Genomic DNA, 72,089 nt, shown 5'->3' on the forward strand with positions numbered 1-72,089 from the left:
TGTTTCGAGAAGACTGTCATCTATTCCATTTTCGTTAGTATCAATATTTTATCTCGCTTCTGTTTATAGTTGTATATATCCAATGAACTATCTAATGTACCCTTAAATTCTTATATTCATAATTTGATTTTTAACTAAACCTGATCTAAAAAATTGCAGAAATTTGTGTAATTAAGGAAACAAGTATATCATCCATTCCTTTTAAGAGATTATATATATTTAGATCCAAAAATTAAACTTTATATTCCATAAATCCGATATTCTTTATATTTCGTATTTATAATCCTCCTAACAATCTTAGGTTGTTTTTATTTCTAACATTTGTATTAAGATAAAACAGGAGTAACTAAGGGTAGTCAGGTAAAATACTATGGTCTTCTTGATATTTTGACAATATAAAAAAGTGGGAATTAAGTGTTTGGCCCTCCCCACAATCTCTCTTACTCAAATGTCATTTGACTTAAAATTCATTTTTAAGAAAATTAGCCCATTTTGTTGAAATGACCCTTAAATAAGAAGGAGGGCCATTTGGATAAAGATGTTTGATGATGTTATCAAATAAACTATATCCTTTATTAAGGATATAATCGTCATGTCAACTTGAACATAACATGTCTCGCGAATCATAGTAAGAATTCGACAAATTTTATATACTTAGAAAGCTTTTTGAAAAACCTACACAACAAGCGTAGATACAACTATCAAATTTTCATTTCACATAATTTTTTATTTTTTAATTTATTTTTTCATATTTTATAATGTGCAGAAAATATGCACACTGCTTTTATGTGTAGGAAACATGCACACTGATTTTTGTACATAATTTTTAAAATTTTCTTCATATTTTATAGTATGCAGGCAATACGCACAATGATTTTATGTGCAGGCAATATGCCCGCCGGTTATTTTGTTATTTATATTTCAGGGTCACTAAAATAATTTGTAAATTTTATTAACTAACCGTGGGTTAAGAAAGTAAAACCCATAATTTCTAGGGTCTTAAGAATAAATTGCTCATATAAAAATTAAAATTTTAAAACAATATAAAGGAGAAGGATAATTATAAATCATGATAGGAAATATTTTTCTACTCATAAAACATATATTCCTACAATTCAACAAACCATTTCTAATTTTGGACTCCAAGAAATTTCATTCACAGGAGACCCATTTACATGGTCAAATCATCGTAAATCAACTCATTTTGTTGCTAGTAGACTAGATAGAGCCCTTTCTACCAATGAATGGAATTCTATTTTTCCAAATGCTATTCTCCATAACTTAATTCCTGTAGGATCTGATCATGCTCCTATTTTATTGAATACCGATCCTCAACTTATTAAACTTTATAAACCATTCAGATCATATGAAACTTGGACTAAAAATTCTACTTTCAAAGATATAATTAAGGAAAGTTGGGATTGTCAACATAGTGGCTCCCCTGCAACACAATTCACCAAGAAGTTGAATTCTGCTAGAATAGGAATTAGGGAATGGAAAAAAAATTCATTATGGTGATATAGATACGCATATTAATGAGATTCAAAGGAAGATTCAAGAATCTATGTCTAATTCAAATGTGGATCAGCAAATTGTCAAGCAACTTCAGCAACAATTGCAAGATTGGTATCAAGTAAAGGCTGATGTGATGTTTCAACAATCTCGGCAAAATATTCTTAAAGATCAAGATAGAAATTCCAAATGGTTTCATGCTCGGGAAAATTTTAGAAGAAGAATAAATCAAATAGATTCTCTTAAGGATGCAAATGGAAATTGGTATAATTCTATAAAATATATTGAAGATATGTTGTTGCATCATTTCAGTTCCTTAACTACTTCTACTAATCCTGAACAAGACCTGGATATTTTTGATTTGATTAGTCCTCGCATAACTCAGGCTGACAATGATGCTCTTATCAGTATTCCAAGTAAAGAGGAGATTAAAAAGGTGGTTTTTCAGATGAATTCTTGGGCATCACCGGGACCGGATGGATTTCAGGTGGGTTTTTATCAAATTTGCTGGGAAGAGGTGTCTAATGATTTGGTAGCTATGGTTCAACAGTTTTTTCGATCAGGGTATCTTCTCAAACAATTAAATTTTACTTATCAAGTCTTAATTCCTAAAAAGATTTGTGTTGAAACTCCTTCAGATTTTCGTCCTATCAGCTTATGTAATATTGCTTATAAAGTTATTTCTAAAACATTAGATAATAGACTGAAAAAGCATCTAAAGACTATTATTTCTCCGTGGCAAGCGACATATGTACTAGGTAGAAATATACTTGATAATACGATAATTTCTCATGAGATAATTGATTATATGAAGAAGACAAAGATATCTTCAGGTGCATTAGCTATCAAGCTGGATATGGCGAAAGCTTTTGTTCGAATGGAATGGAGCTTCATACTATCAATTATGAGAAGATTGGGACTCTGTGAGAAATGGTGCCAGTTGATCAATCAATGTATTAGTATTTCTGCCATTTATATTCTTCTGAATGGAACTCCTACAACTTCTTTCATTCCTTCAAGGGGTTTACGACAAGGTGATGATTTATCTCCTTATATTTTTATATTGTTCATGGAAGATCTAATTAGGATGTTACATTCGGCTGAAGTTTGCGGTTTAATCAAACCTCTGCAACCAGTTAATAAAGGCCCGACAATATCGCATCTTTTTTCCGCTGATGATTGTATTCTATTTTCAACGACTTCTGAATCTTCTATTAATCATCTTATGAAGATTGTTAAGGATTTCTGTGTTGTTTCGGGGAAGATGGTGAACCTTAATAAGTCGAGTATTCATTTCAGTAACAATTTAAGTGAAACGGAACAACTTCATATTCTTTCTTTGGTGCAGATGCAAAGAATGCCTCTTAATGAGAAATATTTAGGAATAAAGTTGTTTATTGGAAGGAACAGAAATGTTTGTTTTGATGATACAGTAATGAAGATGGATTATAGGTCACAATCATGGCAAGGAAAACTCATAAATCAGGCTGGTAGGAGTAAACAAATTCAAGCAGCGGTGGGTACCATGGCTAATTTTCAAATGGGATGTTTGAAAATACCAGATAAGTCAATAAGGAAAATAGATTCTTTACAAAGAAATTATTGGTGGAACAAGAGTAAATCTAAAGGTGGAAGAATTATTGGGTGGACTGAGTTATGTAAGTCAAAGAGGTATGGAGGATTGGGTTTTAAAAATCTTAAATATTTCAATGAAGCGCTGTTAACAAAGTTGGCTTGGAGGATGGTTCATGAAATGGATGCTAAATGGGTGAAATTATTAGAGGCTAAGTATTTTTGGAATATTAATCCTATTTTTGGTAAAGTCAAAAATAAAGGCACATGGATATGGCAGGGTATTCAATTGGGTCTTCAATGGGTGAGAAGATTTTATTTCTGGGAAGTGGGTGATGGTTCTAAAATTGAAGCTAGAAATGGTCACTGGTTTAGTCATAATGTTGATCAAAGTATTATATCTCAGGGTTCTGATTTACAATGTTCTTCTATAAAAGTTGTTGACTTTATACATCATCAAAGTGGATCCTGGAAACCAGAAATGTTGCAGCAATTTCTTGACAACAATCAGATTTCTCATATTTTGAACATCAGAATCCCTTCTCAGCCGGCAGAAGATAAGTTAAGATGGTCTCTCACCAAGTATGGAACTTTTTCAGTAGCTTCTATTTATAATGCCACTATTCAATTAAACTCTCATCAAGTCGTTACTCAGCAACAACAACAGATGTGGCTGCTTATTTGGCATTTAGAAATCCCTTATAAATTCCAAATGTTCATTTGGAAGATCACAAGAAATATCCTTCCAGTTGTTGAACGATATCTAAGGATTGCTAGGGTTAATAATCCTAATTGCCTGTTCTGTGACAATAACATTGAAACTATAGATCATCTGTTTCTTTATTGTCCATTTGATAGGGAAATCTGGTTTGTAATTTCTCAACCCATCCTCCAAGATGCATATAATTTTCATAGTATTCAGGAGTGGATTCTTTCATGGGTCATAAAAGATCATCTAGTGTGCTCTGAAAGAAAGCATATGATTAATTTAGTTGTTATTACTATGTGGTATATTTGGAAAAGTAGATGCTTGAAAGTGTTTGAAGGAAAACAAATGCATCCTAGATATGTTATTAGTCAGATTTTTGAATTTTGTCGTCAGAATAACATATGCATTAACTATAGCTCTTATAGATCTCACCAGGAAACTTATGGTTCTGTTAATAAACATTGGCATGCTCCCCCTTTGAATTGGTTTAAAATAAATGTTGATGCTTCTATGATTGTTGATTCTAATGTAGCTGGCATTTCTTTGATTCTTCGAAATCATACAGGATGCTTTTTGGCATCCGTGGCCTTCACAATAAGAGTTAGAGATATTCATCAAGCTGAAGCTATTGCTGTGTTATATGCTCTGCATTGGATTGATTGCAAGAAGTTCAACCAATTTATAGTAGAAGGGGATAACAAGACTATTACGGATGCTCTCAGCTTAGGTGATTTGGAAAGTGTTAAATGGGAGGATAAAGCTTTATTGGTGGAATGTGCTACTATTCTTGGAAAGCTGGTAGATGTGAAAGTTCAGTTTGTTCACAAGCGAGGAAATAGATAGCAGACTCTTTAGCTAAGTATGCTAGAACTCATTCTACTAATGTTTCATGGGCTTCTATTCCTCCTAGTAGTATCAAGGAACTGCTTATTCAGGACCAAAAGGATATGTACCTGGATGCTTAGCTTATTGGAGTATTTTGTGTTTTTTCAGTTTGTTGCAGTCTGTTAGTTGTTGAAAATAGTAAATTTTTTCTTTTAAGGAATCTGGTGTTTGAAGTTGAATAAGTTGGTATGTGGTTAGTGTGGAATAGTCTGTGTTCTTTAGTCTGGAGAAGGGTTTGTTTGTTCAGATTTGGTTTTTTAGTCTGTTTGGTGTTGTTTTAAGTTGTAATCTTTGTATTTGTTTTCTGAAGTTTTAATAAATTTATGTTTCTTCAAAAAAAAAGAGAAGGATAATTATTAGTAGCATACTTTCGCAGATTTTTGAGTATTTGAGTAAGTTAACTCTCGAGAACACCACTTATAAGCCTGGCATTTTTAGGGGAGACCCAAAAGGAATTAGGAGTGACACTAAAAGACAAAAAATGTCATCCAAACGTAATTCTAAGCTACCCCTTATCTCTGATTTTTCGAAATGATCAATATGCCCTTATATAATCGGGAGCCTACACCATAATCGGTAGGTTAAATTGAAACTGTACCTACCGATTATAGTGTAGATACTTCGGCTAATAATCCTTTTTATAATCGGTAGGTTATCCAACATATATGACTACCGATTATAAGTTGCCCCAAAATGAGTTTTTTTCTAAAATCCTTCATGTATTGAATTTTGAAACCTGGTATAATCGGAAGGGAATACAACTTAACAACCTACCGATTATAAGGAGTCCCAGATCGGACCCTTGCCATATTCCATAGGTTTTGAGTGTACACAGCCAGCCATAACCACTTGGTTCGTGTTTTGGATGCAGCGTTAATCGGGAGTTAAATATATTACAAAACCTACCGATTATAAGTTGCCCCAAAATGAGTTTTTTCTAAAATCCTTCATGTATTGAATTTTGAAACTGTTATAATCGGAAGGGAATACAACTTAACAACCTACCGATTATAAGGAACCACAGATCGAACCCTTGCCATATTCCATAAGTTTTGAGTGTACACAGCCATCCATAACCACTTGGTTCGTGTTTTGGATGCAGCGTTAATCGGGAGTTAAATATATTACAAAACCTACCGATTATAAGTTGCCCCAAAATGAGTTTTTTCTAAAATCCTTCATGTATTGAATTTTGAAACCTGCTATAATCGGAAGGGAATACAACTTAACAACCTACCGATTATAAGGAGCCACAGATCGAACCCTTGCCATATTCCATAGGTTTTGAGTGTACACAGCCAGCCATAACCACTTGGTTCGTGTTTTGGATGCAGCGTTAATCGGGAGTTAAATATATTACAAAACCTACCGATTATAAGTTTCCCCAAATTCAAATTTTGAAAGTTACCATAATCGGTAGATATGATAAATACAATACCTACCGATTATTGGTTTCTCAACTTTCGTCAAATTAGCCGTTAGAGTTTTTGGGAAAAACAAAAAGAGTCGTTGGACCCTAAACCTATGTAAAGAAACTCATATCTATCACCCCAATTGCACCAACTCTTTCCTCTCTTCAGTTTTAATTTTCAAAACAAAAAACATGGATATTGCTTTTGCCGAAAAAGAAGATTTTGTTATTTATAGAGCGTGGGTTGTGGTAACTGCTCATGATCGTGTTCACAAGCTCCACAAATCGGAATCCAAAGAGAAGATATGTAACCGTATCTTAATAGTGTTTGAGGCCTTAGATGGTAATCGAATTCATGCCTATATTGTAGATATGGAAGTGGTCGTAGATCCATGCCTATATTGTCATTTTTACAAGTATTAGGCAATTGAATCTTTAATGGTAGAAAAACCAAAAAAACAAAAACAACTATGTAGAGTTAATAAACAATACCTGTAGTAGACTCACGTTCCCGACCACTTGGATAATTCCAATCCTCGACGCCTTTCTCAACTCTTCCATCAACTACGCATGGCATGCCGTGCCCCAAGAGTACTCATGTGTTTTCTCAAGAGGATCTAGAAGTTGTAAAAGGTTAGCGTCTACCCGATTTCAACTGGTGACACATCCCAATACACATAGGAGATATGCGGTGGCCACGTGGTTGACTTGCTCATCGGTTAAAGTTCGTTTCTCTTCTTTTTCCTTGGTTCCCTTGAACATATCCATCAGAGTACTAATGTTGAAATGTATAGTTCTATACTTCATGCATCTCTTGAACTCAGTTGTAGATGTTTCTTCATCCCAACCCAAACACTTTTTAGTTAGGTCATAAAGTTTGGTCCATTCCAACTGCTTTGTGAACTCAGCCCTACCACCTTTGACATGGACAGGGAGTCTAACAATCTGCACAACATCATCTGGGGTAATCGTCATCTCCCCAAACAACATATGGAGTGTGTCGGTCTCAGATAAAGTCTCTCCACAAACGCCTATATATCCACCTGGTCATGTTCCAACATTGAGTTCTCCGTAGCATCATCCAACCCTGAATTTGCAATAATGGTCTTGAACCTTTCACATTCATCCTTCAAAGGCCAATCCAGCATTTTAGTTGGTGCGGCGGTCGGTTTGAGAAACCGAACCGCATCAGAATGATACTATTAAACAAATGACAAGTTACAAAAAAAATTAGAATAACCTAAAGTATTACGAAGAAAAACATAATAGGTAAATAAAATGGATACGATCATTACCTCGGTTTCATATATTTCTTTGGACCAGGAGTCTTTGTATCCAAATAACAATTGTCCTCCATCCTCCGGCAGCCCAAGGATTACACCTTCTGGAATATCCTTCACCTTCAGTTTATTTGGGACAAGGTGTTTCGCTTTCTTTCGAGGAGGATTTTTATTTTCGGCTTCTCCTTCTTCTTGCGCACCACTAGGTTGTCCTACTTCTGGTACTCTATCTTCGGGTGCTTCTAGTTGAATTTCTGCTTGTGATTGTGGATCACTTGGTTGAACACCTTCTTGAACTGGTTGTGATTGAGAGGCACATGGTTGAACACCTTCTTGAACTGGTTCTGATTGAGGGGTACTTGGTTGAACACCTTCTTGAATTGTTTGTTGAGTTCCATCTTGAGCACTTGAAGCGGCTTTAGCAGTCCTAGCTCTCCTTGCACTAGATGTCAAGTTCTGACGCCTTTGCTTCCTTGCACTATCTGAGACAATTGCATCTTCGACTTTTCTATCTCGTCTATCCCTAAACAACATGAAGAAGTACAACAGGTTAGTAAACTATATAATCGGAAGTTAATCTAAATACACCGTTCCCGAATATCCATATTCGATTGGTTGAGTAAACCACTAGCTTCCGATTACGAACAATCGGAATCCCCAGTTCACTAAACCCTACCGCATACAAATAATCGGAAACAAAAGAAATTTTTGGTGCTCGAATATATTTATCTACACCAAATAATCGAAAACTAAATTTCAAAACAACCTTCCGAATAGGAATAATCGAAAGTAATAAAAAGTATAACCTTCCGAATAAATCTCAATCGGAAGTCTCACAAAACTAATGTCTACCGAATATGCATCATTTTGTGTCCAGAAACTACTAATATGGTTCAGCCTAAACAATCAGAAGCAAATTACACAACATATCAACCGCTTAATACGTCTCTAATACTTGTTCTTCCCTAGTATATTCGGAAGTCAAAAACACAATTGCATTCCGATTATGATCGATTTAGGCCTCAGTAATGAAAAATGTTCAATAATTGGTAGGAAACCTAAATATTTAGCACCCGAATATAACGAATGTTCTTGTGAAATGAAGAAATCGACAACAATCGGGAGTTTAGAACAATTACTAACCTACCGAATATGGGTAATAACCGAAAACCCTAAAAAAAATTTCATGGATTCGACGAATTGAAGCAATATAAAGAAAATTAATGGTAGAATCTTACCTAATAGGCGCAATTTCAAGTTGCTGGAGAGTTTGGCTTTGAGTATCGCCTACATCAGGGGCCGCATCTTCTTCGCGTTCGTGAGTTAAAACCTCTTTATTACGGGCATGCAATCCAATGTTTGGATCCTTACCGCGACAAACGTTTTTGGTTTTAGTTTTTTGGGGTTCCTTTTCTTTCATCTTTATAGAGAATAATCGACGATGATTCGATTCGACGATTAACGACGTATAGCGAGGAGAGGGGGAGAGTTTTCCTCTCTGCAATCGGAAGGAAAGAGGAGAAGAGGAGTTGAAAAGAAATGAAATGAAATGAATTCAGGTTGACTTTGGTTTTATCTGTCAAACGGTTAATAATCGGTAGGCATTACCATATCATAAGCTACCGATTGTTGAGTAGCCCAAAATCGTTAGGGTTTGTTACTTATATACCTACCGATTATAGGAAGCCCCAAATCGAACCATTGCCAAATTCCATAGGTTTCGAGGGTACAGAGCCGACCATAACCATTTGGTTCGTGTTTTGGATGTAGTCATAATCGGAAGGTATATGGATTACATAAAATTCCGATTATAGGTTTCCCAAAATAAGTTTTCTTCTAAAATCCTTCATTTAATGAATTTGAAATCCACCATAATCGGGAGGTATTGTTACTCGTAGTTTTCCGATTATGGAAAGCCCCAAATCGTTAGCTTAGACAGGTTTTAATTCGTCCGATTATATAGGAGCCCCAAATTTCACCATTGCAAAAATCTAAAGATTTCTAATTTCTATACTTTAACAATCGGTAGTCTCTTGAGGATCTTGTTACTCCCGATTGTTATAGAATCCAGATACGAGTTTGGCACATAAATGAACTTAATCGGTAGTGTAATCTAGTTAATAACCTTCCGATTAGGTATTTACAATCGGGTACAGTATAACTTCCGATTATACAAGGACATTAACATATTCTCCGCATTTTTAAACATCCCTTAACGTTTTGTATAGGTTGGGAATAATAAAATCGTCTCTAATTCTTTTGGGTCGCCCCTAAAAATGCCACGCTTATAAGCACCCACAGGATTGGGATATCAAAATGTATACCCGAAATTTATGTGTGCGCCCCAAATTAGGATTCCTCCGAGTACCTTATCACTTTATCAGGCAGGAATTAGACCCTACACAATAAATTCTCCCTCATCCATAGTCATCGAAATAAGACAAAGATCATCACCAACGTGTTAGATATGTACCAGGTATGTCAGCAATGTGTATTACTTGTCATTCCTTTGCTGCGCAATCACAAACGTGTCCATTAAGCAGCTCCTCTCTACCCCATTTATCACCACGTTTTACCATTACGTGCCAAAATCATGCATATGTAGTTTATGTGCTTTCTGTGCCTATAAATACGTCCACTTAGCTTTACGACCAACCTACGACAAAACACAGTTGAGAAATACTGCCAATATTATAGATATACAGACATAATAATCCAGTGATCTACTTTAGAAAAAAAGAGAGGAAGAAAGGATGTCTTCGGAAGATAGGCAAGAACTTGACGCTAGGGCAAGGCAAGGAGAGACTGTTGTCCCTGGTGGTACCGGAGGAAAGAGTCTTGAAGCTCAGGAACATCTTGCTGAGGGTATCACTTTTCGTCTTAGATTTAGTATATTTTATTTTACTACCTTTTAATATGGACATGCTGATAAAGTCAAGTACTCACTACTGTTGATGGTTTGTGATTTAGGTTTATCAAGTACTCACTACTGTTGATGGTTTTTGTGATTTAGGGCGTAGCCGAGGAGGACAAACAAGGAAGGAACAGCTAGGTACTGAAGGGTACCAGGAGATGGGAAGGAAAGGTGGACTCAGCACCATGGATCAGTCTGGTGGAGAGCGTGCAGAAGAGGAAGGTGTTGATATTGACGAGTCTAAGTACCGTACTCGAAGCCAGACCAACTAGACTTCATCAAGATGAAGTATCGTCACGTGCATGTCGGTGTGAGAGATCGATTTGTCAGTTGTATGTCATTAGAGTGTACTTATGTTATTCTACGAAGTGTCTAGTTAGTTGTATGTCATTAGTTCTAATTAGCTGGTAGTTAGTCGCATGTCGTGCAACTTTGGCTGTTTTTAGTCTCTCCTTGGGGGTGGGTGTTGTCTGTGTCTTGTAGTGGTATAATAGTCTAATGAAGCTTATTTTAGCGTATGAACTTGTTGCTTCTCCTTTTAAGATCCAAATGATCTTTTGTCCTTGAAATCCCATCATGCTCTGCATATTTTATTTTGAAACTCTATAGATGACACATGGAGCCATGCACTGTTGAGCCATGATCCATCAGAGCTTATCGATCATGGCTCTGATGATCAATCCTTATCGATCTCTTTCTTGCGTACCCCTTGTTTGTTGGGTTAGATCAATCCTTCCATCAGTTTCAGACTCCACTTACGAGACGAGCAAGTATGATATTTGTTCCACCTGGTTTCGATTAAATAGTCGTTCACGGTAGGGCCCGTTTGTTGTCTTCGGAAGATGAAGAAAGTTATGCTGTTTGAGCACTACAGTGTTTGAAGCTGCTTTACCGGAGAAACAACATATACCGGAAGTCATCTGATGCGAGTCCAGCGTTACTCAAAGTTGTTCCCATTGACTTTCCTGCTGCGCCCCGTTCGCCGTGTACGTTCATACACTCCAATATCCGGCCCAATTGTATAGAACCATCCATAACCTTGCTCGTGCAAATAAAGGGCAGTGGTCAAAAGAACAGCGCAGAGCTTACTCAGGATGAAAAAGAGAAGGAAAAGAAAGAGGGCCATGCCACTTAATTAACGATGTATATGACTGTTTCTGTGTGGTTTTTTAAATGGGGCGAAAATAAAAGAAAAACATTTACTAGAATCAGCTTTGTCTTATATAATTTGTCTTCAAAGAATTCCAGGTACACCCCGGATAGCAGAACCGAGAAATCCATCATCCACTCCACTGGGTCAAGACTAGGATGACTGACGCGTAATGTGTATGTGTCTGATAACTACAGTATAAAACAAGATTAAACTAGTTGCGCCCGTACGAGTAGTCTATGTCATTTCAAACGTGTCCATTGAACAGCTGCTTTGTACTTCGTTTATCACCACGTTCTACCATTACGTGTCAAAAACCATGCATTCGAATTTGTTTGCCTTCCCTTCTTTTCTAGATATAAATACATATATTGTGAACACGTAAATCACGAAGGCGTTTATATGTTCACAAATAATAAATCACGAAGGCGTTTATATGTTCACAAATAATGTTCGCATTCTATACACATGCTCGCATTGATGAGACGATTGTATTGATTTCTTGGCTCAAAATCTTCGGGTTTATCATTGCCTCGTCTAATATCATCACCAGAGGCGTTCATAAAGAGGAAGATAAAGAAAACAAAGTGTAAAAACAATACATGTGGAGTATCAAATGGATGTAAAGTGCTGAAATGTAAATAAGACTGGGATTTACGTGGTTCAGCACTAAGGCCTACATCCACGGGGTTGTCGTTTTTACTATGCATTTGATGATTACAGAGGTAGTCGAATGACTTTGGAGTTTACATAGGTCTGCGAATTTTAAAAGGTAAACTTACACTCACAATTCTTCTCTCTCGACTTCTCCCTAAACCTCTCTCTCTTTTTCCGATCCTTCTCTCTCTTGGTGGAGAGGGCGTATTTATAGGGTTAGAATGTGGGACCCGTTTCTGAGAGCCGTTGGAACCTTGTCTTCTTGTGCTTTGTGTCCATCACGCAGAGGTCATCCTCGTTCGTTCCACGGGTTGATCGACACGTACACTGCTCAGAGTGTTTAATGCGGGTAGTTGGGACGCATGCTCGTGTCAGACAAGTGTCTTCTGCCCCTGTCACGTCCATGTCAGTCAACCTTCTCTTCACTGTTGATCTTGGCTTCTTTTGGGGATGAGATAAAACAACTCTTCGGGGGTTATTTGGTGCTCCGCATTACACCGTGCTTTTGGTACATCCTTTAACTTCTGCCCTTGGATTTGTTCGGGCGAAGATCCGACGTCGACGGGATGGGCTTCTTGGTTGTGGGCGTGTGTCATCATGTTTTGATGACTTGGTCCGCATGCTTTCCACGTGTCTTCTCACATACACATGTTTGATGATGAAATATGTACACACAATTTGCCCCTTTTCTTCGGGCTTGAGTGTTTAGTGAGAGCATTGAAGAAAACAGTCGTTACATATTCCTCCTCTCTCCTAATAACTTCTCCTAGATACTTGGGTACGTTTCTCACTCGTGCATTAACTGCTCATTTAATGGGCACGTTTCCCATTCCTTCATTAACTTCCTTCTCTTTCTTTCGAGTATATAAAGGAGAGGAGAAGAAATTAATTTCATTCTCCTTGAAAATTAATTTCATTCTCCCTGTCAGACTTCATCCTTTGTTCTTCAATCATTAAATTCTCTTTGCCCTAGCATTAATCACGCTCGTTTCTTCTTTGTTTCTGGTTTGTTCTCGCATTTGTCTTCTTTTGGGATTTTGTTTGTGGTGGTAAGGTTTCTTTTCTTCGTTTCTGTTTTTTTTAAATTTTGTGTTGATTGTGTTGATTGTAAATTTCCTATTGCTGTTGTACCTTGTTTGTGATGAAGAACATCTTTGATGCATGTATGCTAGTTTGCCCCTGTTCTTCTTCTCAAGTCGAGGAGGCCAGTGTTTCAATTGTAATCATTGATTAGGGTTTCCGGGCTATGCTGAGATGAACTGTTAATTTTGTGGTTTTTTGATCTTTGATGATGCCCTCGTGTTTGCTTCTAACTTGTTTTTCGTACCTTCTCGCAGCCATGTCTGACCGTCCGCGGCTTCCTTATCAAACTCCGCCTTCCCGTCTGCCGAGATCCCCTCCGCGTAGAGAGTGATACATCTCCACATGGGGGAGATCTTTCTAAATTGTCGCAGATGGATCCCCGTGGTAACAGAGTTTCGTCTTCTTCTGGGACGAAGGCTTCGCCTCCTAGGAAGGGGGATCCATCGAAGGGCCCTTCCGGGTCTCGATACGCTGCCAGCCGTGCTCCTTCTCGTCCTCGTGATGACTCCGGGTGTACGCAGACACCTCCTCGGGGTGACACCTTCGATATTCCCCCTCTTCGTTCTATAGTGCCCTTGCAGAACCCTCTGCCATCGCCTCCAATACTTTATTTCAAAGGGAAGAACTCCAAAGGTGCTGTGCCGAGAGCTGAATCATCTAAAAATCCTCTTTTCAAAAGAAAAGCTTCCGAAGCTTTTGTTGGTTCGTCCGATCCCGCGGAATAAGAAGAGGCTGTCCCGGTGATACGCAGCGTTTCGGTTAGCAAGAAGAAAGTCACGTTTAAGCATATTGACCTTGAAGTTTTCAAGGAAAAGCATGAGCTCCAAGCCTTCGAGGTTCGTTTTTATGCCCCTGAGGATGATATTACTTACGAGCTCATCTCGAAGTATCAGTTTGATGAGTTTCATTTGTTGACTACGGTTGGATCCCTCGAGGCGGGTCTTATGCTGCCGTTGTATAAGTCTGGTGATTCCTTTTATTATGATGTGTTGGCTGGTCGCGAAGGCTCTTCCACCAATACTCATAGTAGTTCCGTGTCGCAATTATCGGGGAACTATCTCCTTGCACTGAGGGAATGTTATCTGCGGAGTAAGGGGGAGACGACGATGACATGTTACGTTCCAAATCCCGCTGAGAGGGAGTGGTATACTCCTGAAAACTTCAACATCTCCTTTGGGATTATGTCAATAGTAGGAATCGTAAACCGTGGAGTGTTAGTCTTCGTAACCTCGCTGCTCCTCGGGGTGAAATTCGTCTCTCAAGTGAGGTGAGTGATGCCAAACTGAAATACGTTCCAGGCACCGAGGGGTCGGCTCAGCGGAAACTTTTTCCTGCTCGCGAAAGGATCAACCGTGACCATGATTATGAGTGGCATGCCACTGCTATTGAAATTGTTGGTCCTTGGGCGTATGGTTGGATTCCCGGTCCGCGCGGTTGGCGTCCTTCTGAGAGTAGCATACCTCGTGAATCTCCTCCTGCTCGTTATGGAGATTTATGTCCCTAGCGTTTAAATTTCGAGGGCATGAACTTTCCTTATGCTCTCGACGTTTTTGATGGAGAAGAGGAAGAGGGTTCTGGTGCTGTGCTTCCACCGAAGAGTGCTGCTACTACCAAGGTATGGTTATAGCAGATTCTGGCCGCGCCCCTCCTTTTTTGAAAATCAAACAGTCCAGTGAAGGAAGAGTTTGCCGAGGATGAGGAAATGTCTGACGGGGAAGAACGCACTGATACTTCCCCTCCTGATGTCGAGGAAGAGGTTGGTGCGGGTTGTGATGGTGTTGATGGGGGAAATAATACCGCGGTGGCCGAGGGAAGTGTTACCGCGGAAATGTCTGCTCCTGCTGGTGATAATCCTGGTGGTACGGAATTTATCGGAGGGGGTGAAGCTGTGGAAACTCTCCCTACCACTTCTCAAGAGTTATCCTTTGACAGGATATATTCCGCAAGGGAACTCTTTGATGATGCCCTCGGTTTTCCCGAAGACTTTTCTTTGGTTTCCCCCAATGATGATTGGGATGTGCTCGGTGATTTTGGTAAGGAAAATGCTGTTGTTCAGAATGAGGGCGCGGATGATCACATTGCGCGTGGTGATGCCGAGACTTATGCTGATGGGGAAATGACAGCAAAGGGGAAGTCTGTGGTTGACTCACCTTCCGAGGATTTCCCTCACTCGCTGATGTTTGAGGGTGAGGATGCCATAATGGATTTGCTCAAGAAAAAGAGTCTGCTGTTTGTTCCCCATCCTGCCCCGGTGGTTGCTGGCGAGAAAGATTCTGATGCTTATACTCGTCGGATGATGGAACTATCTTCCGAGGCGCGTGTTGCCGAGATGTGGGGGAAAAGCTTGAGTGTTCCCGAGGCTACCCTTGTAGCGGACCCTCCATCTTCTGTTGCTGAAATGATGGCCATAGCCGATGGGTACCAATATGGTTTTCCCCAGCAGCGTGTCTTGGAGGTAAGTCCTCGTACATATCTCTTCGCGACACTCGAATCCTTCGGTGTAATAATGTTTGCCGTTTGATGTGTAGATGATGAGGAGTGAGGATTGTAACCATGTGATGTATCAATTCTTTAAAGAGAAATCTTTGAAGCTGGAGGCTAAGCTTCGTCACAGGGACAAGGCATTATCTGCGGCTGAGGTGGAGATAGAAGAACTGAAGAATAGCCTTAAAGAGAAAGAAAGGCTGGGTGAAGCGGAGGCTGGTCTTCGTTCAGAGCTTGCCACCGTTCGTGCTGAGTTATAGCAAACTCGCGGCAAAGTTTCAGCTTTCACAGGTTTAGTTCTCCATCTTTTATCCCTCGTGATTCCTTTCTACTACTTCGTTGTTCTGTCTGAGTCTCCCCACCCTATATTCAGTGGGTGTAGTCCCCGAGCTGATATGGCTTCGGAATGAAAGAGCACGAAAAAAATCTCGTATCAAAGAGTTGGTCGAAAAAAATTAAGAGCCAAGCCAAAAAGTGGGACGCTCGGGCTGAGAGATGGCGCGCAAGGCATGTTCAGATGGTTGATATGCAGAATCTGTATAACCATGACCGTATTTTGTTCAATGGTACGCTGCTGTGGAAACGTGAGAATCTGCGGGAATCCCGTGAGCGTACTTCGTTATTAGAGGCTAGAATACATCTTCTGGAAGAGGAATTACGAAAGGCTCACTCCCTTTCATTTCCGGGAATTAGGGAGGGTATGTTGTGTCTTACCAGAGAAAGGGACGATGCCAGAGCCGAGGTTGGGGCTCTCAGCAAAGCCCTTGCTGCGTCTCGCGCTGAAATAGCCCGCCAGGCTGAGTCTGAGAGAAATCTCGAAGTATGCATGTACAGACTTAGCAAAGGGGTAACAGAGATAAACAACGAAGTCAACCATCTTCGTCACATGGATTCGATGAAGCAGGTAGAATTAGATGCAAGTCAATTTACTCTCACCAACCTTCAACTAGATTATAAGAAATATCCGAGGAATATGACTATCTTGACGAAGCGCGAGACGCGGTTGTTAATGAGTATGAAGAGGCTTCGGCTTGTGTCGAAGGTATAACCTCATTTCATCGAGTGTGATTGTGTCTTTTCTGTGCTAACTCCCTTGTGTTGTCTTTTTCAGAGCTCGAGGGACAACTCCGCTGCAAATGAAAAATTTGAAAAGGCTCAATCTTCCTTAGTGCAGCAGGAAGGACAGACTAATTATTTTAAGAGTCTGGCGGCATCCCGCGAGGAGGCCGTTGGTGCTGCTTCTAAAGAAGTGAATCGTCTATCCTCGTTGTTATCTCAAGCCCACCAGCGACGACAGTTATTATGCATAAGGCTCGGTGTCAATTGGCGGAGGAGACAAACAAGATGCTGGAGAAGATTGAGCTTGGCCTTAAGACCGATCATGGCCTCGTCAAGAGCTATCCGCGTCGTCCTGTACCTGCCTCCTTGCCTGGCTCCTCGGGACCCTCTTCTGGTGGGAGCGTCCCTTCAACTCTTCGGAACAACCCTGCTGATGGGGCGCATCTTCCAAGTAGAAACCACGGCATTAGCCTTCAGTTAGATTTTGCTAGTATTTTGTAAAAGAATGTTTTTGATGTGTTTTTTCCTTGAATTGGCCTTGCCGCTTTTTGTAACCAACCTTTATGAAATGGATCATTCTTTTGGTATACCTGCAGTATCATTTTGTTTTTTATTTTAAGCATTGTGGAAGGACATTAAAAACAAAAGAAGAATGTTTTAAGTGTTTGGGTGCGATACCGAAGGGAGGTACCTTCGTGATCGTCTTGAGACCTGTCACCCCGCTGGCGAACCCTGGCCAGAGGATTCCCAGACGGTGGGGGCCGAGGCAACGTTCTAGGATATGGGGTTAAAATATTTACATACACCCATTCCGTCGACCCGTTGCCTTAAGATTGGTTGGGTATCTCTTTCTGCTGGGTGCCTTCCCCCTGGTCTTACACTCATAACACTGATGGGGGAGCCCTGAGAGATTGTAGATTAACTACTTTCCCCAATATTGTTGATAATTTTGTTTACTTGAAGGTTTCAAAAGCTTGTTTGATTGATAGGTTGAGGCCTGCTACTCCTCGTCCAGAGATAGAAACATGTAAGCGGTTACGCTGCCTTCTTCTTCTGGTATTCTTCACGCAGATGCAAATGCGTTGCTCTATGGTATGGGTAGTACGGTTTGAGCCACTTAGCATTCCAAGGATGCCGGAGGACCTCGCCTTTCAGATTGCGAAGATAGTAGGAACCGTTTCCCGCAATGTCGTGTATTATAAAAGGTCCTCCCCATGTAGGTGCTAACTTTCCCCATTTCTTTCTCGTTGATACTGTGGGATTGTTCTTAGCACATACTGCCCCTCTACAAAATTTCGAAGCTTTACCTTTTTTTGTACTCCCTTGCTAGTCTTCGTTGATAATTTTCCATCTTCTGCAATGCTGCTTCCCTTCTTCCTTCCAGGTCGTCCAATCTCTCTAACATCATGTCTGTTGTGAGATTTTTCTCCCATGCTTCGGTCTTTGTGGTTGGCATGAGGATCTCTGTTGGGATGACTGCTTCAGCTCCATAAGTGAGGAGAAACGGGGATTCCCCAGTGGCAGATCTTCGTGTTGTCCTGTATGCCCATAACACATTGTGCAACTGTTCACACCATCGCCCCTTATGTTCGTCTAATTGCTTTTTGAGGATAAGGGCGAGGGTCTTGTTAGTGGCTTCCGCTTGTCCGTTGCTTTGAGGGTATATGGGGGTGGATTTGTTCTTCCTTATTTTGAAAGTATCGAAGAGCATGTCTATATTTTTCCCCTGTAATTGCTTACCATTATCGGACACGATTTCTGGTATGCCGAACCTGCAAATGATGTTTTGGAATATGAAAGTAAACACATCCACGTCTCTGATCCTGGCTAAGGCTTTAGCTTCCACCCATTTACTGAAGTAGTCCGTGGCTACTATCAAAAATCGTCTTTTCCCTGATCCTTCGATGAAAGGCCCGACGATATCTATGCCCCATTTTGCAAATGGCCACGGGCTATCTACAGAATTTAACGTTGTTGCTGGCGCGTGTATCTTTTTGGCGAAACGCTGACATTCTTCACATCGTCGGGACATTCTTGCGCGGCATCCTGTATCATTGTGGGCCAGTAATATCCTTGCATTTTTGCTTTGTCGGCTAGTGATCTCATGCCGCTATGATTCCCTGCGTCACCATAATGGATGTCGTTTAGAATTCGATGCCCCTCTTTTCTGGACAAGCAACGTAGTAACGGTCCGAGGAAGGATTTCTTGTACAGGACCCCATCCCGAAGATCATATCTTCCTACTTTGGAGAGTATTTTCCTGGCTTGTTTATGATCCGCGGGTAAGGTTCCTCTTCGAGAAACGCATGGATCACCATTCTCCAATCATCTTCGTTGCTGAAATCTTCGTCTTGATTTGCTCTTGACAGGATATCTTCTTCGTCAAAATCGTTATGGATGTCTTCTCCCTACCTGGTCTTCGATATTTTCTTCCACTTATCTTGATTGGTAGCGAAGGAGAATTGCGATGCAATTGAAGGCTCGTATACCCTTGTTATTTTAATAGCTTCGACGCTTTTTCCTTCAGCATGGATGATATATATGCTAGGGCATCCGCGTGCCTGAGATCCCTTCTGCATAAGTGCCGGAACTTGATGTTCGGAATTTGTGATGCCAATGTTTGGACCAAGGCCATGTAAGCTGAGAGGGTGTCGTCGTACACATTGTACTCGAGCCCTATTTGCCGTATGACAAGCTGCGAATCACTTGTCAGTCTTACATCGGTTACCCCCATCTCTATTATTAAGCGGAGGGCATGTACGACTGCCTCGTATTCGACGATGTTGTTAGTATGCTCTTTGAATTCTAACCTGAGTGCCTGTACGATCCTTTCTCCGTTGGGGTGGTGATGACAATGCCTATTCCTGCCCTTCCTTATTTTTGGAACCATCGACGAAGACTTCCCATTGTCTTTGACTCGCGGGTTCGAGGATATCCATTGGATCCTTGCTTTCTTCCTCGGCTTCTGGTATTCCCTTAATCTCTTCGTCGTTGTCCAGGGGGAGGTCTGCTAAGAAATCCGCCAAAACTTGGGATTTTCGGGAATGTTGAATTTCATGAATGATGTTGAATTGGTCCAGGTGGGTGTTCCACTTGGCTATTCTGCCTACTTTTCCCGCGCTTTTGAGGACTGCTTCCAGTGGTGCTTTGCATGGGACCGGATGAAGTGAGTTAGGAAATAGGTTCTCAGCTTTTGAGTAGCCCATACCAATGCCAGGATAAGTTGTTCGATCTTCGTGTAGTTCCTTTCCGCAGAATTGAGGGTCTTACTGACATAATAGATAGGTTGTTCTATCTTCGTATTGGTTTTGACCAACACTGCGCTAACTGCGTCTTCTGTCGCTGCTATGTACAATGCCAAAACCTCATCAGGATCAGGCTTCTGCAGGATTGGAATTGAAGCCAGGTGTTCTTTGATTTTTTGGAAGGCTTCTTCGCATTCTGCGGTCCATTCAAACTTACTCCCTTTTTTGAGAATATTGAAAAAATGTTTGCATTTGTCCGAGGATCGGGCAATAAATCTGCCCAAGGCTGCTATGGACCCATTGAGCTTCTGCACTTCTTTTAAATTCTTCGGGGATGGCATTTCTACTATGGCCTGAATCTTCGCTGGGTCTACCTCAATGCCCCTTTTTGTTACCAGATATCCGAGGAATTTCCCTGAGGTGACACCGAAAGTGCATTTTCTGGATTTACTTTCATGTGATGTTTCCTCATTGCTTCGAAGATATCTCTCAGATCCTGGTGGTGATCTTTGCGCAGCTTACTTTTGACGAGCATGTCATCAACGTAGACTTCTAAGGTACTACCAATCCATGGCCTGAAGATAGCATCGACCATTCTTTGGTATGTTGCCCCTGCGTTTCGAAGTCCAAAGGGCATTCTAGTGTAGCAATAAAGGCCATGTGGGGTGTAGAATGCTGTGTGTAGTTGATCTTCTTCTGCCAGGGCTACTTGGTTGTAGCCAGAATATCCATCCATGAATGACATCTTCGTATCCTTCTACTACTCAACCACTTATCTATGCTTCAACCAGCTGATCTATGCTTGGCAGGGATAGCTGTCCTTTGGACATGCCTTGTTGAGGTTAGTAAAATCGATGCATATCCTAACCCCTCCATTTTTATTAGGAACGACGACCATGTTGGAGATCCATGTAGGTTACTTGACTTCCTTGATGAACCCTGCTTCTAGTAGTTTCCGAAGTTCTTTTTCCACTGCCTTATGATACTCCGGTGCAACTTTTCTTATTTTCTGCCTGAAAGGTGGCGTGCCTGGTTGATGCTCAGCTCGTGTTGGATTATTTTCGGGTCAATCCCCGGCATATCTCCTAGCTTCCAGGCGAATACATCCGCGTATTCTTTAAGTAATTTGGTTAAGGAATCTTCTTTTCTTTCGTCCATTATGGTCCCTACTTTGATCATCTTCGGGTTTTCTTCCGTTCCTATGTTGATTTCTTTTACGGGCTCTACTGGTGTGAACACCGGCTTCGGATCCCCGAGGACTGGGACGTTCTTTGATTGCTATTTGGTATGTTTCTGTCCTTCGTTGGCTGCTGAAGTACATGTTTCTGTGTTTAGGACATTATCATATTTTGTCAGGTCCCTCCCTGTGGTTTCCTTGAGGAACAGGTCTATGGCCTTTTCTTTCGCGGCTTCTTTATTTTTAATTCTTCGGGTTTTTCGCTGCTTTTCTTGTTCGCTGTTGATACGATCCTGAGTGGTTTGGCACTCTTTTGCAGAGACCCGATCTCCCTTGATTTCCATCACTCCCTCAGGTGTAGGGAATCTGAGGTATTGGTAGTAAGTTGCCGCCACTCCTTTGAGTTTATGTAACCACTTTCGTCCAATAATGGCGTTATAGGGGGATGGGGCGTCAACCACGCTAAATCGCGTTTCTACTTTCATGGGTCCGGCGTTAGCCTGCAACACGATGTCTCCCAATGGCTTCGTGGATGCTCCATTGAATCCGTAGATGGTGTAATAAGAGGTCATTAGTTGTTCATCATGGAGCTTCATTCGTTTGAATGCGTCGTAGAATAGAACGTTTACTGAGCTTCCCCCTTCTATGAGGATCTTTTTGAGGTTACATCCAGCCACTGGTAGTGTTAGGACCAAGGGATCGTTATGATCTTCCAAATCTTCTTCGATATCTTCAGCATCGAATATAATAGGTGCGTCCATTCACTCTTCGTGATCGTCCACCTCTACACCATCAATCTTATATAATTCGCAATGGTCCTCGAACTGCTTCCGTAGCCTCTTTCCTGTCTGCGCTGTAAGGGAGGGCCCCGCGGCTTCGGAACACGAGATGGTGTTGATTGTGCGGTTTCCCTCTAGAAGTTGGACTGGATTGGTCCGTTTGAATCTATCCTTGGAGACCTCCTTTCGTATGTAATGTTGGAGTTCGCCAGCATCAATCAGTTTTTGGATCATTATTTTAAGGTTTTTGCATTTCTTGGTTTGGTGTCCATTGAAGCAATGATATTCACAGTAATCTTTAGACTTCTTGGTTCTTGGGGGATGTTTTCCCTTAGACCACGGCCACTCCAAATTTTCCATTCCTTTGATCTCTCGCAAGATCCGATCATAGCTAGCATTGAGCTTCGTGTAAACTTGATCTTCGAATTTTCGATCGTCTTTTCGTCATTCATCTCTTCGTTCCTTCCTATCTTCGTGAGGTTGTTCTACTGATCTATTTCTTTTGTCCACATTGGTTTGTTTTGCGGAATTGGTACGGTGAGACCTCTGCGGGTGAGCCCTTGGGTTCTCACGCTGGATTTCTTCGAGACGAGCGTACTTTTCAATAATTATTCGAAGATCTCCTTCTGTCTTAGGCACGCTTCCATGAATCTCAACAAATAATGGACTCATTCGGTCTAGTCCCCACTTGTAGCAGTTGATACTTACTACTGGGTCCATACTCCCTATGGATTGGCAGATCTTGTGCCATCTGTTAGTGTATTCCCTCGTGTTTTCCTTGTAGCCAATTTCCAGCGAAAAGAGCTTATCCATTCCGGTGTTAACATCCTTGTTATACATGTAAGTTCTTAAGAAATTTTCTGCAATTTGATTGTAGGAGTGGATGGAGTCAGGAGTAGAGCTGGCAAACAAGCCAAAACCCGCGGGTTTATCCGGCCCGGCCCGTAAAAACCCCGCACCCGGCTCGGCCGGTGTCTAAACAAACCGGGTTAGGGTTGGAGAAATGCTAGCTTGTGGGAAAACGGGGTAACCCGTCCCGGCCCGCAAAACCACCGATTAAACCCGTCAACCCGTCTGGTCCTAATAATTTCCACCGTATGATTACTAAATCTAATCATGGTCGTTCGTTTATGATATAAAACTCAAAAAAATCCCTAGAATATTTCATTTTCTTTCTTTCTTCTCCACTCTGCTCTTTGCGCCTTCTCAAAATAAAAAACCCTAGAAAACACTTTCTTCTATGAGTCTGTTGATCTTTGCATGTGTGAATTGAAGCTTAACAATAATGGATTTAAGCTCTAATTGATGTGGGGATTTGCTTCTTAACTTTTCTTTTCTTTCTGTTTTTGGGCAGAGTTTTAGTCGGCTAACTGATGTGGGTTCTGAGTTGGAGATTGTAAGTGAAAAGTGAGTGATTAAGGGTGTGTTTCAAAAGTAGAATATGTAGAAGAAGATTATCATACTAATAGTTAGGGTTACTTTCAGTGAAGAACTAGAATTGATAAACCCAGAAGAAATTAGGGCTTCAATTGAATTTGGGGTTTTATGAAATTGAGAAGAGAATTGAGTTAATGAAAGAAAAAGAAGACTAGGGTTGTGAACTTGTGATTCAATTTAAGTTATTGGGTTAAGAAACTCGGATTTCTGTGTTAAATTGGAGTTTTTATTCGATTTTTTCTGTAATTTTTGTATTTGTATGATTAATTCTTAGATCTGATTATTTTTAATACTCTGATAATCAATATTCTTCTTCTTTTCTCCTTTCTTCTTATTTTCTTTCCCTGACGGACAAAACAATAGCTGCTCAATGTTAAAAAAAAAATTGGTTCAAGAAGAAATTGGCGGTGCTGCTTAAGAAATCAGGGATGAAGGTCGTGATACGAAGAACAAAAGAAGAAATTGGTAATAATATAAGAGATGCTGCTATCAAGGGTTTGAGATTCACAACAAGGAGAAGAATGAAATTACGTTTCGATCTTTGAATACGTTGTTGTTTGTGATGGGTATCTAGTGTTGAAGAAATTGGAGATGGGTTTCAGCAGTTATCGAAGAATCTTGAAGAAATGGATCTGTGGTGTTATGAAATTACTGTTAATGGATTAAAGTGAGCTGAGATGGTGAAATTCGAGTTTTCAGAGAAATCATGGAAGGAGGAGAAGGAGTTGGTATATGTTGAGACATGGGTTGTGTACTTGTGTTCAATTTAGTGAAGAAGAACTGAGAAGAAACAGCAAGTGCAGGTGCAATAGATTGAAGAGTGTTTTGGAAGATGAGAAGGGAGTGATTGAGTATGTTATTGTTAATGGAATGAACTGTGAATTAGATGTATGTTTAGGATGTTGAATGATTGCAGGGAAGAACTGTTAAAAAAACAGCCGGAAACTAACCAGAAACAGACTGAATTCTTCCGAATTCAGTTCAGGTGCGACTCGGAACACTAACTCGGGGATTCAGCCGACTAACACCAATTGACTCTCTCCCACTTGACCCCTTGACTGACGTTGACCTGATTTGACTCTCCAGAAACCAGCTAACCCGTGAGCCCGCAAGCTTTACCCGTTACGGGAGCGGGTTAAAGAAATGACGACCCGTGAAGAATAGCGACCCGCAAGCTTGCGCCCGTGTTAACCCGTACCCGTGTAACCCGTAACAAGCCCGCCCGTTTGCCAGCTCTAGTCAGGAGGAAAATTATCAAACCAAGACAAAGCCGATCCCTTCAGGCTTGATGGGAAGTATCTACAGAGTACGGCGTCGTTCTGACTCCATCTGGCTAAGACACGGTTATAATACCGAATGTTGCAGCGGGATCACTGGATCCGTCATAGCATTTGAAGGTCGGGACAGGGCACTTTAGCGGAATAGGGGTGTTGGCCAGGCGATGGGTTAGGGGCGTGGAGTTAGCCTCTCTCATGACCTCTTCTAACCTTCCCCCGCCTTGTCTAGTCTTTAACTGCCTGATCTCAGCCATCATTTCATCACGCAGCTCTTCCATCGCGCGGTGGTTCCCTACGCTCTCCTGCCCGTGATAGTCTGACTCTTCGTCATTATAATCCGGGTCGGATGCGCTACTTCTTCTAGCCGCGTCTGCTACGATGACTCTTCGGTCTCGATTAGGTTCTGTTGACTTTGAACTTGCTTCATCAAGTTGTTGGCTGGTCTTCGTGCTTAGGGCAATTCGGTCTTTTAAATCTTGATTTTCTCTGGCCAGTAAAGCTACGGCATCTGCGTAAACCTGCTGGCTCTTCTTCAATTCTTCAAGATTATCCATCTGTCGATGTGATTGGTTTGACCCCTGATTAGGAGTCCCAGCTCGTGCTACTACGGCCATGGTGCCGCCTTCTTCTATGGTTTGCACTAGGTGGTAGAGGATCAGCTTCGATTGTTGGCATTTCCAAATTTGGTCTTTCAGACTGAGTGCCCATCTGCGGTGTTAGAACCTCCGGCACAGTTTGATTCTGATCGTTTGTTGATGGCATTCTGAAGGTTGGCGGATGCGCGGGTTGATGTGTTCTGGATTCAGCCACTCTTTCTTTTGGTTGATGGAATTGATTCGTAGAAAATGTTTTGCTGGTTTCTGCAGCCTTCGGGGCTGCCGCAGCCGTACTGTACTTTGTCGCAACTGCTCTGAGAGTCTCGTCTGCAACGGAGTTAGCGTTCATAGGCGAAGTGATTTCCGCAGTATTCTGCCTCTGACTAGTCATTTTGGCTTTGTCTCCCTTCTGCTTGCTTCGGGTGATGACCGGGGTTTTCCTTGGTGCTTCCTTTGACGAGGCTTTGGATTTTCCTGCCTCCTGCGTCTTTTCCATCTTGGGTCCTTTTGTTGCTTTCTTTCTGCACAAGGGAATTTCAAACAGCGAGAAACAGAAATGTCCGTGCGGATCGGGTTAGTTTGCGAAATACTCTATTCCAAGATGGGGAGAAACTGCCCGAAGGTCACAGAGAACTTTAGGGAGGCTCATTTGACTAAAACATATGAGTTAAAATACATGGGTTAAGGTCTATGAAAAGTGCGGACTCATTGAAAATACATGAAAACGCGTGAAGATCCCTTGGAAGATGCACGTAGATCCTTTGAAAATGTACGAAAAACCTACCGAAGAAACAGGTCCGTACGAGATCTAAAAAATGTAAATCTGTGGGTCTAAGCAAAAAGTCTTTTAACCAGTTTAAACTGCATCGATAGATACTGCTAGAGCTAATGAAGATAATGGGTGTGTTTTTGAAGATAATAAAGTTAACAAAAGATAAATACTGCTAGAGCTAATGAAGCAGGGCAATCATATGCTAGTTTAAGGTGAAATCACAAGATAAGATAAATCTTTTACCGGGACGAAGTCCCTGTTTCTAGCGCCAGATTGTGAACACGTAAATCACGAAGGCATCTATATGTTCACAAACAATGTTCGCATTCTATACACATGCTCGCACTGATGAGACGATTGTATTGATTCCTTGGCTCAAAACCTCCGGGTTTATCATTGCCTCGTCTAATATCATCACCAGAGGCGTTCATAAAGAGGAAGATAAAGAAACCAAAGTGTAAAAGCAATACATGTGGAGTATCATATGGATGTAAAGTGCTGAAATGTAAATAAGACTGGGATTTACGTGGTTCAACACTAAGACCTACATCCACGGGGTTGTCGTTTTTACTATGCATTTGACGATTACAGAGGTAGTCGAATGACTTTGGAGTTTACATAGGTATGCGAATTTTAAAAGGTAAACTTACACTCACAATTCTTCTCTCTCGACTTCTCCCTAAACCTCTCTCTCTTTTTCCGATCCCCCTCTCTCTTGGTGGAGAGGGGGTATTTATAGGGTTAGAATGTGGGACCCGTTTCTGAGAGCCGTTGGAACCTTATCTTCTTGTGTTTTGTGTCCATCACGCATGAGGTCTTCGTTCATTGCTCGATCACGCAGAGTCATCCTCGTTCGTTCCACGGGTTGATCGACACGTACACTGCTCAGAGTGTTTAATGCGGGTAGTTGGGACGCATGCTCGTGTCAGACAAGTGTCTTCTGCCCCTGTCACGTCCATGTCAGTCAACCTTCTCTTCACCGTTGATCTTGGCTTCTTTTGGGGATGAGATAAAGCAACTCTTCGGGGGTTATTTGGTGCTCCGCAGTACACCGTGCTTTTGGTACATCTTTTAACTTCTGCCCTTGGATTTTTTAGGGCGAAGATCCGACGTCGACGGGATGGGCTTCTTGGCTGTGGGCGTGTGTCATCATGTTTTGATGACTTGGTCCGCATGCTTTCCACGTGTCTTCTCACATACACGTGTTTGATGATGAAATATGTACACACATATATCAAGGAAGCTCTATAACCAACTTACTTACAGAAGAAGACATCGTAAAAAAGAAATCATCCTCTCAGTGAAGTGTACGAACTCTGTTTTTTTATTAGACAAAAGAAAGAAAAAAAGATGTCTTCGCAGGATAGGCAAGAGCTTGATGCTAGGGCAAGGGAAGGAGAGACTGTTGTGCCTGGTGGTACAGGAGGAAAGAGTCTTGAAGCTCAGGAACATCTTGCTGAAGGTAATGTGTGTGTGTATATATATATATGATGAATATCCGTCTTACACTTCTTAATATGTTTTTGCTAATGCTTTTGAACATGTAAATGGTGGCTCAGTGTTTGTTGATGGTTTTTGTGATTTAGGGCGTAGCCGAGGAGGACAAACAAGGAAGGAGAAGCTAGGTACTGAAGGGTACCAGGAGATGGGAAGGAAAGGTGGATTCAGCACCATGGATCAGTCTGGTGGCGAACGTGCAGAACAGGAAGGCATTGATATTGATGAATCCAAGTATCGCTCTTGAACTCAGACCAACTACATTCGAAGATGGAGTTCTGTCAGCGTACACGTCGGTGTGAGATCGATTTGTCTAGTTGTAGTTAGCAGCAGGTGGTTAGTCGTATGCCGTGTATCTTCGCTGTTTTTAAGTTTCCTTCGGTGACTGTGTCTTGTAGTGGAGTAATAGTCTAATGAAGCTTATTTTAGCGTACGACCTCTTGCTGTTTCTCTTTTTAAGATCCAAATCAAGTGACCTCTTGTTGTTTTGCTCCCGGTAATAAGATTCCGCCCATCATACTGAGGTCGCCCTGCCCGTCTCTCAAAAATGAATGAAAAATGAGAGGCTCATTTCTAACCCTCAGATTTTGGCATCTCCAATCAGTTCAACTTCGAGATTGACAGGGATTGGCTAGATTTATGGACTTACTGGAGTTCTCCTCTCATTTTAACCATGAATACCGTAGAGAACGCTCAACGCTCCATTATAGTTATAAAGTTCAACTGCGTAGTTATGAAGTTCAGCTTACTGAAGTTCTCCTCTCATTTTAGCTAAATGATAAATAATGTGAAACAAGCATAATTAAGAATTTTCCAAGAGAGAGCTTAGTTGCATTATACATGAAGTACTAAAATTCAACAAATTAAAGAAAGTTTCTTTGGAGTTCTTTCAAGAAAACTAATCTTATCAAATTCAAAAGCCCAAGTACAGGACGATGGGGTATATCCCTGCCTACCTTGGATTACAGTTTGCGAAAGACAAACGTTGTTCCATGAAACAGCAGTTGTTGATTCTCCTTGGTCTTGTACCAAAGCCCCTACTTTGTTGGCAAGTGCATTTGCGTCTGGTTTTGTGACCTTCTCTGGAGACATGAGCTATAGTAGATTTGTTACCTTCTCTGTAGATAATAAAGACCATGCTGTGAACTCTCAAGTTGTAGAGTCAGATGAATTATGGTATACGTTCAGTATCTCAGGAGCTTCTACCTCATACTTGAACACAAGCTTCTTCAAGAAGCACTCCTCGGACCATATCAAAAGTGTCGAGGAGATTTCATTTTTTATGATCAAACCTTTGGAAACTAGAAATTGGTAAACAGAACACCTGGGTATGATCCTATTCTTCAAGCTAGAGTACAAACTAGATGGAGACTTGGCAATATCGGACGAACTATAACCCATTTTATTTACAAGGTAATCCATTTTACGCGTTATTGTCTCGGCTGAGTGCAACATACACATAGGATGCTTCAAAAATGCATCTTGAATTTGGTCATCTGACCAACCCCATTTCCTAGAAGCATTCACTTTGGTTTCCCAAGTGGATTTTGACATCAACGTCAACGCACGAATACCAGTTAGAAAGGAGGCTTTGCGAAGTTAAAAAACCCATACCTTTAAGTTGTTCCACTATACCTTTGAATCTATCAGTGCTCGTTGTTAAACACGATGCGCTGTTGATTAGAAACTTGGAAAGTTCTGATGGAGGGACATTCTCATCTTTCAATAGTTGTATGTTTGGCATCAGCTCTCCACTCATATCTGCACGACGAGTCCTCAGACGTTGGAAAAATTTAAGCACATCTCTATCAGTACCGAGAATGTTCTTAATGGAATCAAATATAGGAATAACGTATTTTTCCAAACTTCTTGACAGGATAAATGGATTTGAAGATATAAACTTGGCAACCTCGAGTTTTGAGATGTCTTTAGAAATGAAATAATCGAGTTTGGGGATAAGTTTTGTTTTAGTTTTACCGACAAGGGTCATTGGATTCTTGAGGATGAGTTTGGTGATATAGGGTCGAGTAAACCCGTAATTCCGAAGACAAGTCAGGACATATTCTGGATTTTTTATACTTTTTAAATTTATTTTCTTAGAAACAGCGACAGCTTGACCTTCCGATGATCCATAAGAATTCGTAAGGTAATTCATCACGGTTGATGATGATGGTGAAGGAGATAAAAAAGAATTGTCATTGCTTCTTCAAAATAAAAATAAAAAAACAAAAAAACAACCTGATGCATCATGCCTTCTGTTAATAAGAACGCGTGATTGGGATATGAAAACTAATTGGGGATATGAATTACTTTTCCCAACCAAAGGTATTTGCTAAGGGGTGTTTTTTGGGCCGAAATTACCAAAACACCCTTAGATTAATTTAAAAACATTATGAAAAGACTGTTATACCCTTTCAACTAAAACATAAAATCAAAAACCAAATCAAATACCCCCATTACCAAATCAAATATCCCCATTTCTACAACCAGTTCCAGCATACTCGCTAGGGTTTTCAAATTTTTTTTCTTTATCACATCTTCATCCGTTCTTCATCGACGATTAATCGTTCAATCAAAAATTTCTTCGTCGATTAAAATCAACCCATAAGAATGCCTCCACGAAATAAATCAGATGCCCAATCGAAATCAAAATCGATTGCTCAACAAAAATAAGAAAAGAGGACTACTTTGATTGCTCAAGAGATAGAACACGAAGAACAAGAGTTATCGGACAATCAACCACTCAGAAATATGGCTTCTGTGAGAAGGTAAGTCATTTAAAACCATTTAATTAGTGTTTCAATCGATTTGTAGCTTGGGTTTAGGTCAAAATCGCGAAATCCTAACTGGAAGTGTTGAGTTTCAGTGGTTCCGGCATTCAATTTAGCATTCAATTTAGTATGAATGCCACACCGGAACTATGTAACGTCCTTCAATTTAGGATGAAGACCACACTGGGATTATATAACGACATTCGATTTAGGATGAAGACCACATCGGAACCCAGTCATGGCGTTAGAATTAGGTTGAATACCATGCCGGAAATGTGTGCCAGCATTCGATGTTGGATAAAGACCACATCGGAACCCAGTCACGGCGTTAGAATTAGGTTGAATTCCATGCCGGTATTGAGCTTCTAATAAACAGAGAACCTTAGGATTTTGTGTACCGGTACCGGCATACATTTTAGGTTAGATTCCGTGTCGGTATCCAGTTACGGCATGTGTTTCAATTTTACGTTTGTACCGGCAAAGGTGTTTTTGTATCCAAAAACTTCCTAAAGATTACCGGCGTTCTCGTCAATAATTTGTCAATGCCGGTACCAGGTCCCGCGTGTGATGGTTTGAAATTACTATGTCGGGTTTTGGTCACGGCGTGGTCGAAACTTTGTTTTTGTATGCCGGTAGTTGTGATTCTATGCCGTTATGTAGTGTATCTATGCCGGTATTAGGAATGAAAGTTAGTTTTCTTATATTTATTTCGTGCTTCTTCTTGAATAGGGCTAAAGCAAAGGAAGCTACCAAACGAAAAACTAAAGATTATGCCATTAAGAAAAGAAGGAAGGACGGTCTTGGTACTCCTCAATCTCTTCCTCCTAGAGGGAAAGAACAAGGTCGCAAGAAGCGTTTGGGGGATGATACAAGAGGTGAAGTTTGAGAGAGTGGTCGTGACCGTAGTAAACTCGCAATCCATGAACCTACTGGAGAAGTTGAGGAGGAACATGATGAAGATGAAGAGGAAAGTGAGGAGGAAGATAATGAGATTGATCCAAGTCAAGTAGCAACCCAAAGCCAAGTAGTAGTGGAACAAGTTGGGCCAAGTCAACAACCAACACAAGGCAAGGGCACAGGCAGAGTAAAAGTTAAAGGTTCACACCTTCCTCATATTGATGACATGATACCTGACCTTGATGGTGGTAAAATTCGGGGTGCGTCTTCTTATGATTCGGGGCATCTATTTGGCTACAAGGACTCTTGGGCTCGTACTATCTATCAAACCTATGTAAGAATTTCTATCTCGTGCATATGTATTGTTTTGTTTTATATAAAACCTCTTAATCATATTATCTCCTAATTGTAGGATCATAACAAGGTTGTGCGTTGTTGACGAAACCAAGCCGCGTCTCATTGGGATTTATCTAAGGAATGTGAAGAGGTCCAAACATTAGTAAAGGATTCTGGTCTATATCCTTTGGTTGAGAATTATGTGAATCCAAATATTGTGACAGTCAATTGCTTCTTCGAAAGGTATCATGGTGAAACAGATACCATGCACTTCCCGTTTGGCGAGATGACCTTGATCCCTGATGATGCTCAAAACATTCTAGGCTTGAGTGTTACAGGAAAATCAATTGCAGAAGGAGATCATTGTCCGAAGCTAGAATGGTCGAAGTTGCACGCTCTTACTAACAAGCTTTTAGGTTGGGACTACAAAACTTCTGTGGAAAGCTTCTATGTATCTAAGAATAGTAGGACAAAGACCATAAAGATGACGCATCTTAAGAATACCATTGAAGGCACCGCGCAGAGAAAAGACAAGGATGGATGAGACCCCGCACAGATTCGTTATACAGTCGTTGCGTACCTGTTATTCATCTCGGGAACTAGGGTGTTCCCTGACACTAGTGGCAACAGGGTTAGTGCAAACTAGCTTCAATACTTGGATCCGTTGGAAGAGGTCTTTAGCTATTATTGGGGCACCGTGGTAATGGCACATTTGATGACGGAGATGAGAAGGGCCTCTAAGGCGGTTACAAACCAATTTGTCGGGAATTTCACTCTACTCCAGGTAATTTTGTTTTTAAACTTATGTTCTTATGTACCCTTATGATGAACTTAGAAACAAAATTTACTGATTTTTAAATGTATCATTTCACATTTTTATAAGTGTGGGCTTATGAAAATTTCCCAACATTGTTCAAGGGCAACCCAATCTTGAAGATTATACACATTGATGACCCCGAGGAGCCTATATCCAAGAGATTCCAGCTCAACAGCCATCCGAAGCCCGGTAACAATCGTCAACTGATAGCTATGATATTGGCTCTGGACGCGATGACTACCAAAGACGTTGTGATCGACCCTTACATGGAGGCTAAAGAAAACCGCCAATATTTGAGGTACTATAACGCTGCATTTTACAATGTGCCTTTGTTCCACCCAAAGGGATACGTTATGGATGACCCTCGACGTGTGATGCGGCAACTTGGATATAACAATTACCCCGCTTCATAACAGCCTCTCATGAAAGGTATCCGCTTGACCTTACTGTGTCTATGTCAAGTTCCACAAGGTTGAGGGTAGAGTATGATCCAATTCCAGAACCAACACATTGGAGGGATAGGGAACCACGTCGTTTGGTAGATGCTACTAATTGGGAGATTGTGAACAACTGTGATGAAGCACGTCCCGCCTACATTGATAATTACTTGGAATGGTCACATCCATTTGTCGTGCGCCCGGACGACATCGAAGTTCCACCCCAAAAAAACCCTCCCGTTCCAACTTCTACTGAGGCACCGCCTACGATGGCCAAACTTCATAAGACCGTTGGATTGCTAGTAAGTATTATAGTTCCTTAGTCGGTTAAGTTACATATAACTTTATATCAGCAAATATATACTAATTATGTGTTGTATGTATGAAACTAGCGGCGTCGGCTTCGCAAGTTGAGGAAGCAGTTAGGTTGCAAGTACGACGAAGGAGAGGGGTTATCCATTGAAGAAGTGAAGGAAGTCGTGGAGAAGCTTGATAAAATTGAAGACACATATGCAAGAGCTTTGTTTGGGGAAACGAGGAAGACTCTCGTTGCCAAGAAGGAAAAGACCTAGTGATGAACTCTATAGTTGTGTTTCATTATTTGGATGTTGGTTGTTATGTTTTGAACAATTTCTAACTTGTTTTCTGTTGAACTCTTTAGTTTTTTGGTTTACTTTTGGTTTATGATACCGTGATGAAGAACATTTAAGCACGATTCAGTTGTTTGGTTTATGTTGAACATGTTTAGATTTCTAGTGAAACGTTTTCTTTGCAAGTTTTCTTTACACCAGAGTTACCGGCATAAAAACATCTAGGTTATACAGTGCTGGGACAGCTTCCGGCGTGTAAAAGTAATTATAACTCTATGCCGCCACTGATACCGGCATTAAAATACTTTCGTAAACCTATACCGGAACAAGGACATGAAAGGGTTCAAGTTCCTGTATAGAATTTGGATAGTACCGGCGTGGAAGTATTTACATATCTATGCCGGAACTCTGTGTCTTTCTAACACTTTGCTAGTTTTTCCATAAAACCGGCATTAAAATATTTATTGAATCTATGTCGGAATTCTGGTTTTCATACACTTTGATAGTTATTCCATAAAACCGGCATTGGTTCGGATAAAACTACAATGCCAGTATTGATTATAAATCCGTTCTGAATGCTATTTTATTTCATTCCTAAGTAATCTATTACATTGGATTTGAAACTTTAAATTAAAACATACTAAAAAACATGGAATGGAGCAACTTTGGTTAAAGATGATCTCAATAATCTATTTCCATCCATTTTCAACTATTGCGGATCCTTTGAGCCTTTCGAAAATATCTTCGAAGACATCGTCTGGAATGGGGGTGTCAAGGAAAATCTTCATTGGTTCATCTTCTCTTTCAACATATTCTTTTCCCTTCATATAACACCCATCACACCCATCAATAGGCTTGCATAGGCCCTTGTGGTTTTCTCTTGATTGTGCTAGTGCAACAACGTTGTCAAACCATTGAAACTCATCGCACTTTGGGTAATTCAAACACCTTATAAACATTCTTCCATTTTCAGCATCATCAGTTTTTGCAATCCAAAACCGGCGTGTCCCATCACAGCTTCTACACTTTGAATAAATAAAAGGACAGTCAATTGCTAGATGAGAAGGCGACTTGCAAATTTGACAGCTGCAATGATGACTCTGTAAGAGAAGATTATATTAGTGATACTTCATAGTAGAGAAGATTTTAACTGTCCATATATAGTTGATAATGTTGAATATACTTACTTTGCAGTTAGAGCTTGATGATGAATCTCCCATCGGTTGAGAAGCTCTAACCGTGCTAGATTGATCTATTTTTTGGTGCTTGCTTTATTGAGAAAAGGATTTTTGTTATTTGGTGGGTGCTTTGTATAGATTTTTCCAAAGGAATGGGGGGGTATTATATAGAAATGAATCTCCAATGGTCTTATTTTTCAAAAAATTAGCCTTTTTTTTTTTGAAATTCAATACCACCGACATGGTCGCAATAATATATGCAATGCCGGTGCTTGGTACCGGCTCTGAACCATGTTGTTCAACTATGCCGGTAATGGTTCCATATTTCTCTGTGAAGAAATGCCCTAGTACCGGCATAAACATCTAACGCTAAACCATACCAGGAGCTGGTGCCGGCTTTGTATGTCACATTTAATTCAATGCCGAGGTTTGTGTGATTTCAAAAAAACTAGTTGTTGAGGTTTATCTCTATATAAAGAGAGCTAATACTTGGACCCAAAGGCCTAAAACTCGTGTTTTCTTATATATCTCTTTGAGCCTCTGAACTTATAAACCCTAAAACCTAGAATAATCATCTATAAATAGCTTAGTATAGTACCTAATCCCACATATAACAAATGGCATCGTTCGACTCCGAGGAAGATTTAGCAATCACTCAAGCATGGTACGCTGAAACTCATCCTTCAACTATAGATAACAGCACGCGGGATTCCATGTGGTTGAAGATTTTTAACAAGTTTATTCACGATTACGGTAACCCGAAAGGAAGAACTGCTCAACAAATCGAGCAACGACACGACATCATCCTAAATGCCGTGGTTGAGTATCTAAAAATGAAAACGCTACCAGAAATAGACTGTCCCCTCAACAACTTGTAAGTATCTTTATGATTAATTCGACACAATCCACTCTTTTTCAATTTTTAAGTAACAAACTAAGCTTTTGTGTTGTTTTTGTAGCATGAAGCCGTGAAAACGCGTTACTTATAGGAAAAGGGAGAAGCATTCATGTTTGATGCCAACGTGAACCACATTGTAAGCAAAATCACGGAGTACCACCAGCTGGGTGAATCGGAGAGTGATTCTTCCTAAGAAGATTGATAGATTTAGCGGTATTTGGTTAGGTTTTTAGGGTAGTTTTTGGTAAGTTTTTGTGGGTACATCTCTATAACCCGCACGAGATTATAACTCGTCCACTGATACAGGAGTATCGTAGCAGAAGAAGAATGTTGTGAAGATTAGCTTCACAGTTAGAATTAGATGTGCAGATCATATGCACAGGACTTAAGTAGCGTGAAGATTATATTCACACAAGCAAAGTAACAGAAGTATAGGATCATTATCCTATATTTAATTGAGCCATATTACGGCTAGAGAGTATCTAGAAGATACTAGAAGAGGTGTAAAGTTTGTTAACTTAGCCTAGAAGTTTGAGGTTTGCTAACTTGAATAGGATTCCTAGTTTAGATGAGTTCCAAAAACTCATAGTTTTATTTCTTTTACAGCAAGTTATCGCTCATATAAAAGGAGGAGACTTGTAAGCTAGAAAGGTAGAGAAAAACGAGAGAGAGCAGCCAGGTTATTGGTTTGTAGAGTTTTTCTTTCAAAGCAATAGAAGAAGAAGAAGTTAGTAGCAACAATCGTATTGTTTTTTGTTTATTATTGTTCTTTTTCTTTGTGTTATTCCTATCTTTGTTCAGGGCAGTACTGACTCTGGGTACCACTGATCGATTACGTATCAAGTGGTATCAGAGCTACGTTCTGACTTCTAGGGTTAGTTGTGGTGCATGGTCTTAACACGTGAACAGTATACGCGATCAGGAGAAGCAACTGCCGTTCTACCATACACAAGAAAACCTAGAGGAAGTATCAAAACCAAGATGGGAAGTGAAGATGATAAGAATCCTAAACTATCAGATGAGGACAAGTTTGCTAAACTTGAACTCAAGATACAAGATTTAGCAGATACTCTTGTTGCGTTTATGAAGGCAAGTACTTCTAAGTCAAAACCTAATCATATAAAAGAAAGTACAAAGGTAGAAAAAGAAGATTTAAAGGAAGATGATGAAGAAAGCTCATCATCAGAAGAAGAAGAAGATGACATAATCAATAAAAACCCATATGGAGGGTTGAAAATTGAATTCAAGCTCGGGATATCTGACTATGATGGAGTCATGGAAGCTTAAAAACTTGATGGATGGCTCGACAAGTTGGAAACGTACTTCACAGTACATCAACTTGTGGAACCACAAAAGATCAGTTTTTCAAGTATGAAGTTATCAAACCATGCCTCAACATGGTGGAAGGCTTACAAGAAGAGGTATGTTACAGAAAACATGACTTGGCATCAATTTAAGAATCTCATGAAGAAACACTTTTATCATGTGGGCTACTTGGATTAAAGATGGTATAAGTGGCAGCACCTTCGACAGCGGTATCAACAAAGTGTCCAAGATTACACTACATAATTCTACAATCAAGCTTTAGTTTTAGATGTGGATATTACTAGTGATGAGACATTCCGGAAATACAATGGTGAAATCGTAGATTATATACGAAGAGAATTAAAACTTTTCGGTGTACAAGACATTGAAGATGCTATAAACAAAGTTGTGGCCATTGAACAGAAGGTTAAAGGTGTTGCAGGATCATACAACAATAGACTTGTTACGAGAGGGGAAGATATGACTCAAAGAAGGGTTGAGACTAATAAAACAAATCTCTATTAGATGAACAAGCAGAAAAGGTGTGTGATCATTGCAAGGAGAAAGGTCACATAAAAGACACTTGCTGGACTCTTTATCCTCATCTCAAACTAAAGAAATTTCGTGAGGCTAAAAGACAAAGAAGTTCTAAGAAGAACACTATGATTGCAGAAGCTGTGGATACCGAAATAATATCTGAAATTGATCAGCCAAACCCAGAGCTTTTGTTGATGACCAAGCTAACAGACGCAGGACAAGAGAATCTACATGAAGAATTGTTCCATGTCAAGATTCAAGTAAAACAAAGCATCGTCGAGGCTATCATCGATTCTGCCAGCCAAAAGAACTTAATTTCTGAAAAGATGGTGGAACAAATGGGATTATCAACAACTCCACATCCAAAACCCTACCCATTAGGATGTATACAGAAGGATATTGAACTTCAGGTATCAATGCAGTGTCAATTCAAATTTGCTATCACTGACAAGTTCATTGATGAGATTGTCTCTGATGTTGTGCTATTGGATGTAGCACAAGTTTTTTTTGGAAATCCATATTTATGGGAACGTGATGTTGTTCTCTATCATAGAGATCGTGTATATTTTTTCAAGAAAGATGGAAAAGATTTTCGGGTTCAGGCTAGTAAAACCCATTTACCCATGAAACTGGCTACCACTAACCAAGTCAAGAGATTGAACAACGCTTGTGGGAAGTTCTCTTTAGTCATCAGGCATGTGATCAAAGAGGAAAAGAAAGTGGTATTACATACTACACTTTCCACCAGGCAACAAAGTTAACCAAGTTCTCTAAAGAAGAAGTTCGTGGATTTGTTCCAAGAAGAAGTCATTATACCACCCAAGAGAGGTGTTAAGCATGAGATTGTACTTGTTGGAGATGCAATGTTCTTTACCAAACTTGATCTCGAATCTGGTTATAACCAAGTGCGAATTAAAGAAGAAGACACTAGATCTCAAAGATTTATTGAGGAGCAAGGTAAAGTACATGCCTTAGCAGAAGACTTGTGGATAGAATGAGAAGAAGTTCTTGAAGAAGATTGTATTATTGAAACAAAGGTGACACCCACCAGAAGAGGAGACTGTATAATATTTCGTGTAGGGCGAGTGGAACAAGTGCCAAGTAAAGCAAGATGATTCAAGAAGGAACAAGGGGAGGCTGAATTTCCCCACCTACAATTTAGAGCTTACACAGGAGTTCCAGCTTCTTAAAATGGGGGAGCCATGATACAGGAGTATCGTAGCAGAAGAAAAATGCTGTGAAGATTAGCTTCACAGTTAGAATTAGATGTGAAGGTCATATGCACAGGACTTAAGTAGCGTGAAGATTATATTCACAAGCAAAGTAACAGAAGTAAAGGGACAGCTAAGGCTGTTAGCTGAGGCTAATCATTAGCCTAGATTTAATTGAGCCATATTACGTCTAGAGAGTATCTAGAAGATACTAGAAAAGGTGTAAAGTTTGTTAACTTAGCCCAGAAGTTTGAGGTTTCTTAACTTGAATAGGATTCCTAGTTTAGATAAGTTCTAAAAACTCATAGTTTTATTACTTTTACAGCAAGTTCTCGCTCATATAAAAGGAGGAGACTTGTAAGCTAGAAAGGTAGAGAAAAACGAGAGAGAGCAGCCAGGTTATTGGTTTGTAGAGTTTTTCTTTGAAAGCAATAGAAGAAGAAGAAGTTAGTAGCAATAATCCTATTCTTTTCAGTTTATTATTGTTCTTTTTCTTTGGGTTCTTCCTATCTTTGTTCAGGGCAGTACTGACTCTAGGTACCACTGATCGATTACGTATCATCCACTTGGGTCACCAAGTGGTTTAAAGGATTGATGCACGTGCTAAGTGCATTCGTGCTTCCTGCTACAAGGATTACATTTGAAATAAATTATAGTTCCGGATTACTTTGTTAACATAATTCAATACCGTTAGGTTTCCGGCATATGTACTATATAGTATCCTGCGCCGGAATTTGGTGTCAAAATTCTGTGTGCAATAAACCATGTTCCGGCTTTAAAATCATATACCTTACAGTGTCGGTATATGCTACCGGCATGGTCGAACATATTCCGTACACTGCCGGAATAGAACATTCAATGCATAACGGCTATTTTTTTTAAACCATAAACCAGTAAAGACCATTTCCGGCGTGGGATCTAAGATACTGACAAAGCTGGAATGATAAAGTGGGAAAGAGCCGATGTGTCCTCATCTATTTAAAGGAATGAATACACCTATTGCAGTTGATACCTCAGGAAAAAAAATAGGTGAGCTCCAACACATTTCTCTGATGGAAAAACAATCACCAATTACCGATTTCAGAGAATTTTTACATGAAAAAAAATCATCCACTCCGATAGGGAATCAATCATCATCCACCACCAACTCAATTTCCATGATACTATAAAAATTAAAAAGGAAGGAGCAAACCACCAAGTTACTTGCCGCAATGGAAGAATAGATACTTAGAAGGAAAAGAGTAGAAGAAGAGGAAGCAATACAAGAAAAATATTGCAAAGAAACTAAAGAGATAATCGAACGTGTAAAACAAGCGAAGATAGAAGCGGATGTTGAGGAAGAAACCGAATGGATTAAGAAATACTTCATAGTTTCGGATTTGCCGGAAGATCACCGCCCTTCAAACCTTTTTTGGGGTCTTGTTGCGGATGGTCCTTATATTTCGAGGTTATATGACGGTAAGTGCAAGAAACGCAAAATGGGTTACGGGGATGAGTTTGTAGCGAATCGGAAAATTGCCCTCATAAAATTATGTCGCAAATACAACGAGTTCCTCGCAAGATAAAGAGACAATAGGTGGCAAGCTCAAGAAGCATATACCAAGTGGAGAAAAGAGACTTTTAAGCATTTCGAAGCCGCTTTGTTTGTTGAAGCTCGTTACAAGAAATAATGCTAGTTGCAATTAGCTTAAAATCTTTTATTTCATGTGGAATGTTGTTTATGTGTTTAATGTTTTTAAATTTATCTCCTTAGTATTAATATGGATAAAAGAGCCTTTTAGGCATTTCGAAGCCGCTTTGTTTGTTGAATCTCGTTACAAGATAATGCTAGTTGCAATTAACTTAAGACTTTTCATTTTCTGTGGAACGTTGTTTATGTGTTTAATGTTTTTTAGTTTATTTCCTTAAGACCAATTTGGGTCAGTTTGCTTGATTAAACCTTTTGGTGGGCATAGATTGTTAATATAACAAATCAACGCCGTCACACAAGATATAAATCAGTTAAATTTGTCAGATTTCCGGCATTGATTTTGATAGTTCGACAACGCCGGAATTATGAAGGTTTGTTACCATTGTAACGATCGCCCCAATTATCCTTATTCTTTTCCATTGTAACTGTTGCACCAATTATTCCCCATTGTGACCGTTAAAAACTCCCTCATTCCATTTATGTGACGGTTACAAACTCCATAATCACATAAAATTGACGTTTATGGAATGGGAACGGTTTCATCTTTCTATTTATTTGTTTTCACTTTCAAAAGAACTTCCAAAACCCAAAACCACTAAACTCCATCCTCTGAACCAAATTTATTCAATTCTTCAAACCCAAAGAAGAATGGATCCTCGCGAACCTCCTGAAAAACCAAATCCTATTCCTGGTGGTAAATCGAAATCAGAAGCATCTATTGAACAAGATGATGATGAGGAAATAACAGAGATGATGAGGTAAGTGATGTCTATGTTTATTGAAGCATTGTTAGGGTTTATTTCATAATATAAAAAACACATATTGAAACTTGCATGATTATTGTTTGTACTAGGTAAAAGGAAATTCAAAATTGAATTTAGTGAATTGAAATTGAATTTAGTGAATTGAAATTCCAATTTAGTCTCGGCGTACAATTAAATTATAATACAATGTCGATTTTATGTCCTGTATCCCCATTTTATTGCATGCAAGTTATTAGAATACCGGCATAGAAACCTTATTTTTGTTACATCTCGGTAGACAATTACCATACTACCGGCATGCCATTTTATTTTCATACAATGTCGGTACCGCGTAACCGGCATGGAATAGCTTTAGAGTACAATGTCGGTACCAATTCCGGCATTATCGTTATATTCAACGTCTACCTTATTTTGTTAAATCTCTGTAAACAATTCCCACACTACCGGCATAGCATTTTATTTACTTACAACTCCGGTACCCCTGGACCGGCTTAGAACTTATTTAGACCACAATGCCGGAACCGGTGCCGGCAGAATATTTATTTTCATCTTCCATGTCGGGTTTGGTTTCCTTATTTTGTTAAATCTCATTTTGTATGTAGGTACCAAGTTGCTAAGTTGAATAAAGGAAAGGGAAAAGCTGTTTATGAAGGAAAACGTAAGTCTTCTCAACCTCGACGTGGTCGAGATGATCCGGAACGTGGTAAGGTCATGATTCGGGAGATTCCTCCGGAGGGAGACACAAGCAGCGATGATGATGCTGAGTGGGAGAAATTTGTACCTCCTGATCCAGAGGTGGCTCATCCTCACATGGCTTAGGACAACATGAAGTTGAAGCCGGTGACAAAAGGAAAAGGACCCACCAAAGCACTTCCCAAAACCATATGACATGATTCCAGAACGCACTGATAGCAAACACTAGGGTCAGCCGATAGATCCAAAACTCTTATTTGACTAAAAGGACTCATGGGATTGTTGGATCTATCAAACTTATGTAAGACGTTTGCATCTTGTTGTTATATTGTTTATATATGCTCAGGTGATTTGAAGTTTGTTTGGTGTGTTTTTATAGGACCACAAGAAAGACTTCCGTGTTTGCCACCATCAACAAATGAATACATGGAATTTGGAAGGGGAGTGTTTGGATATTCAAGCGGCGGTAAGAGCATCTGGGTTGTATCCCGCGGTAGAAAACTATGTGGCCATTAATCAAGTGACGACGAATTGCTTCTTGGAGAGGTTTTTTGCTTCAACTGATACCATGCATTTTCCTTTTGGCGAGATGACCATTATCCCTGAAGATGTCCATAGAATACTAGGTCTTGAGATCCTTGGAAAAGCCGTTAAGAAAGAAGCTAACGGTAAGACCCTAGAATGGTCCAAGAAAGCTGACAAAAAATTTGTTTGTTTGGGACGAGGCAACGACAAAATCAAATATGTACATGTCAAAGAAAACCTTGACAAAGACTATTAAATTCGTCAAGCTCAAAGAGTTGTTTGGGAATACGTTGGGCAGGGAATTGAATGCCGAACAAATTCAGCAAACTGTCGCTGCTTATCTTTTGTTCCTCTTGGGCATTGCAATATTCCCTGACTCTAATGGTAACAGGGTGCATATGAACAACTTACAATACTTGGATCCCTTAAAGGAGGTTCATGAGTATTCATGGGGAACTGCTTTCTTGGCACATTTGTTGGCGGAGATACGTAGATCTTCTAAGGCGACTGCCTGTCAATTTAATAAGAATTTCACTATATTACAGGTAACGTGAACTAGTTATTTTGTTTCCCAATTAGTTATTTTCTTATACATTTCATTGGAACAATCTTTCATTTGTATAGGTGTGGGCTTATGAACACTTCCCAACAGTGTTCAAGGAGTACAAATATTTGGAGTCGTCAACTCGTGGTTTGGACCCACAGGGTCCTATAGCTAAGAAATACTTTTTCGACAATAGACCAAAGGCCAATAACAGAACTCGGTTATTCTCCATGAGACAGGCTTTGGACTCTATCGTTTTCGAAGATGTTGTGTTTGACCCATACTTTGCAAGGCATGACAATGTAGCATATTACAACGGACCATTGTTTCATCCAAAAGGATTTGTTATGCATAACCCTCGCCATGTGATGCACCAACTTGGGTACAAACAGAAAAAACTTACGGGTAAATGTGATGCCAAATTCTCTCATGACTTTCCTCAATGCCTATCAGATGAACAACATACGATGGTAGTTTGCAAACCAACTACTCTACTTTTACATTGGAATGAAAGGGAAGAACAACGACTAGTGCTGGATAGGTGTGGTTGGGAATTGGCGTAAAACGGTTATCAATCGGAACCAAGCTTCCTCAGAGGTCATTCGAGGTACTCCCATCCTTGTGTTGTACGCCCGACCACCGATAGTGCCTCCACAAGCAGAACCTCCCTCCTCAACTCCTGAAGAAGTTACTGTACCCGTACTTCAAAAGACCCTCACGTTGTTGGTACGTAATTCTGATTCACTTACTATTATTTGAATGTATATTTACAAATTTATAAAAGTTAACATACTAATGAAAAAATATGACAACAACGTTCGAGGCTAGGAAAATTGGGAAACTGGTTTAAATTCAAGAACAAGAAAGGAGAGGTGCTGACCCCGGCAGAAATGAAGACAGTCGAGGAAAAGATAGACAAAATTGAAGATCCAAATGCAAAGGACTTGTGGAAGGAAACGAAGAAGAGGGTTCACAAGAAGCCAAGGACCGAGTGATCTAAGATGTTTGTTAATGTTTCTTTTATAGTATCAGTTATGTCTTTGAACAATCTACTGTCAGTTTATGTTTGTTTGTGTGTCTTGCTAAACTTTGAAAATCTTTGTTTCATTTGTTTTCGGTTTGGAACATCTTAACTTTACATATGGTTTGTTAAACAATCTAGTCTTTGCTTATGTTATTTTGTGTGTCTTGCTAAACTATGGAGATGTTGATTTCATTTGTTTTTGGCTTAGAACATGTTATATTGGTTGATCTATGTCAAACATTTCCACTTTATGTTTATTTTTTCAAAACCGGCATGGTCGAAATTATAACAACAATGCAGGTATACTGATTTCTTTTCCGGACCAAAGGAATTTAGAATTTCGGCATAGATTTGCTTTTCCAGACAATGCCGGTACTCTTTCTTTTCCTCACACATAAGTGATCTATGTATAATTCTGGCATTATCAGGAAGTTAATTTCGAGGCCGGCACTAAACCTGATATCTCTGTGTACTTATGGTGCCTTTTCGGCATAAAAGAAAAAAAAGTTTCTAAGCCGGGATCAGATCCCGACATTGTAAAGTTTGAACTAAATCATGTCGGCATTAAACCTGATATCTCTGTGTACTTATGGTGCTTTTCCGGCATAAAAGAAACGAAACATTCTAAGCCGGTATCAGTGCCCGGTATCGTAAAGTTTGAACTAAATCATGTCGGCATATCCATAGCATATGGTTTAATTATTACAATTTAAACTTCCAAAAAAAACAAAAGATTGTGTAGCAGTGAACCACACATTTCCAAATTACTCTTCATCACTATTCTAATTCATGTATAGGAATTTCTTCCTTTCCGTGTTAATTGATAGCTTCACCACATCCCACAATTTGTGGTTCTCCTCATACAATTTCATCCATTCCTCCGAGTGATTGGGAATTATATCCTTGTTTTTAGTCAACAGAAAAACCGGTGGCAATGGACAATTTTCCTTTAACTTCAGAATAATGAAATGATTCTCGTTCACGAGCGCCAAAGCAACTCTTCTCTTCTTAAGATATCCTTCACACTTTTGTCACTTTGGCGTATAAGTTGTTTGTTTGGTTGGGGAAAAATAATGAACAACACAGTTAAATGTATCCGCCACAAGATTCCCACAAACCGGCATTTTCATCCAATGTTCAGTACGAAGGAACTTCATCTCGTGCTCTGGCCCTAACACCCGAGCATGCAAACTATCAAACCCTTCCTCGTCATCTACCAATTGTTCATAACAGCTCTTCTTTTTCATAAGTTGTTCGGCCATCCTCTTTCTAGCGTATCGGCATGGTGTCATCAGTTTACTAACCGCCGTCTCAAAGATTCCTAATTGTTCGGTCACGACATGATAGCCACAATTTCCATCTCCATCGACATCATTTGTATATACAATATACTCGTTAATAACCTCGGGAAGTTGTAGTACATAAGACTCTATTTTGGTATGGTAATGTCTATGAGTCCTACCTGCTTGGGAATCCTTAAACATATTCATGTTACCAACTTTTAGCTTAAGTATATCCAATCCATCCTCTGCAATCTCTACATTTCCAACGTCTTCAGTATGTGATGGGAGTCGCTACTTCCTTGGCCTACCCCTTGGCCTTTTAAAAGAGACTACATCACCATCGTGTTGTTGATGTACTTGACTTGATGTAGGTTCCTTATTCGGACATTCATTTTTGATATGCAAAGTCGTCCCTTCAACTATGGGTATGACTTCGGAATGCTCCCCCTATTTAATCATTGTTGGTACCTTCCTAGACCTACCCATTTTTTTTTTAAAACCTCGACTGTATGCGTGGCATAAGCTTCCTCGGATTGTTGTTCTTGTTCCATCGATGCGGGTACCTTCGTCGGCCTGCCCTTTTTCTTTGGAATCGGCACTTCATCGGCTTGTGGTGTGGATACGGAATTCCCCGTTTGTTGTTGACTTGATGGCGGTTCCTTCCCCGGCCTACCCCTTTTCCTTGAAACCGGCGCTTCCGCGAACCTTGCTTCTGAAAGCTCACATCCAGTTGGGTCTCGTTTCTTACTTGCCACGTCTTCACATTCACGTTGACTCAATGCTTTCAATTTTATCCTTTGTTTTCTCCTAGTCGTTTTAGTTTGTGGTCTACCGGGCGGATCTTCCTTTCTTGGCTCTTCACTTTGTGGTATCCATGGGCGTGTAATTAGCCTTATTTGACTCAACAATACTTGTCGGATAGCCGAGGTGCCACGTGAGTAAGCTTCATAGAATTCCTTGGCCTCCTTTGTTTCCCGTGGTGATTGTCCGGGAGCTTCCGAAGGGGGAGGGTTGAAAGATAGTTGCTTCCAAAACGGATCAATAACCTCAATAGGTATAACTTGTTCATACTTCACAAGCATATGACGAAACAGAAGCCCCAATGAAGACATGTCGGGACAAATACACACATCACCCGATTTTCCGTAGTTTATCTCTTTTTCCATTTCTCTAATCATATGTTTTATTGCCCAATGAGAGACGTTGAATTCTATTGCTTGGAGCAAATTACCATATCAAAAATGTGATGTCATCCTTTCCATTGAGCTTTTCTCAAAGGCCTTCTTGATCCTACCGATATCAGCCTTAAAGTATTGCTCCATTGCCTCGGTGACCGTAACCACGTTTCCTTGGTTGGACTGGATGAGATCTTTAAATCTCCCATGAGCGGACTCCGCTATACTAGTTTCTTCATTCACGTAGTGCTTATACCGATTTGTCCATGCACGCACAAATTTTTCCTTGAACTTATGCAACAATTTAACCCGACAATATGAAACGGCACTTGGATACACTTCGTTATATTTGGCAATAAACATGTTCAATCTCTTTTCATATATATCCTCGGTAAGAGACCAATAAAATTTCTCCCAATCCGTTAGAATTCCAACCACCTTTTATGATTTTCATCGTGTTCTTTTTCCACTCGATTTTTAATCTTTCCTCTTTCATCTTCTTCTTTTTCGGATGATAGTTTCTTCTTGCGAACATCTTCCTCTAGTTGAGCAACCATTCTCTTCTTAATATCTGCCTTAGCGGGTTCAAACAAAGCATGACAATGTTTTATCACATTTTGACGTATATGATATGTACATAGGAAATTTTGTGCATCCGTAAATACGTCGGATATAGCATTCATTAGTGCGTCATCTTGATCGGTTATGATAACCCTCGGAAATTGATTTTCCGGGAACAATAATTTCAATTGTCGTAATGCCCAATGATAATTGTGATCCCTCTCGTTTTCCATTAAACACCAAGCCAATGTGAATGATACCTTGTCCAATGTTTTCCCTACGATGTTGAACAACGACATGTTGTATTTGTTTGTCTTGTAGGTGAAATCCATCATAAGAACACCACAACATGTATGAGCCAATTGTGAAAGCAAAGGATGCGCAATGAATATTTGAAGAGGCTTTTCGTCCGGCCCTCTTTAACGATACGCGTGTAGTTTTGATCCAAAACTATCTTCTCAAATTCTTGCATAACGATCCTCCCTTCCCATTCCACCCTTCTAATGGTTGCTTGTGCACTATAAATTGTACTTAAGGAAGAAACGTTCTGATTATCCTTTTCCTTAAAGCCTTTGAGAATCACTCTTGGTTTGATACATGCTTTGGTCATTATCTTTACATCCTCGAATTCATGAGATTTTAGCTTCGCAACTAGGGAGTGACCAACAAAATCTTTGGGTTATGACGGCCAAACCACACCGTACAATCGCATTCCTTTTCTTTGTCTCTTAGATAGAATACAAGCTTAATTATCCTTCCTCATACGAGTCTTGTATACCCTATTAGACTTCTTTGGATATACATAACCTTTCTCTTATGGCTATCCTTCTTATTGCATTTCCCACTTCTCTCACAAACCATCTCAAAACGATTATCTGAACGTTGGGTATTCCTCACCAACACACACATGTTCTTAAGAGCCGTCTCTTTTTCCCAAGCAATTGCTTCCTCTGGAGATTTTATTCCCTACATAAGGCCAACAATGGGAGATTATAAGGTTAATTACAAGCAATCCCCACATAAAGTTCTAAAAACTAGGTGTTTGGTAACATACCAGAGGCATTTTATAGTATTCAGACGTATCCGGACCAAGCTTGGAATTTGTTGGATCGATGTATGTCACAATCTAAGCAATGAATGAAAAGAAAATTGAATTAGTTCCAACTAAAGTTTAATTACTATGTCGGGTACTAGTTCCGGCATGCTCGACGACAGTACCGCCAAAACATTCAAAGCCGGAAACATGTGACGACATTCTCGATTAATGTTCCGGCATTCCGGAATTGCACTTGAAAAAGAGGAGCTAATTTTTAACAGTACCGGCATTGTATTTTCTTGAACATTAATGTCGGGATTCGCAATGCCGGCATGCTCGATATGTAAGGTTCCAAGCCGGTACTCTGTACCGGCTTTGTCCCTAGTTTACAAACAACGCCGGTACTTGGTGCCGGCGTGCTCGATAATTTAATTACTACGCCGGTATTTAAGTTCAAAAATCTTTAACTCTTAGATGTTTTTCTTGTGGTACCGACATAGTTAAGTTAGGAGTGAACCATGCCTGTTTGGATATTGCATGGAATATTTGGTGGTAGGTAAAAAGTTAACTGCGTGCCGGCATGGAATTGTTGGGTTGAAGACCACGCCGGCGGTTGATTCAGAATGGGGGATAATTTTCGCCGGAATGCAAAATAGTATGAATACCGTGTCGGTTCTGCCGGTGTCGGCGTGGTATTCACACTACGAGTATGCCGGCACTCAGCTTTTTCAAAGAAAAAATGGCGGTTTCAAAAAAAAATCAAATTTTCGACCTCTTGGCGGCATTACCTGTGTGTTGGGGATGCTTGTATGTTGAACTTGTTTACTTTCTTGGGTTGGTTCTTCAAAAAACACTTCATGCTCACGAAAATCATATTCCAAGGGTGTTGGTTCATCATATAAGTCCAATTGTGAGTTGTTATCATTAACCGAAGATTGAAGACATGCTTCTTGTTGTAGTTGAGCTAAAGATTCAGCAACAGCAATTCTCTCCTCACAATCATCTTCCATTGTCACAAAAAAAATTCAACTCAAAAATATTTTTCCCTCCTTCTACTCTCACCTCACACAAATTCAAATAAAAATACACACTAATCTATCCCCCAAAATCTTAAGATTTTACTAATTATTATTAATCACTAAACCTGATTAGTGAGGGCTAGATTAAAAATTAACAAAATAATTAGATAAGGGGTAATCCAAATTTGATATTTGGATCCAGTTTTCCATGTAGCTATATCCCCGATTAATTTTGATTTCCCAATCGCCTGTTCATTAATAAACCACATGTAAAGATCCATCGTTCCACCGGTTAAACCAAAAGAGCATGACTGACGCGTAATGTGTTGTTACCAGATAACTACAAATAAATTAACAAAAGTAACTAGTTGTTGAGTCAATACGTATAGTCCTTGTCATTTTCAAACGTGTCCGCTAAACAGCTGCTTTGTACTTGTTTTATCACCACGTTTTACCATTACGTGCCAAAAACCATGCATTCAAATTTGCTGTCCTTCACTTCTTCTGTAGCTATAAGTACATATTCTCGAAGCTCTATAACCAACTTACATTAAGAAAGAAAACATACTCTTTTTGCAAGTATAAGCATACAAACATAATAGTCCAGTGATTCACTTGGGTTGTTTTTCGCAGTTGTTTAGAGAAAGAAAAAAAAAGATGTCTTCCCAGGATAGGCAAGAACTTGATGCTAGGGCAAGGGAGGGAGAGACTGTTGTGCCTGGTGGTACTGGAGGAAAGAGTCTTGAAGCTCAGGAACATCTTGCTGAGGGTAATATCGATAATATTCCTCTTACAATATTTACAACGTTAACATGTTTGCAGTTCTGCTATTGCTTTTGAACATATATGGCGACTCAATGTTTGTTGTTGATGGTTTTGTGAATCAGGGCGTAGCCGAGGAGGGCAAACAAGGAGGGAGCAGCTAGGGACTGAAGGATACCAGGAGATGGGAAGCAAAGGAGGGCAGACAAGGAAGGAGCAGATCGGGACTGAAGGTTATCAGGAGATGGGAAAGAAAGGTGGGTTGAGTACCATGGAACAGTCTGGTGGTGAACGTGCTGAACAAGAAGGCATTGATATTGACGAGTCTAAGTACCGTACTCGAAGCCAGCCCAACTAAGACTCGAAGAAAAGATGAAAAACTAATGTCATGTAGACAAAGATGACACCCTAGGACTCTTCTTAATTTGTAGTTTTAAGGTTTTGTTTTAAGAATGTCTACCTAGTTAGTTGTATGTTTTGTTTCTTTCGTTTCTGCGTAATTAGTTTGTCTGTTAACAAGTGGTGTCATCAGTTGTGCAAGTATTGGACGTATGTTGTCCTAATATGCATGGTTTAATGTGGTAATCTACTTTTAGCTTCTTTTAGCAGTACATGTCCTCTTGTTCTATTGCTTTGGTTTGGCTCATTGTCTCTTGTTTTTATATCCGAGTTACTTGTTAGTTTCATTCGATCAAGGAGATCACAACTGGTCTAGGACTCGTTTAGGAGTTCAAACCTTGCTATCTACTCAAGTTACTTTCATTTTTCAAAGCTTTAACGAACCGATTTATATTGGCTGATGCCGAAGTTGGTAGGGAGATGCCAATTTTATTGAGCTAGGATTCATTCGTCTTGTATGGGTTGGTACCCTTTTCAATTTTGGTATCAGCCTTCGAAAATGGGACTTTAAAGGCCACCCAGTGGTCTAGAGTCCGAGCCTTCAAATCTACGGATTTTTCAAAGCTTTAAAAAATTATTAGGAAAGCAGTGACACCATGTATCATCCCTTGCTCTCCGAAGTTTCCACGAAATAGCTTTGTTGTCTCCAGCCATTAAATCTTAGCGGAGAAAACAGTTCAGTGTTGGAGAAAGCAGTTCAGTGTTCACTAGTAGTTTCCTGACTTAAAAGGGAAGTCGGGAAGTCGTATGTAAGAAATTACGCTGTATTTCCAAATATCGAACCAGCCACCGAGAGGGTGATGTTTCTGAAGCATTTTTGGCGTTTTTGGCGATAATGAATTAATCACTTGAAGTGTCCAAATTCTAGGTCTATCCGACCACCGTATTCAAATCTAGGAATTACGAATTACGAATAGGTACTATTATGGTAGTTTTAGTTAATTGCAGGTCCACCCACTAAAGCCCAGTAAGCATAGGTCCATAATTAAAAGAAAACGTGAAACTGGACCTAATTTTTTAAGCCTAGGTCCTGTACACGTGAGGGACACATGTGACGTATTATCATAATTTCCGAAACACCCCACAAGTTTTTTTAAGCTAAGAAACACGTTCGTTTCTTTTTCATTCTCTCAATTTTTGTTTTCAGAGAAGAGCTCTGGAAGTGAAGATTATTTGAGGTCCTTGTTCGATTCATGAGTTCGAGCTCTGCAAGTGTAATCGGTAGGTGGATTTTTTGTTCTTTTTTGTTCTTATGATATTAATCATCACTACGATTTTTTGTTCGAGCTCTGCAAGTTTTATTCGAAGTTTTTCCAGTTTTTTTTGTTCGATCCATGGTCTAATCGTTGTGGTGTTTGATTAAGATTTTGATCTCCATGTTTGATTTCTTGATTATTTACTAGATCTAGATGAATAATCACGTTTTTGGTTCATTTCGTTATTAGATTTGATCTAACTAGTTCCATTTTATTGTTTTTAGATTTGTTTTTTTGTATGAAACAACAGTACGTATATCATGTATTGACAGAAACCTAGCTTATTTTGAATGAAGAAGAAGAAGAAGAAGATGTGAATGAAGAAGAAGAAGAAGATGCATCGTTATGACTTACGACAAGAAGATTTGTTGTGTTTCCATGTATGTTTTCTTATCATCTTCTTTGATTATTTTTTTCATTTTTCTTCTATTGATTGTATTATGAAGATGAAATCGATTTTCCTGACGTTTTTATGTTTTCAGGTTTTTACAGTTTGTTTTTGTGTATGAATTGACAGTACATATTTGGTGTACTAATACAAAATTCTTATGATTTACGAGGAGAATATTTGTTTTCTGTTTTCAGGTATGCTTTCTAATCATCTTGTTTGATTATTTTGTTCGGTTTTCTTCTTTTGATTTGTTTTTCTGATTGTATTCTGATAATCAAATCGATTTGATTGACGCTTTTATGGTTTTTAGGTTTGTTACAGTTGTTTTTCGTGTATGAATTGACAGTACATATATGGCGTACTGATACAAAACTCTTCTAATTTTGTTTTATTTGAAGTTTTTTCAATTTTTTTGGTTCGATCCATGAGTATGTATGTATAATACTGATAGGAAGTGCTATTTGTTGTGTTTTTGCTCCTTTTTTAGTCTTACCCTTCAGTACTTATGTGAAATATTGTAATATGTCTTTCGATTCTCTTATTTTTCATAGATCTGTCATCTGTTGTTGTCATACTGTTGATTTGTAGTTCATGAATCTTCAGTACATATATCGCATACTGATAGGAAGTGCTCCTTGTTATGTTTAAGGAGAAGTGAAGAAGATGCAGGCATACAGTGGAGCTGCAATAATGGGTGTTGTTGTACAACAACCCAATCTTTTTACTAAAGGTTCTTCAACTTTTTTTCCCAAGTTGGGTACTACTACTGCGGATAGATTACCTTCTCAAGTTAGGCAGACCCTGAAGTTCGTTCAATAATTGATAGTGAGAAGAATCGTCAGTTTAACAGCTTGGAGCTCATTGCTTCAGAGAATTTTACATCTCGCGCAGTGATGGAAGCTGCGGGTTCTTGTCTCACAAACAAGTATTCAGAAAGGCTTCATGGTAAAAGGTAAAGATGGTGCTTAATGTTGTATTTTTTCCCTGTATTTGTATTGAAATGCATTTGATCATTTCATTCTGCAATGTAGGTACTATGGTGGCAATGAGTACATTGATGAGCTAGAGACACTTTGTCAACAAAGGGCTTTGGATGCATTTCACTTAGACCCAAAGAAATTGGGAGTTAATGTCCAACCTATGTCTGGTTCTCCTGCTAACTTTGAAGTTTACACTGCACTTCTCAACCCACATGACCGTATTATCGTAAGTTGAGGCCTCTTTCTCTCCAATTTTTTGAAATCAGTTTTGAACCCCTAAGGGATGTAATCAACTCACCTTTCAAAATATGGGGCTGTATTAATTTGTTCATGTAACTGGCACAGGTTCTGGATCTTCCTCATGAAGGTCACTTGTCATATGGATTTATGACTCCTAAAAGACGGGTATCCGGGACTTCGATTTATTTTGAATCGATGCCCTACCGTCTTGATGAATCAACAGGTGCTGCTCTGCATTCTTATATTGTGTAATGACTATGTGGTCTATTGTTGTTCATTTATAATTCGTTGATAATTTGCATTCATTACCAAATTCACTTGCAGGCCTTATTGATTATGATATGCTTGAGAAAACTGCCACCCTCTTTCGACCAAAACTCATCATTGTTGGTGCTAGTGCTTATCCTCGTGATTTCGATTATCCTCGAATGAGAAAGGTATACACATATATTTTGATTATCAACAGTTGTGATTCTTAGTGATCAGAGAATCAGACTAGTTAACCCATTACGCACACCTAATTCCCTTTCCTGCTATGTTTCTTGAAGATTGCAGATTCTGTTGGGGCTTTTCTCATGATGGATATGGCTCACATAAGTGGTCTCGTTGTTGCATCTGTACTTGCCGACCCATTTGAATACTGTGATGTTGTAACAACCACCACTCACAAGGTACACCTAGTCTCATTCATGAAGTCTGCAAGACTGCAACTACTGACACCAACACAAGCAGCATTTGTTTTTATTGGTTTAGGTTCAAGGGTCATGTTGCTTACTATGTCTTCTGTTTCAATTTGCAGTCATTACGAGGTCCCAGAGGTGGCATGATTTTCTTCAAGAAAGATCCTGTTCTTTGGGTTGATATGGAATCTGCAATTAACAATGCTGTTTTCCCAGGGTTACAGGTAACTAAAACTGTAGCGGTTATTTGTGATTTATCATTGGTTCAACATTATAACATTTTTTAGGTTTGTTACAGTTGTTTTTCATGTATGAATTGACAGTACATATATGGCGTACTGATACAAAACTCTTCTAATTTTGTTTTATTTGAAGTTTTTCCAAGTTTTTTGGTTCGATCCATGAGTATGTATGTATAATACTGATAGGAAGTGCTATTTTCTGTGTTTTTGCTCCTTTTTTAGTCTTACCCTTCAGTACTTATGTGAAATACTGTAATATGTCTTTCGATTCTCTTATTTTTCATAGATCTGTCACCTGTTGTTGTCATACTGTTGATTTGTAGTTCATGAATCTTCAGTACATATATCGCATACTCATAGGAAGTGCTCCTTGTTATGTTTGATTCAGTACGTATATGAAATACTGAAATAGATGCTCTTTGTTACGTTTGATTCAGTATTCGAATTGGATATGTAGATGATCTGGAGCTGCAGTTCAGAACTTATTGCAAGAAATGACAGATTTTGAATGATAGGAACATGAGTTGTTGTTGGTTCAGATTTGCAAGCTTGTGAAATCGGTGGTGGTCTTGATGAAGTTACAAATTGGTTGTGACGTGTGTTTGAAAGAAGGTGTGCTGCAAATGGATTTGGAGGAACGTAGAAGGTTGGGTTGCTACATTGTATGATCCTACAATGTATGTGATGTAATACGTTTTCTAATTTATTTATCATTGATTCTTACAAATTTGTACTCTACCTGGAAGCAGTGCAGCAAATATGTACTCGAATTTGTAAGCATTCAGATATATAATTGGATTTGTAAGCAGTACGACAGATATGTACTCAAATTTGTAAGCAGTGTAGCAAATATGTACTCGAATTTTTAAGCAGTAGACACACACGTTTGGTAGTAATGGGCATTATGGACATTTTCATGTTTTAATTAATTTTGGACCTCCGGATAAAAAAAAAATCTGGTTGGACCCTACTATAAATAACTATATGGGCCTAGGACCAAACAAGAAATTTTCCTATTCAAATACTGGCTTTTGATTTATATCTGGCATAAAGAAAAATGAAAACGGAGGAGGCTTTATACAACATGGTTTGTTATTTTACAATGTTCAGATTTCCACAACACTGACAATCACCGCTACGTGCAGTGGTCATAAGACACAACTGTTGTGTTATCTGAGCTGTTACAAAGTAGAGTAACCTTTCCGGTCATGCAGCAGTGTGCATGAAAGAGTAGTGTCACAGTTTGGTTTCCTCGAGGATCTGTCTGCCTGTTCTTCTGTTTCTTTTTTTGTAGTCTTAAATTATTTGTGTCGAGGATCAGTGCCCGTTCACTGCTAATGCTGTTACCAAAAGGCCCATCACCAAGAACGGCTGTGCACTAGCCTGGAACAAGAAAATCAATTTGTCAAACTGAGTACCATTGAACTGCTATGAATACCAACCAATTGTCTGACTGCGGATGCATGTTGATCTAAGTATTGAATGGGGCATGGGTTTCATCGAACAGAAAAATGTTTGTACTGAGGCCTTACCTGGTACAATACATCGTATTTAATTGGATCCTTCAGTATGTACAGAAACTGCAATAAGAATCCAATCTTTAGTGTAAAGCGAGACGGTGTACACGGGAAAATGCAAAACAAAAAAATTACATTTGGTTTCAGGAAAGGTGATACCTGAAAAATTACTTGTGGTACTAACAAACCAAGCAGCGCTAAGGCATGATACGGCTTACCAGTGCCTAGCAGATAACCTTCGAGAAACAACGAACAAAACACAACCACATGCAATGTACACAGTAGTAAGAGGGTTGAAGCAGAAGCAAGGTAAATAATATACTATAAGGAAATTTAAAAGAGTCTGTAAGTGTTTGTATTTCAATATTGACACAAACAGTGTCTCTGAATCAGACTATAAACCAAAAATACATGAATAGAAATAAGTGTACCAACAACAGTTATCTGAGTGACGTCAATTGCACCAACGCAGATCCACTTGGCAGTATCAATACCAAACGCCACAGGAATGGACTGTCTCAAACAACACGGTGGTAATTGTTAAATAAATTATCGGAAGATACAAGCACAAATTCACTTTCAACTTAAAACCATCAGAAAACAGAGAAAAATAGAACCTGTAGTCCCAGTGCTGTATCCCCCTCGATGCTTTTAAAATCATTCACAATAGCAGCACCCATCTGAAATATAAAAGGAATGTTTTCATTAAGCCTTGGTTGATTTATACATTTTTTGCATCACTAAGAAGCCTGAAGAGTGAATAGCATACCCCGGCCAAGCTGTACAAAAGTGTGAGGATGATTATGTCAGCTTTTAGGGTCCCAAATAAAGCCTGACCAGCCCACCTGTGGTTTTATCAATAGAATGATTAGAAGTCAATCTAAATCTGGAAAATCAAATATATAACAGAAACAACGAGCTTGATCAAATAGAAAAACACAGTAATCCACTATAACACTCTCCCAGGGAATGAGCTTTCTCCCCTTAAGGACAACATACATGCCTCTAATTTACAATAGTTAGATGGGTGCCTATGCAGATATGTTATAAGCATTAGGCCGCAGAAGTGCACCCACTTCAGACTAATCTACAGGGTCAATTGCTAGACAGTCGTGATGAAGATTGAACAGGAGGACAGATACACACTTCATATGTTCAATCAGAAAATTAGGATGAGTCAGGATAATGAAACAAATTAATAGCAGATTCTCAAAATGGTCTACAACAAACATTAGCACACCATGGCAAACTGATGTAGCTCACTCCCATAGCAGAATTTCCAATCCATCCGTTTTTCTTGAGCTGCAACATGTTTAAATGTCAGTTAAGGCATAAGAATATTATATTTTCAACCATTGAGGAAGTAAAAAGTTATTAGTAGCATGATGGCCTAAGGGATGACCTCACCTTAAAAGGTGGAGCTGAATATAGGTACGACACCAGGGATCCACCCAGAGCTAAGTAAAAAACTACAGGAACGCCATGTCCAGCCTAAGAAGAGAAGAAAGCTTCAAGATAAGACTTTCTGCAGAATTGTTTCAGTACAAAGATCACTAATATAAGGCACCTACCCACACATCTAACAAACGAGCCAACCCGAGCCCCCCTATTAGTAGAAACCAAATCTGTCCTATGACCTGCATTATAAATAAGTTCTGTTAGAGATAACGAGAAATTCATTACTTCATGATAGTATGGTGTTTTAATTGCAATATTGAATTGAAACATACTAACAATGGTAAACCATAAAACTAACAAAACCCATCCTATTCCATTTGTTCAGTATTCTCAAAGTTGATGTAATGGTTCAGAAGAGCATACATAACTATTGAGAAAACTGAAAACCGTTCGGGAAAAAACAACTAATAAATATAGAGCACCTTCTGAGGGAACAACAATACATCTGAACCAGGTATGAAAGCCTCGCTTTTGTTCAAGAAACTGTTTAAGGAAAATGAAGGAATGTCTGTAACGTTCCATACCTGGTTTTCGGATATGATCCCAGAAGGAATTGGACGATAGGGTTCATTTATTGCGTCAATATCTCTGTCATACCAGTCATTCAGAGTCTACAACATAAAGAAGTGTAGTACAAGATCTTATTCACTTATTGACATTGAAAATAATAAGAACCAGAAAGTTCAATAAGCAAAGCAACTTTACCTGGCAGTAGCCAGTAAGGCATGGACCAGACATTATCATGCAAACAATTGATTTAGCAACATCTTCTACACTCCATTGAAAGTTTCCTGTTATGCGAAAGATTTGATCATAATGTTGCCAGAGCATATCCAAAATATTGAATACGAAATACTATATCTCTCTAGCAGAAGTACGTTATACAGTTAGCTGTGTATTATCCTGTCTCATCCGGAGTTAGGTGCTGTGGCACTAGACAATCTACAATGGTCTTATTTTCCTTTAAGCAACATCAGTATTTCCTCACAAAATGCCAGCTCAAACATGCTTCTAGATGTGACAACTATGAATGTACGTGTAAGTTCTGACATTAACTTATATATTTTTCGATAAAGGGGATATATCCTTAACATTCCACGAAAAATAAAGAATGGATACCTGAAGCAGCAACCCCAACAGCTACTCCACAGACCAAAGGAGGCCAAGTAACAGGCTTTGTGAGTTGAAGTCGAACCTTCCATATATTCTGTGCATAAAAGATTTTAACCATCAAACATCTACTTTATCTCCGCGTGCTACGATTGCAAATATAAAAGCTCATAATCTTCACATTATATGACAACCACTATAATTTATTACAAAAAACACACAAATATGAAATATGAAATCTTTCAACTATACGATGTTGTTAAAGAGATCGATGTATAATTCTAAGCAACGTTGATTAGGTTTTTCAAAATAACAATCAAATGAGATACCCCTGTAACTCTAATAGGCTTCAATTTCTATAACTCTCGGGGGTGTTTGTTTAATACTTCTTTGGCATCTACGTTTGACTCGTGTGTGAGTCAGGCGTTAGTCTATACTTATTCAACATGTCTCAATCGGGTTTAAGTCAGATATAACATCCAACTCAAAGGCCACCAAGTCGGTAGAGATCTATCTAACTTCACAATAATGCTTTATATGCGTGTTTACCCTCCGAGCCAGGCTCAGAGTATCCATCGAGTCAGACTCCAAATGCTAAGTATCGGACGAGTTAGCCTAACAAACATTACACTACCTTTACCGAAATTGTACACTACTCAGATGATCGTACCCATCGAAAAACTCACAGTTTCTTTTGCTGCTCCTTTAATCCCAAGAAGCTGATTAATGCTCGAACCAGACACTTTTTCCGATTCTACCGGTTTACCTATCACACAAAAAAACCCTAAATAAACCCCAAATTCCCAATTGGATGTAACAAATTAGACACAAAGAATCGACAATAGAAATTAACTACATACCTTTAGTAGCTTCAGTATCAGAAGCTCCTCCTCGAACTATAAATTTCCTTCTTCCTGATTAAAATTGAGTTTTCTGGAGTTAGTGCAGTAAAACAGACAGTGTAAAACTAAATTAAGAAAGCTTACTTCTGATTAGAGAAATGGAAACAGGTCGGAAAACCAATGTTGATTGAGCAAGACGATCTGGTTTATAATCTGAAAACGTTGTTAATGAGATTTTATTATTCAGTATTATTGCCATTTTATTTTGGAATAAACTTAGAAGCTCTGTGCGGAGGGTTCAGAGTGGGTCACTGAGCGAGAAATTGAAAAACAGTAATGCGGGAAGTGGCGATAATAATGATGAGAGTCGGACAAATGTTTGTGTGAAGAGGTACTAGGTAGCCAGGTGCTCGGCAGTTGTTGTTGGGCTTCTGATGTAGACTTTAAAATTGTTCCGTGAATGCCGCTTTGAGGCAATAATGACAAACTAAACAGAGTCATTAGGCATTAAAACCAATAACCCTTTAATGATAGCAGTGTCTTTATATTTATACGGGTAGCTAGCTCAGCTGGTCATCTACGTTCCTCAAAGGTTGATGCGCTCTAAGAGATCACATGTTCGAATTTCCGATGAGTATTGTAAAATTTGACATGGAAGATAGAGTTAGCGTGCCCCCTTGCGACATAATCAGCCTCCATATCCGCTTCGGCTCCTTTGGCTGCTCATGAGGCTCGCTGGTATGCTAGCATAGCAACCTGTTCAATTAATGTAGTGGTACTTCGTTGGAGCTTAGCTTGTTACACTTCTAACTAGTTTCATATAATGATCATTATCCACTAATATTAACTGCAGTAATTCTTTATATAATTATTTTTTATTTAAATTTTTTTAAAATCTCTGTTAAAGTTTCCTTTCTTTGATTGAAAATTTTCTTTATTCAAAACTTGGGATAGCTCTGGATGATAAGTTTCAGTTGAACCCAAACTTTTAAACATATCTAAATTCGACTGATAAGTTATTAGCTGAACTTTGGGTATTTTTCGTATATGAAGAATGCTCGTATGTTCGGCTGACAACTTGTCAGTCGAAGCTAGGTATGTTTTGAAGGAGAAAAAAAGATAAATTCAGTTATAGGTTATCAACCAAACTTCACCCTTTGACTCCCTAACTTAGGTTCGACCGACTCCAGAAAAAAACAAGACAGGGGAACAAAAAATAATAATTAAATAAGTCAATGGTTATCTAAGTTGGTACCTAGCCCCATAACACCCTTTATCAACCTGCACTAAATAGCGTAATTATTTTGTATACCTTAAAAGTTTCGAGTATTCCCCAAAACAACTTTTTTGTTGGTAGGCTTTGACTCATACGTTTGAAAAGTGATATAACACCCCGTGTTTTTAGCATGGCGCATGCTAAAAGGATGCACCATGCTCTGAGATGAAGCTTCATCCAAAGCTTCCGCAACGTAAAAAAGGTGGATTGGCTTAAGGCCAATATCGCGCCAAAATGGAGCATTATGTTTGGCATTTGGCCAAGATCCAATTCTCGCATCAAATAATGCACTAGGCCAGTTGGGTAGGTGGCCTTGAGCTTGCAGCGTAATCATTGCACATGATGAAAGTTATTGGCCTAGAGCCAATATCGCACAATCATTTTGCATCAGGCTAGAGAGGGCTGGCCAAACGAGTGTTGCGCAATCATCACATGCAATCATTGCGGATGAACGTGATTATTGCAAAGGAACGCAATCATCGCGAAGGAACACAATCATTGCGAAGGATCATTGCACGCAATCATTGCGATGAACAGTGAAGCAGACACGTCATTTTGGTCCCCTTTCCATACTTGTAGAAATTCCATTAAGACATATATAGGGAGGGGTACTTGGTTGAAGGTGCATATGCGGACTATGCATCAAGTAAGCTTCATAGCTTAGCCGGAAGAGTATAAATGATGCCTAAGGCTCATTTGTAGTTGTCTAGCCTTGCGAATAGGGCATTTGATGCTTAGGCATCACTATGCCATGTCGCGGACCCGATGATGCATAATCATTGTGCATCTTGACAGAATGGCCTACGGACCAGGCCATTACCATTATTGCTAGGCTACGGCCTTGCAAAAAAGTTGGTTAAGATTTTGTCCCTTCGAGGATGAACTACGGTCTGTGCTTGATCCCTTTAGAGTAGGGAAGGGTACGTAGGAAGCCGCAATGCGTTGCAGCATTTTCGGTCCAGCACGTTGTCGCTCATATCATCTAATTTAGAGATGATTGTGGCACTTTTGCCTCTCATATCATCTGGCTCGGTAGCTCGACGCAAGAGATGATTTTGACCATACTTGATGAGGCTAGTTGCATTCCATTCCTTGGATGCTCATACTTCCTATCAAGGCGTTCGACATATGCTAAAACCCGAGTGTCGTAATTTAGCTCAAGAGAAGTCCATTTTGATGGGAAACGACCCAAATATTAAGACATGTTGATCTATAGATCCACATGGTCACCATAATTTAGCCAAATTTCATAGTTTAGGGCCTCAAAAGGTTGTTTTTGCCGTTTTAGGAAAGTTTTGCTTACTTAATAAACCCTTCGTAGAACAAGGATAAGTTGGAACGGTGTGGAAGCTAATTCAGCTACCTCTTGCCCCACGAGCATGCTTGCGAAGGCGAATGGACGTGCATTTTCCTAGCTTTAAAGGCCCGGATTGTAGCTTCATCATGGCGCATCGGAGAAGTTACGGCATGTGGGGTAACGCGCCAAAGGCATTTTTTTCCGGTCCGTCACAAGTGACAACAAATTTTCTTTCTTCTATTTGGTGGTAAAACACCACCCGCCTCTATGTAATGGTGGATCCCTTTTCTGGGTCATGTTTCACAAGCTCTATCTAAATTATTAAGTTTAACATTGGTTTCGAAACCATTGGTACCAAAATTGGAAATTCAATGAGTTCATTTCTTAGTCATCTAAATTAAGTAATAACAAAATTTCACAAAATAAATTCATTAGTCATCTAAATAAGCAAGTAGTCTGGAAACAAGCGCAGTGTGCCTGCCTTTTTATTTAATATTTTCTACTAAAAATGTCCATTTACGCAAAAAAAAATATGTTTTAACGGCATTGGAACCGATACTTCTCTATTTCTAGAACTCTCTCCTTATACCGACAGTTCTGATGTAATTTACACACATGACCGGTAACACAGACTTAGGATGTTAAAATTACATCGATTTTATATCAAAAAGGTGGGAAAAGATTGTTATAAACCCTCATTTAACCGTACATGCAGTTATGGGCCTGGTGGCAACCATGGTAGTTCCACCTCGGTGGCAATGCCAACTGTGGAGTACGTGCTTAGCAGCGGTTCAACATCTTCAACACCGTAAAGGAAGTTACACTGCACATATATTTACAATCTTGTAAAAATTAGGATATGTCGATTCCAACTACTTGAGACAAATCTCAAAACAAATATAAGCTACAAAACAAGTTTCATGTCTTAGGCAGCAAAAACATTCACGTTTACTATAAATTCATTTATTGATTTCATCAAGGATGAATTTAACGGTTTATTACTACCATGGTGTCAAGCAAAATAATTAGATGCAACCTTTAGTAATAAGTATCAACATTTAAACAAATACATGTCCATTGAAGAAGCAGAAGTGTGGCAGTAATATTCATCACACGAATAAAAAAGTGAGGTTGTAACCTTTAGTCATTAGTGTATATAAAGGGTATATATAACTTGTAACACGAAGGCATTTGATGTTGTAAACATTCAATAATTTACCCTTTGCTAGGAAATCTATACCTTACATTTTATTTTATTTTCTAATGTAAAGAGGGGCTTTGGAAAACTCCTGAATTGATTCATTAGATTACCTCTGTGAAATTGGGGTTTGGATTGTTACATAAAAGAAGTGGTACATAAACATATCCTCATGTTTCATCATTATACCAAATATGATCGTGACAGTCGATATACAATATACGTAAAGAGGGAGTTAATAGTGGCAAAGTCATCATAAGAAAACATAAGAAGAATTTGATACTAACTGGAAATGGGATGGATCTCACATTAATAACAGGAAGCCTCAATGCTTGTGATGGAACATGAACTTTTCTTTTCAGTGAACTTCGTAAGTGAACCTTACTCACGCTTTTCTATTTTTGAGTACAACAAAAAAACCCAAAAAGTCAAAATCGAAGAAAGAAGATGTAATGTCACTGTATATTAAACTGTACATAGAAATCTAATCATAAGTTTATTTTATGTTCTTTCTTTTGCTTTCATGGTTTTGTGCTTCTATTAATCTTATCTGACTTTAAGTTTTTAGAGTTTTGACTTCCATTTCCTCACCGAAAAACTAAAATTTTGTTGCTTGCTTGTTGGCCTTAAAGCACAATTTAGATCTTCACCAACACAAAGCAAGCAACATCTCATATTTAATCAACATATAAGATATGATATATAAATGAGTTTGGTCCTAAATTATTTCAGGTGTCTAGCTCTATAAAACCTTCAGTGTCTCAATTTGAGTTACGTGAGCCAAAACAAAGTCTCTCATAAACACCAATGGTTCTAAGGCCAAAGAACACCCATCATTTTCCTTATACATCAGATTGTTCTCCTGTCAAAACCAAAAAGACTGGAAAAAAAGGTATCAGCCAAAACCAGCTAGCAGAATCTAAAGTAAGTTTCGTAAGGCCATTCAAGCCTCTACAAAAAGGTCGAGAATGGTATTGCCTTAACTGATCTCTACTTATATGAGATTAATCTTAGCTAAAAAGTTCGTTGAAAAATATAATTTCTCTAAAAGCAAGTATGAAATGAAGGGACTGCGGGTATATGAATAATATACAAGTTGTTATACAAATTTGGTTTATTGGAATATGAACTATATCGTTTAACTTTTGAACCTCGTATATGCGACATAACACTATCTTTGTACTTCGTTACTAGATTATGTGTTGAACTTTATGTTGACTCCATGTCTAGAGAATTATGTTTAACTATATGAGTTTAAGGAAGTAGACTTTCGAAACTTATTTTCGTAGTTGAAAGGAATCTCAGGGATTTTTAGCTTGACTGATTCCTGCTTGGGGATCTCTTGTAGGACCGATCCCTAATAGCAAATGTATTTCCGGTTTACTTATTCACTTTAGGGTTTACATGGAATTCCAGAATATGAGTTGCTATTTAGAAAAGTTCACAATATCGACATTATGAGTATTTGAACACGTGCTAATATCTTATATATTTATTATTCAAATATGTTTCTTGATACTCAAGGTGAGATGTCGAACCGAAATATTTGAGAATCTTTTATTTGATTTTTCGAATTTATATATCTTTAGTCAATAATCAAATCATCTATTTGGAGAATATATTAGTTAAATACACTTGTATGGTAGCTAATATTGGGTTGTCATCGATGAGGGATTTCAGTATATTAATTGGATATTAGTTGGAATTTGACAAACCGAGAATAAGCATTTATAGCATTTTGATATTTTTCAGATTTGAAAATTCCTTGGTGTTCAAACTACATTGTTCTATAAAACAGTTAAGTTTGTTCTTCTTACAAACTTATCTCGACATATGCACTTCATGTTATAGTCAATGTGATAGCCGACTGTAGTAGTATTTCTAAAATAGTGTGTGAGTATCCTCCATGGATGCTATCTAGTGATCAAATCGCGTTTCTGGATGGTATTTCTAACAATGTAATTCTTAATGTCACTGTTAACATACATGGAGGAGGTATGGTTCATACAGTGTAGGAGGTCATCGATTACACACTAAATATGAGTGACAGTCGAATACAATATACATAAAGAGGGAGTTAATAGTGGGAAAGTGATCATAGGAAAGCATAAGAAGAATTTATTTCTAACTGGTGATGGGATGGGTCTCACAATAATAACAGGAAGCCTCAATGCTTACAACGGAACATGAACTTTTATTTTCAGTGCACTTCGTAAGTAAACTTTTACTCACGCTTTTTTATTTTTGAGTACAACAAAGGACACGAAAAGTCAAAACCGTAGAAACAAGACGTAATGTGACTGTATATTAAACTGTACATAGAAATATAATCCTAACTTTGTTTTATGTTCTTTCTTTTGCTTCTATTAATATTTATCTGAATTTAAAGTTTTAGAGTTTTGACTTCCATTTCCTCATAGAAAAACTGAAATTATGTTGCTTGCTTGTCGGCCTTAAAGAACAATTTAGATCTTCACCAACACAAAGCAAGCAACATCTCATATTTAAACAACATATAAGATGTTTATAAATGAGTTTGGTCTTAAAGTATTTCAGGTGTCTGGCTTTATAAAACCTTTTGTGTCTCAATTTGAGTTGTGTGAGCCAAAAAGAGCCGCGCATAAGCACCAATGGTTCTAAGTCCAAAGAACACCTATCATTTTCCTTATACATCAGACTGTTTTCTTTATACACCAGCTAGCAGAATCTAAAGTAAGTGCCACAATGCCATTCAAGCCTCTACAAATAGGTCGAGAACGGTATTGCCTTAACTGACCTCTATTGAGATGAAAACCATCTTAACAAAAAGTTCGCTGAAAAATATAATTTCTCTAAAAGCATATATGAAATGAAGGGACTACGGGTGAATGATAACTGTTGTCCATCTTTCTTGTATGTACAATGCCAAGTTTCTGGAAATGAACATAAAAATCACTGCCTTGGAGTCTGATTGATCCAAAGACTTAACTATTCCATTTTGTACTTCCTATTAAATGGCTCTAATAGTTTGTTGCGTAAAGTTTACGATTATCATGATACATTTGTGTTTTAAAGTTCTTCCCTTATTTATTTTGCTTCTAAATACATTTGTAGAAAGTGATGCACTCATGTCTTAAGACATGCGATTCTTCAACACTGCTGGACCACAAAAGGAGCAAGCAGACGCAGTCAGGGTTAGTACATTGTTATGTACCGACGCAAGATTGATGCATATCAAAATACAATCTACGTCCATGCTAACCAACATTTTTATAAAGATGACGTCATCTCGGGAACTGTCAACCTTATATTCGGGGATGCACGCATGGTGATCCTAAGCCGCCAATCATACCTAGAAAACCTTTCCCAGGACAGGAGAATTTGATAACCGCACAAAGTGCACGTGAAGGGGGAAATTTTACTGGTATTGCAATCCATAATTGCACAATAAAGTCAAGTTTGGATTTAATAGCGGAAAATAGCTCAGTTAAAACATATCTAGGCCGGCCATGTGGAAACTATTCAAGAACAGTCATTGAGGAATCGTACATTGGAGATTTTATCGATCCAAAAGGATGGCACCCATGGAAGGAAGGTTTACCGCTAGACAAGTTGTACAATGGTGAGTTTGAGAAAGAAAAGACTAGTCAAGTTAAACAAATTCAATTAGCCAACATCATATGTAATTATTCTCCTTTAAAAATAAATTCAAGTGAGCCATGAAACGGTCAAAACCATATACAAGTCAAGACCAACCATATTTACGCAATTTATTTAAAAAATAAAATATTTTGTTTCTTTAAAACTAGTCCATCAAACTAAAAGATTTGAAGCTTACACGATTATATATATATATATAATATTAACAATTTTGCACATAACATGATGTATGTTATAATATATATTATATGTGATACATGTGATTTACACATCACAATAATAAAAAACTTCTTATCGTCAAATACTAGCATCAAATGACATCTATTAGAACACATCGTTTTATTATCTGAAGTAATTGCTTCTTAAAACTCCCTAAAAGAAACATGCTTTTACGCAGTTCTTTTTATTTTCATAATTTAATATATTTCACCTATGTTATTTTTTCTATGTAACAATAGAAAAATATAATTGTAACTCCTCTATTTTTTATGTTTCGCCTAATGCCCCTTAAAGACACGACTCTGCTAATAAGCCATAAATAACATAAACCCATTTTCTCATTTTGAAAAAGTGAAAGAAAAAAATCCATTAATGTGATCACCAAACAAACCAGGGATGAAAGCAAAAGCAAACATAAGCTTTTCATTTTGCAGACATTATTGAAAAAATTTCAACACTTTCTAAGATTGGACTTGTTCTTCATTTCTAAAAGCACAATCCTTTCTTTAAAATGATAAAGCGTATTTTTCTATTAAATGAGGAAGTATATAAAGGGAATGGATGTTTATCTAAAATGTTTTCTAAGATTAGATAAATTATTATGATTCTAAAATGAGAAAGTGTACGTTTACTCAAAACTTTGAGAATCATTTACGGTTACTGGATTAATACAGTTTTTAATATATAAATTATGGTTTTTGTTAAAGGGAGAGAAAAAAGAGATCCGAGGAGACCAAAAATCATGATCAACTCGTTAACTAGGTCCAGTTTAGTATTTTTATGTTAATAAGACATAGTTACCCTTACAAACCGTACATACTTTTCTCACACATTCGATATCAGCCAAAATTAACACAATCCACTCGTTTTGTTCGTCCCTTCTTCTCTGCAATGCATATTTGTGTCCTCATTCCTCACCCTAACTATCACTGAACTTATTTTAATTTTTAATAACTATACTAAGTTTTAGCAAACAAACAAAGGAAAATCCAAGGAAGATTTGCGACAATTCTATCTTCTGTACATTAATGATAAAAATTTAGGTTTGTATCCATAATAAATATCAACCTGATCATATTTCAAGGTAATGGACAAAGAGGTCAAGCTAATATTTAGATTAACTTAGCCCTTTCCAAAAAAAACAACATTCCCAACTCGATTTAAATTTCCCTATAAGAATTTTTCATGTTACTTTGACGGACAAGGAATGAAAACCATGATTGATTTGCTAACAATTCAAGCGGAAGAATTCTTTTATTCCCACAATCTTCATCAGCAAATACTCACTTTATCTTTTGTTATTGTCTTAATATATTTTCCAATCTAATAACTGTATTAATATTCAGACGATGATGGTCAACAGTTTTAATTTACTTACATAAAATATTACAAAGCATATTTTTAACCGGCAAACAAAACTGTTTTCGCCAAACACTTTTTTTTTTCTTTTACTATGAAACTTCTAATCGAGATTTTATAGGGTTATTATTAGAGAATGAGTAGGTGTTGCAGGTGATACGAAGAAGACGAGAGGAGTTTAGGTTGATTCATTTAAATTGTGGGAAGAATTTTGTCACTAAGGTTAACTTTGTCCAACTCATTTAAATTTATAAAAGTCGACCTAGTTGACGTGTTGGTCACAATTTTTTCTCTTCTCGAATCTCTTTTTGCTCTCCCTTTAACAAAAATCTAAATTATGCACAATAGCTCTTAATCCATCATTTGTCCAACTGTTTTGGATTGCATTGAGGTTAAAAAAAGTTGTTATATTTGCATCTTTCCTAGTATTGAATCTAGAAATAAACGGAAAAGTAGTTACTCTGAAATTAATACAATTATTTATCCTAGCTTCAAAGTCTTCACTAATGCGGTAACGGTGTTCCCCTTCCTTTGTATTTCTTCCCATCAGCAGCTTTACGGTAGGTTTAAAATCACTTTGGAAGATGATGTTAAATCCACTCCATTCAGTTTCCCATCGGAAGGCAGCGTCAACTCCTTTTTCTTCTAACTGCTCCCTTGTTGTGCAATCTGCATGAGATCTTCTTGCCTCATTGAGTTTTCTTACATAGTCCATTAAAGTTAAGCTAATTCCAGAAGTACTTACAGGCATATGCATAGATAAATAAATTGACATTCTCAGACTCAAATATGTTTCTTCCTTTTATGGTTCTCTATCCAATATCTTAAGAGGTTTATCCTGCATCGGATATAATACAATGCTTCATAATGTTGTATTTATGATTGGTTACATTCATAAGCTCATAAGTACTTAAAAGAGGAATGACCAAGTCTTCCTTGACACATTGATCATAATAAATGTTTTTATTAAGAGATAAACATTATGCTTCATATTCAATATTGTTCCTTCACACTTTGATCATAATAAAATGACTACTAGAGTATTAAATATAACCTTACATGTTGTGTTTTCAATCTTAAATGACTTGAAAGTAATGATAGGAAAGGAAATAAGTCAAGTTAGTATCACTAACCTCTAGTGGAAGGATGATGTGTCTTCATTGTATTCGATATGACTTCACATTCTTCAGGTCTTCAAAGTAATACTTGCATGTCTCAACATGTTAGAGCATAGCTCGGTTGAACTCACCAAGCGTTGGTATGTCAAGTTTGGAGATCTTCTGTATCAGGTGTGTGAAGACTTGAAAAGCAGGGGTACTAAAATACACCACCAACTTTTTCTTAGGAAACTTGTATGGACTAAACTTAAATATAATTCCAAGAGTTACAACTTAATGAGTCTCAATCAGGAATTATATGAAGATCTTATATCTCTTTCTCTCACAATCAGAATGTAAACACAGACAAGTCCGTGAACCTATTATTCCGTGAGAGTACTTGGACGATTCCAAAATTCAATATCCAAGACCAATCAAGTTTTATCCAAAAAAACAAGGATTAATATATATACTTTGATTGATTTACGTACAATCTGTGATATTTCAATTATAAAGGTAAACAATATAATGTGGAAAAAGAAATAACACAGACACCAGAAATTTTGTTAACGAAGAAATCGCAAATGCAGAAAAACCTCGGGACCTTATCCATATTTGAACATCAAATTTTATTAATCCACTACTGACACTAGCCTACTATCAAAACTTAGGAATGTAATATAGTTGAGACCGAGTCTACCTTCACAGCGATTCAGGTATAGTCGCGCTCTTTACGCCTCTTGAATCATGTACGACTCCGCGCAATTGATTCCCTTATATGGAGTCTTTTATATCCTAAGAGTTGTTTCAACTCGATTGAAGAATTTAAACCAATCTGCCTCCCACAGATAATCCTATATGTGATTTCCGTTTTGATCAAAGATCAAGATGAGATAGGAAATCAATTGCAATAACAAAGTCTAGCAAACCTCAAAATCCGGTCTTATGACTCCTGAATAGCATCCTAGATTATTATTCACCTCACAAGTAGGTAGTTGCGGAATCACAAAGTTTGAGACGAAGAAATATTGTGATTTCTATCTATCTTGCATGTTGGAGCTAAAGGCTCAATAATTAATGGCAAGATCAGGATACACGAACTATCCAGATAAAGATAGTTGGACCTGACTTCACGAATCCCTAGGTGAAGTATTTTTAGTCTCTAAACCTAAAAAGGTTTAAAGGAGAGGACGACTCTAGATTACAACTAGGACACACAAGAATAGTATTATGGATTTAAAGATCTAAGTTATATAGACTTTCAGGATCAAGGTTACTTTAGATTTATGCTAAGGTAGCTTTGGAATAAGGCAATCAATAGTCACCGATAGACGAAAAAATTGACTTGAGATTAACATAACAGAATACACACTATGATTAGGATAACCATAACTGAATTGTGTACAATGACTTAATCACGAAAGGTTAGTCGAAACTAGCCAGTCGAACGATAAGCTTAACCATTTTCATATAAGACTTTTAAGACTTTAAGACTTTACTTTTGAGTCACATATGTGATCAAACATGTCTAGATAATGTTTTTAGAGAGTTGTTCAAATGTCGATTATCTCATAGAAATAATTCTGATGCATCTGAAAATATTCGACAGGGTAAGTACGTGTATTGTATTTCCTGTTCAAGAGTATTTTTGTCATGGTACGTGTACCGGGTTTGTATACCCTTAAGACAAAAATGGGTTCAGGAATCAACAGATCTTTTCCGGTTTGTATATTGGGTATGCATACCTTTCGGATTTAGAAACCAACAAATCTTTTCCGGTTTGCATACTAGGTATGCCAACCTTCCTGGTTCACGAGTCAACATACTTTTTATGGTATGGATACCGGGTATCCGTATCAAAAAAATTAATGTCGAACTATAGATATGTTGGTACGTGTATTGGGTGCATGTATCGCGGCTCTGGACTTATAACAATTATCCCAATGTGCGAATTGGTATGCATACTGTCACGTATCCAGATTTACAGTAGTTCCGTATCTCTCTAATAATCGATTTGAAACGTTCCAGAATAACATCAATGACACATATCAGTGTTCCATGCTATTTTTAATTGATTAAATGTTGAATCATAAACAATAAATTGTTTGTAACCAAATTTATCAAGTATGAACAAATGTTCTTAAGGTTAGTCAGCATATTTCGAGAACGTTAAATCAAGATAAACTTGACTCGAAATTTCTATTATGCATGTAATGTCTAATTTGGTCATGCGACATTGTCTCATAGATAGAAAGGTGAAAACTTGAGTAATAGGTGGATCATTTTTCACTTACCTTTTGTTGATGAAGTTCTCCAAAAGCTTCGGTTGATCTTTGCCTTCAAACGGTAGAATGGATGCCTGGTACTCAACTACACACTTTTATCTTAATCCGAGATTTGACTGAATTATACTACTCCCTCTTTTTTTGGAAAATAGATACTTTCACTTTTTCATTTTAGCCAAAAAATAGGCCAAATTGAAAAAGAGAAAGTATTTTTTTTCCAGAAACGGAGGGAGATCAAGATATAGTTTTGGTCAACTAAATTTGACAACAAGATTGATATAGAAACACTTGTGAGTTCGACCGAGCAATGCTCTGAAAAGACTGAACCATTCTATTTTACTCATTATACCATCATTCTATCTATTGAGACTATGTTATATGACTTATAGTAGATTTACAAGGAAGAAGTTTCGAGTCAAGCTTGTCTTGTGAATAATCTCGAAATGTAATTTAGCAATTAGATGTTCAAAATTTTTTAACAATATTAGTTTTATGATTTAATTTGTGGATCAATTGGAATTTCTCATGCAAATGATTTTATCACTTGGGAATGTTTCAAACATCATAAGATAGAAATATGAACTTACTGATATTTCTACTCAGGGTAGGTTGGAGAACCAGTTCGAAAATCATAGATATCGGAGTCACAGAAATACAAGGTTGGCGAACTAGTTCACAAATTAAAATTTCAGTTGGGAACAATTCAAGAACCCGGTTGGAAAACTGTGGTGAACTAAATTTTTAGAGTTGGATAAATAGGCTAGCAATTAGCGAACCCAATTCATGACTGTGGTCAACTGAGTTTGGTAGTATAGTAGGGTTGGCGAACTCATTTCACAAACCGTAACACCCTGACTCGTGAACAAGCCCTGCGTTTCACGATCCGTTGTACCAATTTATATTTTAGTATTTGCTTAAAGACTTATTTTCCTAATATGTCTAGCATTACTAGAACTCTCTTAAACACTTATAAGACTCCAATGATTACTTAAACACTTATTATTTGTATTATGATTAAATTCTTAGGTGTTTAAATGAACATCAAATAACTTTTA

The 72,089-nt window shown here is 38.6% G+C and overlaps 5 protein-coding genes across 5 annotated transcripts; 3 read left to right on the forward strand and 2 right to left on the reverse strand.

Annotated features, from left to right (window-relative positions):
• Positions 1–10,091: 10,091 nt before the first annotated feature.
• Positions 10,092–10,555, forward strand: LOC113313037 (protein EMB-1-like). Its single transcript, XM_026561763.1, has 2 exons — positions 10,092–10,234; positions 10,383–10,555. Exons 1-2 carry the CDS (start codon positions 10,123–10,125, stop codon positions 10,553–10,555), a joined length of 285 nt encoding a protein of 94 aa, XP_026417548.1. The 5' UTR covers positions 10,092–10,122.
• Positions 10,556–27,349: 16,794 nt separating this feature from the next.
• On the forward strand, positions 27,350–27,837 carry LOC113314205 (protein EMB-1-like). Its single transcript, XM_026562985.1, has 2 exons — positions 27,350–27,461; positions 27,586–27,837. Exons 1-2 carry the CDS (start codon positions 27,350–27,352, stop codon positions 27,741–27,743), a joined length of 270 nt encoding a protein of 89 aa, XP_026418770.1. The 3' UTR covers positions 27,744–27,837.
• An 808-nt stretch (positions 27,838–28,645) lies between these two features.
• On the reverse strand, positions 28,646–29,651 carry LOC113313038. The gene is made up of 2 exons (XM_026561764.1): positions 29,111–29,651; positions 28,646–28,992 (listed from the first exon to the last, which is right to left on the reverse strand). Exons 1-2 carry the CDS (start codon positions 29,649–29,651, stop codon positions 28,646–28,648), a joined length of 888 nt encoding a protein of 295 aa, XP_026417549.1.
• Positions 29,652–49,444: 19,793 nt separating this feature from the next.
• On the forward strand, positions 49,445–49,907 carry LOC113313039 (protein SLE1-like). Its single transcript, XM_026561766.1, has 2 exons — positions 49,445–49,556; positions 49,675–49,907. The coding sequence occupies exons 1-2, from the start codon at positions 49,445–49,447 to the stop codon at positions 49,905–49,907; spliced, it is 345 nt and encodes a 114-aa protein (XP_026417551.1).
• Positions 49,908–54,745: 4,838 nt separating this feature from the next.
• Positions 54,746–59,025, reverse strand: LOC113313440 (chlorophyll synthase, chloroplastic-like). Its single transcript, XM_026562208.1, has 15 exons — positions 58,809–59,025; positions 58,683–58,736; positions 58,509–58,588; positions 57,832–57,919; positions 57,418–57,503; positions 57,237–57,323; positions 56,826–56,891; positions 56,662–56,745; positions 56,495–56,556; positions 56,024–56,099; positions 55,872–55,934; positions 55,686–55,767; positions 55,414–55,490; positions 55,270–55,317; positions 54,746–55,120 (listed from the first exon to the last, which is right to left on the reverse strand). The coding sequence occupies exons 1-15, from the start codon at positions 58,921–58,923 to the stop codon at positions 55,055–55,057; spliced, it is 1,134 nt and encodes a 377-aa protein (XP_026417993.1). The 5' UTR covers positions 58,924–59,025; the 3' UTR covers positions 54,746–55,054.
• Between the last annotated feature and the right edge of the window lie 13,064 nt (positions 59,026–72,089).

Source organism: Papaver somniferum, chromosome 9 (assembly GCF_003573695.1).
Source record: "Papaver somniferum cultivar HN1 chromosome 9, ASM357369v1, whole genome shotgun sequence".
Taxonomy (NCBI): domain Eukaryota; kingdom Viridiplantae; phylum Streptophyta; class Magnoliopsida; order Ranunculales; family Papaveraceae; genus Papaver; species Papaver somniferum.

What these genes read in the sequence shown, in the direction of transcription:
- LOC113313037 (XM_026561763.1), top strand. Translation starts at nt 10,123, where the DNA reads ATGTCTTCGGAAGATAGGCAAGAACTTGACGCTAGGGCAAGGCAAGGA. An exon ending in TCAGGAACATCTTGCTGAGG is followed by an intron (nt 10,235 to 10,382) that starts GTATCACTTTTC and finishes TTTGTGATTTAG; the next exon opens with GGCGTAGCCGAGGAGGACAA.
- LOC113314205 (XM_026562985.1), top strand. Translation starts at nt 27,350, where the DNA reads ATGTCTTCGCAGGATAGGCAAGAGCTTGATGCTAGGGCAAGGGAAGGA. An exon ending in TCAGGAACATCTTGCTGAAG is followed by an intron (nt 27,462 to 27,585) that starts GTAATGTGTGTG and finishes TTTGTGATTTAG; the next exon opens with GGCGTAGCCGAGGAGGACAA.
- LOC113313038 (XM_026561764.1), bottom strand. Translation starts at nt 29,651, where the DNA reads ATGAATTACCTTACGAATTCTTATGGATCATCGGAAGGTCAAGCTGTC. An exon ending in TATAGTGGAACAACTTAAAG is followed by an intron (nt 28,993 to 29,110) that starts GTATGGGTTTTT and finishes GGGGTTGGTCAG; the next exon opens with ATGACCAAATTCAAGATGCA.
- LOC113313039 (XM_026561766.1), top strand. Translation starts at nt 49,445, where the DNA reads ATGTCTTCCCAGGATAGGCAAGAACTTGATGCTAGGGCAAGGGAGGGA. An exon ending in TCAGGAACATCTTGCTGAGG is followed by an intron (nt 49,557 to 49,674) that starts GTAATATCGATA and finishes TTTGTGAATCAG; the next exon opens with GGCGTAGCCGAGGAGGGCAA.
- LOC113313440 (XM_026562208.1), bottom strand. Translation starts at nt 58,923, where the DNA reads ATGGCAATAATACTGAATAATAAAATCTCATTAACAACGTTTTCAGAT. An exon ending in TTCCATTTCTCTAATCAGAA is followed by an intron (nt 58,737 to 58,808) that starts GTAAGCTTTCTT and finishes AATTTTAATCAG; the next exon opens with GAAGAAGGAAATTTATAGTT. An exon ending in TACCACAAGTAATTTTTCAG is followed by an intron (nt 55,318 to 55,413) that starts GTATCACCTTTC and finishes TTCTTATTGCAG; the next exon opens with TTTCTGTACATACTGAAGGA.